The sequence below is a fragment of the Sceloporus occidentalis genome, unplaced genomic scaffold, assembly GCF_023333645.1.
Source record: "Sceloporus occidentalis isolate IW3139 unplaced genomic scaffold, rSceOcc1.0.p SCAF_62, whole genome shotgun sequence".
NCBI lineage: Eukaryota > Metazoa > Chordata > Lepidosauria > Squamata > Phrynosomatidae > Sceloporus > Sceloporus occidentalis.
In genome coordinates this window covers 687,930-760,018 of record NW_028317042.1, presented here as the reverse complement: position 1 = coordinate 760,018, position 72,089 = coordinate 687,930, and the positions used below count along the sequence as shown (strand labels likewise).

General features: G+C 40.3%; 3 protein-coding genes across 3 annotated transcripts; all 3 read right to left on the bottom strand.

Moving 5' to 3' along the window:
- Positions 1–14,515: 14,515 nt before the first annotated feature.
- LOC149287258 (tetratricopeptide repeat protein 1-like) lies at positions 14,516–18,677 on the bottom strand. The gene is made up of 6 exons (XM_089492994.1): positions 18,551–18,677; positions 16,932–17,044; positions 16,676–16,712; positions 16,304–16,452; positions 15,643–15,697; positions 14,516–14,649 (listed from the first exon to the last, which is right to left on the bottom strand). The coding sequence occupies exons 1-6, from the start codon at positions 18,675–18,677 to the stop codon at positions 14,516–14,518; spliced, it is 615 nt and encodes a 204-aa protein (XP_089349120.1).
- Positions 18,678–28,618: 9,941 nt separating this feature from the next.
- On the bottom strand, positions 28,619–32,456 carry LOC149287257 (tetratricopeptide repeat protein 1-like). Its single transcript, XM_089492993.1, has 7 exons — positions 32,193–32,456; positions 31,296–31,356; positions 31,035–31,147; positions 30,779–30,815; positions 30,407–30,555; positions 29,746–29,800; positions 28,619–28,752 (listed from the first exon to the last, which is right to left on the bottom strand). The coding sequence occupies exons 1-7, from the start codon at positions 32,454–32,456 to the stop codon at positions 28,619–28,621; spliced, it is 813 nt and encodes a 270-aa protein (XP_089349119.1).
- A 4,335-nt stretch (positions 32,457–36,791) lies between these two features.
- LOC149287256 (alpha-1A adrenergic receptor-like) lies at positions 36,792–46,053 on the bottom strand. The gene is made up of 2 exons (XM_089492992.1): positions 45,111–46,053; positions 36,792–37,294 (listed from the first exon to the last, which is right to left on the bottom strand). The coding sequence occupies exons 1-2, from the start codon at positions 46,051–46,053 to the stop codon at positions 36,792–36,794; spliced, it is 1,446 nt and encodes a 481-aa protein (XP_089349118.1).
- Positions 46,054–72,089: the final 26,036 nt, after the last annotated feature.

Sequence of the window (72,089 nt, the reverse complement as noted above, 5' to 3'; positions counted from 1 at the left end):
GGAGAGGGCTTTATCGAGCGGTCTAAAACAGAGCAAGTTTGGACTTACAGGCACCATGATTACCAGAAGCTTAATCCATCCCACGCTAGTAGTTTAGTAAACTAGTAACCCGTTGTGGGTAGTGATCGGGATGTAGGGGTGATCAATGTCTCTTTCATGACTTCTTAGTTCTGGGCAATGGGCCCAGGACGGCGAAGCTGGCTTCTAGTGCAGAGAAAACGTTAAGCTAGGTTTTAAGTAGAAGGCACGCTCTTAATATTTTTTAATTTATATATAAAATGATATAATTATGAAATAGAGGTTGAATGAATGGAAAGCTGCCCAGGGTTTCTTTTTGTAAGGGTGGTGTGTCGCACGCGCTGCTTTATGCGCCTTTGCCAGCCAGTTTTCCGGGGCAGTAGAGTGCAAATGCTTGGAAACCCTATTTAATCAAATACTGTGCGACTTATCGATTTATGTCAGCCAGTTTAAATTTCCTGGGAATAAAGTAAATAAGAAATAACCTTCAGGATATTTGGTGCACAGGTCATCTCTAAAACCAAGGCAAAAAACCCTACAAACTATTAAAAAGAAACATAACTCTGGTGCTCCATATATTAAAAGTTTTTAAGGAATGTAATATTCTAGTTATATACATACATATGATATACAAATAACTATAATATTATTATATTATAATATATTGAGGTAGTAAAACTGTAAAAGTCATTGAGAGGTGGGACTGATTGAGCTGAGACATCAGTAGAAATAATAAAATTTTTAACATGTAGATATTGTCATCATAAAAAAAATAAAATAAACATTGCGAGGCCAGATTCTTATCAGCAACCAAAATTAATGTTGATATTTGAAGCGTTAAAGGGGTAGTAACCACCTGATAAGTGCTTGGTGAAGCTCAGGCTATGATTAAGAGGCTTTTTCAGCCTTCAGGACTCAATCTTGGCAGATATTTATGTTATGGAGACGTATACAATTCCCCCCGGCTAAATCACGTCTCCCGCAGTAGAAAACTTGTACGTTCCGGTTCCAAGCTGACTGCTTCTTTAAAGAGGAAGCCACGCCATTTAAACGATAGGCCTCGCGTCTTCGTTCCAAGGAAAGGTGAAAAAACAAAAAAAATAGTTTCTTGGGAGGAAAAAGACAATTTCTAACTAATGGGTTAAATTACCGTAGAATAGCTAATAGGCAAGCAAATGACAAGCGTGTCACCTACTAAAAATCCCAGCTCTATTATCCCGTTCTTAGCGTCCCTTATACATGGGTAGAACTTTAATTCGGAAAGAATACCCGGTAGAAATTTGTCCATCTTAATTGCTAATGGTCAAAAATAAATGTCAAACTGGGTGTGATTAAGGGCATTGGCTTAATCTGGTTTACATGGCGGCCATCTTCTTCATGGGCCAGTTGGGCAGATCGGAGATCTCCTTTGTAACCAGCCCATATATACTATGGGGGGGGGCTGGCCAGTAGACCCCCCCCTATTGTAATCGTATTACATGCCACGCGTGCAGCTCGCCGGAATATGATGTCATATCATCGCTCAGTGCAGCGGATGGAAGTTAGGACGCCACTCTGCTTCAATAAAATATGTAACATGCAAAACAAATGAGTTTAGGTCGTGTTTAATCCTCAACATGTCGGGGTTTGCGTAAATATTTAATATAGACGATAAGGTCCCGCGTAAAACAGATCTTCCTGGTTTGGATGCTCTTAGAATGATCACCAGATCGCCCTCTCACGTGTTTTCAGATGGAACTAATCTAACATTGCAGCCGCTTGCCTGGGAATCTCTGTTTTCATGGTTTCTTTCCTGCAAACAGAAGCCATTTACTTCTAGCTTCTAAATCTCTGTCTTTTTCTGCTGTATTTTGCTGCGATGTGCTATTTTGATGAATAGACTCCCTACATTAAGTTAAGGTGAAAAAAAAAACCCCATCTCTAATTAATGTACCTATATATTATAAATAGCCAGACCCGTCCAGTTGCTTTATAATGTGACGTAAAGTTAATAAGATTGAAGTTTCTGGTTGCCAACTCCCGTTATGTTATGCATTATGGAGGGCCTCTTCTGCAATAAGGCCTGAACTGGCCCAGCTTATATCTGAACTGATGAGCTTAATTTCACCTCGTTATCAGATAATACTTATCTTTTACGCTCATCATACCTGAGAACTGGGTTTTGGCCGGAGTCTCTGGGGGTAGCGCTGCATCCGTGGGTCTCCAGGTCAGTTTATTCTTTCTCTGAGCAGGGGCGGGTGTTTGGCCACACCTACTCCTTGCCCATTTACCCTCCTACTCCCTGCCCACTTGGGGCTGTCTGGGACCAGAGCCATCTCTATAGGTAGCTATCCCTGCCCTATACAAAGCCTACACCCCACCCCTGAGGAGTAAGAGCTCTGGGTAGTGAGCTGTGGGGGTAACTTACCCTGGGAAGCTCCTAGGCATGTGCATGATGATAGTTGTTGTTGTTGTTGTTGTTATTTTCTTAAAGGGATACACACTTGTAAATAGTGTATTAAATTGAATTTTCAAGTTCAGTATATTAAATGGATGGTGAAACTACAGACAACGTTAATGTATGTTTCTCTCTCTCTCTCTTTTTTTTTTTCTTCTTCTGTTGTTTTTAGCGCATGCACAATAGGAGCTGCGGGATTTCACGACGACGACACCACGCGGAGTTGACTTTTCTGTGGTCCACAGATATGAAGGACAAAGAAGTAAAAGCAAAGAGCTGTGAAAAAAAATGATAACCCACATGTAACTTATACAGATTGTTCTATCCAATGTACATTTTATTTAAGAAACAAAAACTAGCGCAAGGGGAATATAAAGAATGAGCGAATGCATGAGCCTGTACAGAAATAACTTAACGTCCACGTAGTGAGCTTTCTCATTTCACGAAAGCTTTTTTTTTTTTCCCCGCTGAAGAAATTGTATTAAGAGAATTTACATGTTCTTTTCACATGACTGCAGAGATTTTATATTTTGTCTGTGACATCGTGTATTTACGGCGTACGTGTGTGAATTATTGCCGTTCATTTTTATTTTTAAGTAAAGGGACATTATGTTACCTAGCAGGTTGGGTCAGTCCGGGGGTGCTTGGTAGTTTTAAGGTATTTCGGACTGAAGCAAAGTGCTGGAGCGGCCCTAGGCATTCCGCCCAACAGTGTTTGGCTTTTATGGGATTTTAGGGTAGCTTTCCCACTTTTGCGGGAAGCAGGGGGGGGGGGGGGCGCATGGACCGGTCAGGGAGGTGTCTGGTCCAGGCAAGTGAAAAATCAATGGAGGTCCGTGCTGTTTTAAAACAGACCTCCACTGCATCTCTCACTTTAAATCCTTTTGATATTCGAGTAAGGCGGGCAAGTGGTTTAGGAGATTGTGCCCAGTTCTGGTGCTGACCTCGCCCCTTCCCACCTCTTGCCACACACCCCAAAATCAGTTGTCCCGATTGTGACACCTGGAAAGTTGGGGGGTATGCTTGAGGGAGACCCCACATTCTGTTCTGTGTCACAAATGTTCTTTACACTGGCTGGAACGGCACCGTAGAAATGTTTTACTGGACGAGAATGAGGTGTAACTTCCCTTTAAAGAGCCATTCAAAACATGTCCTAGCATCAGGACCAAGTAACTCGCCAGCTTAGGTAAATAAGGCTGTGTGCTCCTCCTTGCACTGGAAGCGGGATCATTGTGTAATCGGATTCCTATATATTGTTTCCTATATGTTCCTAGATACGGATTTTTGTGCGCTTCTGATCTGTGCGATAGAGTTGATTGCGCAATACTTGCATATTTTACCTACCTGGGCCATGGATTCACTTTTCAAAGCAAGCTCCTCCAAAGAGTAACGCCTGAAGGGCCAAAACTATACAAAAGAATCACTTGCTGTGGGCTTAAGATACTTGAATTTAACCAAACGCCTGCTTTGGAGGTTTATCTTCAGTGAACCTAAATTAGTGTTTCAAAATCCTCTTTTTTTGCCTTATATGACTACAGTGTGTACCGCACTCATGTAGTAACCAAAATCACGTCAAACTTTGGCATTCATTATCCACCAAGAGACCGTGAGGTGTCCGTATGCGCTATAATATGAGCCTGGACTCCTACCAGACCCTTCGCCCCTTGGAGGGTCTGACCATCGAGGGGGTATTTTTATACAACGTCCCATATAAAGCCTCCAATTGCCTATAAATACATTTACTTTTACAATATCGTTACTGCATCCGTGCAATGAAAATGTCATTATATATATTAACATCACAAATCATATTTTTTAAGGGGCCCATCGTGCAACGCTGGGCCAAAAACCATCAGGTTTTTAGGATTTAATCATTAGTATTGAAAGAGTTTGTTCATTAGAGTCACCCCAACAAGGTCTGCTATATGTGAGGCATCTAGAATCCTCATCAATAGATTATATGATAATTCAGAGGAAACAGTAGCGATATATTGTAAGTTGCTGACTTTGAAGTTGACCTTTGAAGCAGAGGAAGCCAACAGGTGTCTCTTTAGCGGACATTGAACCAAAATTCCCATGATCCTCTCGGTATGGAACTCCACGGGGTCCCTTTAGAGACACATAACCATTCATGTTCAGCATTTAGCCTACGGAGAGCTACAGGGGTCAGCTTTGCCCCCCTCAGACACAGTACGCAACGCACTTATTGTATGTCATTTTCCGTTAATTCCATGAGATTCTATTAAAAATCTAGCGTGCTTTTTCTTCTTTAGTTTCCTAACTGAAACATTTTTAAGTCCCTTATCTGATTACTGGTTGAATTGCGTTTAGAAGTGTACATTTCGTTTTGACTTTGACCTTTGTATTATATTTCTTGCCCCAAACGATGATGTAATAACGTGTGTATATACAGGGGTTGACTAAGATTTGTAAAATTTAGGAGCCGCAATGAGGGGCCAGCGTTTAAAAAAAATTGTAGTAACAATTAAAGGCCCGGTAAGCTTTCAAAATAACCAACTTCTCTGATGGAAGCCATAGTTATGCTTAATCTCATTAACCTGCGGACACTCGCTGATGATGTCAGTGCACATCTCAGCCAATCAGTTGAGCGATCTTATCTCGCAGCTTCTGAGGAGGGGGATCGCTTGCGTTGGCTCAAAAAAGGTAAAAGGGATCTAGTTAAGATCCCCTCCGCTTAGCTAACCAAAAATCTGGGAAAAAAGCCGCCATTGTCGGTCGGCGACCGGATCGCTTTCTGAAGTTCCATTGAAGACGTCAACGTTATTTTTAAAGCTTATGGGCAATTTAACAAACAAGAATATCTCTTTGGCTCCGTCTTAAATATATATATATAAGGTTTAGGGGATTTTTTTCAAGTTTTACCGTAACATTTAAATCATCGGGCTAACGTTCGCAGCATTGAAGAACACAACGGATGTAAACATTTTTTGAACACTTGTCTTAAGGATGAGAATATTGCTCAGGTGAAAGGCTGAAGCTCACAGCAAAAGATAAACAACCAACGTTGGCCATTTGGCATCAGTGTTTGCAACGCGGGCAGCGACAATGCTGAATTTATGTCTTATTTCAGCTTACTATTTAAGGTATGTTTGTATGTGGTTACGAATTTACCAATTTCAGGTTGTATTTTTTCTTTTTTTCTTGTTAAACAAAATAAATGTAATTCCCCCCCCCCCATAACTTGTACAGAATAGAACATAATGTGGGATGACTATAAATACAAATAAAGGATGAATGGTTTATAACCTGTCTGGCCTTGTTTTTTTTTTTTTTTTTGTATATTTAGGACAATAAGACTATGAAATGTACCATATTATGCTAATACGTTTCCCCAGGGCTGGTCCAAGACATTGTGCCGCCTGGGGCGAAGTGTGAAATGTTGCTGCCCTTCCAAACCTCGCCCCCCCCCCCCCGTGTCTGCGCTCCGCAGGAAACCAGCGTTTCAATTGGGGGGGCATATGCCCCCCCTTCCCAGCCCACCCCTGGGCGGGACGAAGAGTGAAGGCACGGGCGGGCCGCATTGAATGTTGGTCTGCCGGCACACACCGTGCCGCAGTGCCTCTGCTCTTCGTCCCGCCCAGGGGCGGGCTGGGCAGGGGGGCAATTTCCCCACCATGTGCCCCCCCAATTGAAACACCGCATTGTATGTTGGTCTGCCGGCCCTGGGCGGCAAAGTGCCACCTCTTCAAAAGTGCCGCCTGGGGCAATGGCCCCACTCTGCTCCATAGCAGGGCCGCCCCTGAGTTTCTGGTTTTAAAATATTTTGTGGTGCATAGTAAAATATAAGATCTGTTTATTTGCGCTCTCGTATGAGACCGCCTCTTATTCCGTGGATATAAAAGCGCTCAGTTGTCAGGAATATGCGCACACCGGTCCTCGCCACTGCAAACATAGACCCTGAACCCCGTGGTTTAATAATGTGAAGAAATAATCATAAGATATAAATGCAAAGCCTCTGCAACAACACCCTTCCCCCCCTGCTAGACTTGTGTTGCTAGGCAGTGATGTCATAATGATGACTCAATAACAGTGCGCCAACATTAATCTCTCACACATCAGAGGAAGATAACATACAGCTACAACATATGTAACGAACAGCAGCCAACACACACGCCAATCAGCAACAAACATACAAGCAAAACACAACATACATACACACAAATCAGCTACATACATGTATATATATATATCTGATACATACACTCCATGCAAAGCACACATGATTCATTCATTTTATGGAGCCGTCTGGATCGGATGCGTTTCTTGACGTTTGGTGAAAGTCTGGTAGGAAGTCTCACATCTTTGGAGATAATCTTTCTATTCTCTATTGTTTATTTCAAACCGTATTTCTATTTTATGCTTTTTTCTGCCTTCCCTCTTTATCGTTTTTATTATTTTTTCCCCCCTGTTTGTATTTTTATGTTTCCATTTTACGTATATATATAGTGGCGGCTGGTGGGTAATTCCAAAGGGGTTTCGCAAGCTATACATTTTGAAAATGAAATGTACCTTTACGACATAATGTACAGGTTAAAATACATTTCCCTAAATTAACCCTAAATACCCCATCAACCTTAACTGCCCCTAATTGAACCCTAAACACCCCATCATCCATAACTGCCCCTAAATTAGCCCTAAAGGCCCCAACAGCCATAACTGACTCTAAATTAACCCTAAAGACGCCATCAACCATAACTGCCCCTAAATTAACCCTAACCTTAAAGTTTAAAGACTTAAAGTGGGTTGTAAAAGTGCGACCTATATTCGGGCAAATACAGTATATTTGAATAAAATATATTGGATTTTAGTTTTAAGCTGCATTTAAATTATTGAAATAGCGAGACACAAAAACCCATGGAATCTTCAGGATAGAATCAGTAGAGTTACTGTTATAAAGTAAACTTATTGTTGTTTGGACTTATTTTGCGCATTAAGCGATAGAAATCCCTGTCAAGGTATTTTCTAATGTTCTTTGTTTTATTTTTGCAGTGTAGGCTGCCAAGTCCCATAAAAAACCTGATTCGTGTTACAAAAAAAGGCTTAATATGTCCAAAATACATTTATTGCCTCAGAACTTTGCATAAAACATCATATACAAAATGTGGCCCTTTTTACACACCAATCAGCTTCAGCATTAACTCCCCCTCCCTGCTAGAATTGTGTTGCTAGGCAGTGATGTCATAATGATGACTCTTAACATCAGTGAGCTTACCTTACCTTAGTCTTTCTTAGTCTTACTGGAATATAACATACAGCTACAGCGTATGTAACAGCAGCCAACACACACGCCAATCAGCAACATACATGTATATCTATCTGATACATACACTCCATGCAAAGCACACGATTGATTCATTTTATGGAGCCGTCTGGATCGGATGCGTTTCTTGACTGTTTGGTGAAAGTCGGGTAGGAAGATAATCGTTCTGTTCTCTATTGTTTTATTCAAACTTTATCTCTCTTTTTATGCTTTTTCTGCCTGTTCTGTTGTTTGGAGTTATTTTGGCGGATTAAGCGATAGTAATCTCTGTCAAGGTATTTGCTGATGTTTTATTTTTGTAGTTTAGGGACTCCAAATTCCATAAAAAAAAACCTGATTAAAAGGCTTAATATGTCCAAAATAGGAAATAGAAGTTTACATAAAATATTGTATACAAAATGTGGCCCTTTTTACACATTAATCGGCTTCAACATTAACGTCCCCTCCCTGCTAGAATTCTGATGCTAAGCTGTGATGTTATAATCATGTGATGTCATAGTCATGTGATGTCACAATGCAGACTGTCAATAAGAGCGCAGTAACATTAGTCTTTCTCTCACACATCCCAGAAGACAGCATGCAGCAATAGCATAGGTAACAGCAGCGAACACACGCAAACCAGCAACATACACACACACACACAAGTCACCAACATACATACACACAAGTCACCAACATACATACACACAAGTCAGCAACATACACACACACAAGTCACCAACATACATACACACACAAGTCAGCAACATACATACACACAAGTCACCAACATACATACACACAAGTCAGCAACATACACACACACAAGTCACCAACATACACACACACAAGTCACCAACATACATAGACACACAAGTCACCAACATACACACACACAAGTCAGTGTGGTCACTCGTAAAGCAATATATATATATATCTGATACATACACTCCATGCAGAGTACACATGATTGATTAATTTTATGGAGCCGTCTGGATCGGGTGCGTTTGTTGACTATTTGGTGAAAGTCTGGTAGGAAGATAATCGTTCTTTTCTCTATTGTTTTATTCAAACTTTATCTCTCTTTTATGCTTTTTAGATTAGAATTAGAATAAGATTAGAATTCTGATGCTAGGCAGTGATGTCATAGTCGTGTGATGTCATAGTCACGTGATGTCATAGTCATGTGATGTCACAATGCAGACTGTCAATAAGAGTGCAGTAACATTAGTCTTTCTCTCCCACATCCCAGAAGACAGCGTGCAGCAACAGCATATGTAACAGCAGCGAACACACGCAAGTCAGCCCCAGTGAGTGTTGGTGATCGAGTACCCCTTTCGTAGAAAGGAGGGAGTTACCTGGACCCCCCACTCCTGTGGACTCACCAACATGGTCGGTTAAGGCAATACAGCCTAATCGGCTATATGGGAAAGGCTGAGCTTGATGGACTCCTTGACGTTTGGTGAAAGTCTCGTAGGAAGTCTCACATCTTTGGAGGTAATCTTTCCGTTCTCTATTATTTATATCAAACTTTCTCTCTCTCTTTTCTGCTTTTTCTGCCTTCCCTGCCTTCCCTACTTTTTTTTATTTTTCAATCTCTCGATTTCTGGCAGTTTTCCCCCCTTGCTTCGTGTTTCTGTAGTATGTTTATCTCATTGATCTTTTAACGCATTTATTGTGGAAAATGCTAAAGGTTTTTAATGTGCCAGAATTTGTCCCAAATGAAGCCAATTAGCTCATCGTTTTGCATAGTAACCAACCTCTAATCCCACGAACTTAATTTCTTAATGTGTTATATGGAAAATGCTTGCTTTTGTTTAACCTTTTCATGACCAATGGTATTTGTTCAACTATCATTTCTTTCCCCCATTTAATGCCCCCACACAGACAATTAGGCATATACTTTGATGTTTAAATTATATAATAAGGAATACATTTTGATGAAGGAAAGTAAGCCAATGGAAACACTTAGACCTACTGTTCAGACACTTAACTCGTGTAACTGAAACAGTGATCGTTCTATTTCTTCTATATCTGTAGGGTCACATATTTTACCCCTACTGCTGGAGGAGACGGCTTTATTGAAGTGCAGACCACCGGATCACCAGGACAGGTTTGGGGGGACAGTAAGAATCCGTCGTTTCTTTTGTGACAGTTTATATTTGAACACTAAGCTTTTTCCCGCATTAGAAACTTTTGAAAGTAAGGAGAATGTTTGGAAGGAAAAAGCTTTGCGTTTCCCTAAAAGCCCTGGATGTTTTTGTGAAGGTCCTGGGAGTTGGTGACTTGCATTGGGGAAACTTAGTTTATATTTAAATGAAATGTATCTGATTTTAATGTTAAGCTACGTTTAAAATATTAAAGTAGAGGGCCACAAAAATCCATGAAATCTTCAAGATAGACTCGCTAGACATGCTGTTTTAAAGTAAACATATTGTTGTTTGGGCTGATTTTGGCCGATTTAGCGAGTGTAAACTTTGTCAAGGTATTTGCTAATGTTCTTTTATTCTTGCAGTTTAGGGAATCCAAATTACATAAAAAAAACTGATTAATGTCCAAAAAAAGACTTAATATGGGCAAAAATCTAGTTATTGTCTTAGAACTTTACCTACAAAATTGTAAACAAAATGTGGCCCTTTTTACGCATTAATCAGCATCCTCATAAACACTAAGAAAACATTTAATGTAATCTTTAATTTTCTTCACAGAAAGAGATATAGTTTATTGTAAATTTCAGGGAATGAGAGAGTTTTGCTAAGTATCCATTGAAAGCGTTTGATTTATGTTTGGATAAGTGTAAATGTTTTCCATTGTATGCCACACACTTTTCATTTTGGTTATTGGTTTCAGCTTCGGTAGAAAGTTGCAGCAGATCACCTCCTACACGGTCTGACATCAATGGCAATAAAGCACTTCCATTCGAATGAAAGGGAGTGCTTTCTGACCATGCAATCTCAAGGAAAAACACACAAATGTTTTGGCATATTAAGACACAATAAGAACACTCAATCGCTGGCAGATCCAGAGATTGATCGCGGAAGGGACACTCACACTAACACACACATATACTCATACCTGAAAACTAACAATAACAGAGACCAAGCCACTAACCCTCACACACGTAAACAAAACTACTAGTGTATTGCGGTACAATCCCAGTAGAGTAAAGCTGGATTTAGTGTTAGATTTGGAGGACCAGCGTTACAGGAACCTATTAGGCACTAATGTCCCAGACAGGTGGATTTAGTCTGTCGTGGTAACTGCCAGTAGCGCTCAGTGAGTGTTGGTCACACTAACACACACCTAGACACATACTTATAGTGTAAGATTTCGAGGACCAGCGTTGCAGGAACATGTTAGACTAAATCCACCTGTCTGGGACATTAGTGCCTGTCGTGTTACCTGCCAGTAGTGCTCAGGGAGTGTTGGTGATTGAGTACCCCTTTCGTAGAAAGGACAGAGTTACCTGGACCCCCCACTCCTGTGGACTCACCAACACGGTCCGATTAAGGCAAAACAGCTTGCCAGCGTTGCCACGTTCATGGCATCTTGATCGGATTTCTGGGACAGGCTGAACTTGATGGACGCATGTCTTTTATCACTCACACTAACTCACACCTAGACGCTCACACTAACACACACCTAGACACTCACACTAACACACACCTAGACACATACTTATAGTGTTGCAGGAACCTGTTAGGCACTAATTTCCCAGATATGTGGATTTATGCTGCCGTGGTACCTGCCAATTGCGCTCAGTACTATATACCCTTAGTTCAGAGACGAGAAGTCACTTGAAGGGTGAAGCCAGGTACGTTTACGAGGCATCCTCACTGATAGCTTGAAGGGAAGTAGGCGAGTTGAGATGTGCAGATACAACCCTGTCAGGAGGATGATGGCCTTATGTTGGTTGTAAAGGCTCAAAAGAGCTTTCGGGGTGGGTGCTTGTCATTGAGGGCAGATGTGAAAGTGGCAGATCTAGAGAATAATTATGAAAGGGTATCTTATACTAACAGACACAGATACTTCTACTAACACAATTAGATGCACACTAACAGACCTGGAGAATAAAACTAACATGGACTAAGCACCTGACACTAACAGACACCTAGACCCACAGCATTGGTGACAAGAGCGCTAAGTACTATACACCCTTAGGACCACAGGTTTGGAGTTAACATAAAGATTCTCTCAATAGGATTTCTTAAGGATTCATGTTTTTCCAGTAGGTGACACACAGAGCTGTTAATCTAAATAACTCTCTTCCTGGATGAAGGTAATAAGGTTTTTTTAATATATTGTGTCTTATCATTTAGTTTCTCATTGTTTGTGCTTCTTTTTCTTATTAGAAGTGGGAATGATGCATCCTTTCTTCAAGATTACCTGAACAATAGCATAATAAGATCCGTAGAGCGATCTTCACCACGTCCATTCTTTTGTCAGTACGATTGTGCTTTAAACTACACCTTAAGCACTAACCTCTTAATGCCCAGAGGGATGGGCAGTCCTTTTAGCCATGGATCCCCAGAGGTTTCCCCCACAAGGGGGTTTTCCTCTCCTGAGTGCTAAAGGATGATTCTTTGTGAGTCCAGAGGGAGCCTTCTGTACACTTGAGTCCTAGTAAACTCAAATCCAGGCTTTTTGTAGACAATATCAAAAGCCACATGATGCTATTTAGTATTACCTTGTGAACTTCTACTACAGATTTATTTCTAATAAATAATATCATCTTAAAGATAAAATGTACTCCTTGTCTTGTTTATAATCCTTGTGACATTTTCATGTAGTTTAATCCATGGATCTCACCCTTACTCTTCCAGTGAGGGAAGAGTGTCTTATTTCTAAATGGACAATTCAGTATTTAGTCTCTCTATCAGTAAATATAACATGCACACTGTTTTATGTACTCCCTACTCAATTATGTTGAGACTAATAGTAAAATAAAGGGGCACACTTTCAAAAAGGTGGGTGGGACCTTCACAGAAATGGAGATTAAGTTGGGCAACATGGAATGTATGGGTGGAACAGGCCAGAGATCTACCAATCAGGGATCTACTGTGGTAAATACAATCAATTCCCATATATGCTTATAATAATGTAACATACAACAGTTAAGTGAAGAATTTGTGTGATTTCAACTATGATGAAAAAAAATTGATAAAAATAAACAGCTGTACAGTTAGCGAAAACAAAAATTATTCAGTATAGTATATGCACATAGATACAGAATTTGATAAGAACCATTTCTCCCCTCTAGTCTGCCATTTTTCCTGAGGTAAGACTCAGATATGAATCATTGCTTTATCTGTTCTCATGGATTCAGGAGCCATATGCCTATCCCATGTAGTTTTATGTGTCACACATGCGTCGTAGGTGCGAATCCCATGCAAAATAACAGGACCAGAGTGAACATGTACATTTAACATGTAACACGGATCCATTGAGTAGTTGCCATTCTATGCATTTATTTGATTTGGCTTTGCGAGCCACAAACTCACAAGCAAGTATTGATATGTGAACATCACTTTTATAAGTCAGCTCTTCACTGGGAAAACATTAGTTTAACCCATTGATGATAATTGATGTGCCAGACACATCACAGAAATTAATCTCATTGGTGACAATTGACATGTCTGGCATGTCATGAGGTAAAACAGGTTTAGAAAAATATCAAAGATTCCTCTCCCAAATGTCTCTGCTCCACCTATTAAGTATGATGCCAGCTGCCTGCTTTACAAGAAGTTAGTAGATGATCAACAATCACCTCCTATTAGCTCAAACAGCAACACTGAAAACCCATCCCAGGAAGCACTGTGACTGCCCCGGAGAGCCTTAGCGAGACATTTTGCCTCTTGCTAGATGCTGGTGCCCACCAACAAATAAACAAGTTCCCAAGAAGGTCTTCTAGACTCTCCTGAGAACCCAGCAGGTTAAATAAGGTACTGAATTTAACCACCCAAGTCAATGGAGCCCAGGTCACTAATCACAATGTGATTAGTGAAATAAAGAAAAAATAAAATAAAAATAAATGGTAACATGTAAAATAATTCTCCAGTGGAATCATCTAGTTCCAACAATATGTAAAAAAAAAAAAAAAGTAATATATATATATATATATATATATAATCAAAATAATGTCCTGCAAAAAAGTTTATAATTTGTGTGGGAACTAATGGTAAAATGTAAAAAAAAATATACTGGGAAGAGGAATAGCGCAGTCATGTGACCTGAGATGAATTCACGTGACTCCTCTGGGTTCCTTCTTCTTGTGGCTGGTACAAGAGACGCTGCTTGCACAGTAACAGCAACACACAGGTAAGTAGTCTGGCCCCTGCGAGGATTATTTTCGGCAATTTTTTATTTCGGCATTTTACAAAAAAAATGCTCTTTTCTGCCACTGATATATTGGTGCACCCCTTTTGCCACAAAACTGGCTGTTTAGCTTTGTTGGGTACAGCAGTTAACAAACAGTTACAGAGATGTTTGGCTCAGGCATCTATATTTATAGGCATTGTGATTTCCTAAAATGCAGAGGTATACAGCCACTACCAAAAAAAAAAAACCAAAGCAATTTTTGTAAACTAGCACACAAAAAAACCAAATCAAGACTGTATATGGGTAAATATTTTTTCTTTCCGTCAGTGACCCACTAAATGTGTTAATATGAACCTGTTTGGTTATAACCAATAATGTGCGTTTAAAGGGTCGAAGATCTGACGGCAGGCGACTTGGAGCAGAGTAATGGAGTCTGGCACTGCTTGCAGAAGGCTGATATAACACGTTGGATCTCTCCGGCATCATCTGTTGTTGTTGGGGTTCTGCACAAAGTTGACAGAGTAAGAGCCGGTTGCTGAGTCCTGTTTGACTTGAAAGTTTTCCGTTGACAATCCAAAAGGCCTAAGGACCAGGTTCCCCAAATCTTTTAATTTACCTAGGGAGAAGGACAAGGAAAGGAAACGCAAATATACCAAATTATTAACTCCAAACAGCAACATATGTCACAAGGATAATAATTAGGAGATGATACAAAATTAAAATAATATATTTATGATATTAATAATGATATTTGCTTGCAGCTACACCTTATTCTATGGAGGTAAAATAATAATAAAAAAAAGTTTCTTGCCCGCTTTGTATTTATTAGTGCCGTCAAATATTGTTTTACATGTATGAATATGGTGTCATATCACAAGTCCTGATTCTCTTGAATAAAAAAGAAAAAGAAAAACCACAATATATAATTTCTGCCAGTATGCAAGTGGGAGGGAAATCATGGCTGAACAAAGATACAGCCAGCATGCTTTGGTCTGTAACTGTAATAAAAACTGTAAAACAGCCTCGGTCCTTAAGGGGTTAATGGTGAAGCAACTGCCCTCAAAAGAAACCAAGTGATATGTATGTACAGCGTCCATTTATCCAAACGGATATAATGGCAACAGTCTCAGAAGAAAGACAGCAGCCTGCTGGAGGAGGGAACGATTTGGTTTTCGGTCCCAACTCGGGATGGGTGCTGTAGGTTGCCGTGTCTCACAATTTCCCAAACATTTCAGGGATGAGTGTCAGCTGGCTTCTAGGGAGACTCAACTTAGGGTTTCATCTCTAATTACTAAAAAAACGTTTCCCTAAAATGTGAAACAATGAGCAGAAGCTTCAAGGTACGTTTTAAGAAAAACCGAGATGGTGTCATGGTAAATTATCTATAATACAGGAGAAAATGTTTGAGATAATCTATCATCTCAGTGACCAGACGCGGCGATGACGATATACAAGGCGAAGAGGAAGTGCAGGTGTGTCCAAAGATATACTCTGATCTTAACAATCATTACAAAATGGATTAAAGGGCATTTGTGGAAGAATATCATTTAAAAAGGGACTACTGAAGCCATCAGCTTTTGATTTAAAGAATACAACAGGAAATACTTACTAAACATTTCTTCTTTTAATTTTTCGTTTCTTTCTTCGATTTGCTTGGGCAAACGCTAAAAGACAAGAAGTGCGGTCAACGTTAAAAAGTAAAGCAGTTTTATTATGACTCTTGACACCCAAAATAATCCATAGAGGTGTTGGGTTTCTTAGTTTGTTGTATATGAAGCCCATGTAGTGGTAGCCATACCTCTTGGAAGTAAAAAAAGAAAAGAAAACTATTTGTTATACTTGCTGGTGGGAGGAGCCTAATTTTAAAAAAGGTACTAAAGCAGGGTTGTCCAACCTTTGGCCGTCCAGCTGATGCAGGACTACATCTCCCATAATGCTCTTTCAGCTCAGGGGCTGGCTGAGGAGTATGGGAGATGTAGTCCTGCAGCAGCTGGAGGGCCAAAGGTTGGACACCCCTGTACTAAAGGAATCTGCTCATAGCGCTAATTGATTGTAAAGAGACTGAGAAATGCCGGCAGAAGGATTAGTATCCCCTGATACATAATAGTTTTTAGACTCCACCAGTTCTATATAGATAAGCGCTGCAGGTAGGGTATAGATAGTGTTCAAACACCCTTACGATCTACTAGCCACATGTTTCATTTTGTCACATAACTAGTGAGTAAGGGTATAAAATGGATCAGATGTGTGACATCTTAACGCTGTTTTACCAGGCAAGCTCCTCTGGCTTGAGAACAGGATGGGTCTCTTTCCATAACAGTCTTATAATCGGCCAACGCTTCATCCAGTTTATCGTTTTTTTCGTATAACTCGGCCCTCCTTAGTAGAGCTCGGATATAATCAGGATTTAGTTCAACTGCTGCAATAAACAAAAATGGCAACAAGAAGTTAAGGAAGTTATTTAATTTTTTTTTTTTTAATTTTCACCTTTATAGTAACTTTTATTGTAGATATTTGTATATCCATTTAGAACCTCATACAAACAACAGCTGGGTAAGACAGCATTGCTGTTTGGGACATGACGGTTTGCTTAACAATAAGAGCTTTCCTATTAAATATCCGAGACAAAAAGCTCTCCGTACCTCTAGTGCAGTCTTTCAGCGCAACATCATTCTTGTCCTGTGAAGAAACGCACAATATTTTACCAAAAATACTCTATTGGATTACAATTTAATTTATTCATGATTTATATTAGTTATCTAATCAAAAGGTGCCCAGCCCCCATCCTATAGACACCACAAAGATCTAGGACCTTCCACTAGTCAATCAGCACTATAGATGGAATAATGTAAGTCGATGAACAGGTGAAAACATCAGATACATCATTTTTTTTCTCACCTGTTTCATCCTAGCCGCAGCTCTGTTTGAAAAGAGGACGGCTCTGTCTTTCTGGTAATTTGCCGGACACGTCTGAAGTGCCTGAGTGTAAACGTTCTCAGCTGCAACGTAATCTGAAGGACAGGAGAATCCTCAAGCTACTGCCTTATTTATATTTTGTCTGTGACATCGTGTATTTACGGCGTACGTGTGTGAATTATTACCGTTCATTTTTATTTTTAAGTAAAGGGACATTATGTTACCTAGCAGGTTGGGTCAATCCGGGGGTGCTTGGTAGTTTTAAGGTATTTCGGACCGAAGCAAAGTGCTGGAGCGGCCCTAGGCATTCCGCCCAACAGTGTTTGGCTTTTATGGGATTTTAGGGTAGCTTTCCCACTTTTGCGGGAAGCAGGGGGGGGGCGCATGGACCGGTCAGGGAGGTGTCTGGTCCAGGCAAGTGAAAAATCAATGGAGGTCCATGCTGTTTTAAAACTGCATCTCTCACTTTGCATCCTTTTGATATTCGAGTAAGGCGGGCAAGTGGTTTAGGCGATTGTGCCCAGTTCTGGTGCTGACCTCGCCCCTTCCCACCTCTTGCCACACACCCCAAAATCAGTTGTCCCGATTGTGACACCCGGAAAGTTGGGGGGTATGCTTGAGGGAGACCCCACATTATGTTCTGTGTCACAAATGTTCTTTACACTGGCTGGAACGGCACCATAGAAATGTTTTACTGGACGAGAATGAGGTGTAACTTCCCTTTAAAGAGCCATTCAAAACATGTCCTAGCATCAGGACCAAGTAACTCGCCAGCTTAGGTAAATAAGGCTGTGTGCTCCTCCTTGCACTGGAAGCGGGATCATTGTGTAATCAGATTCCTATATATTGTTTCCTATATGTTCCTATATATGGATTTTTGTGCGCTTCTGATCTGTGTGATAGAGTTGATTGCGCAATACTTGCATATTTTACCTACCTGGGCCATGGATTCACTTTTCAAAGCAAGCTCTTCCAAAGAGTAACGCCTGAAGGGCCAAAACTATGCAAAAGAATCACTTGCTGCGGGCTTAAGATACTTGAATTTAACCAAAAGCCTGCTTTGGAGGTTTATCTTCAGTGAACCTAAATTAGTGTTTCAAAATCCTCTTTTTTTTGCCTTATATGACTACAGTGTGTACCGAACTCATGTAGTAACCAAAATCACGTCAAACTTTGGCATTCACTATCCACCAAGAGACCGTGAGGTGTCCGTATGCGCTATAATATGAGCCTGGACTCCTACCAGACCCTTCGCCCCTTGGAGGGTCTGACCATCAAGGGGGGTATTTTTATACAACGTCCCATATAAAGCCTCAAATTGCCTATAAATTCATTTACTTTTACAATATCGTTACTGCATCCGTGCAATGAAAATGTCATTATATATATTAACATCACAAATCATATTTTTTAAGGGGCCCATCGTGCAACGCTGGGCCAAAAACCATCAGGTTTTTAGGATTTAATCATTAGTATTGAAAGAGTTTGTTCATTAGAGTCACCCCAACAAGGTCTGCTATATGTGAGGCATCTAGAATCCTCATCAATAGATTATATGATAATTCAGAGGAAACGGTAGCGATATATTGTAAGTTGCTGACTTTGAAGTTGACCTTTGAAGCAGAGGAAGCCAAAAGGTGTCTCTTTAGCGAACATTGAACCAAAATTCCCATGATCCTCTCGGTAGGGAACTCCACGGGGTCCCTTAAGAGACACATAACCATTCATGTTCAGCATTTAGCCTACGGAGAGCTACAGGGGTCAGCTTTGCCCCCCTCGGACACAGTACGCAACGCACTTATTGTATGTCATTTTCCGTTAATTCCATGAGATTCTATTAAAAATCTAACGTGCTTTTTCTTCTTTAGTTTCCTAACTGAAACATTTTTAAGTCCCTTATCTGATTACTGGTTGAATTGCGTTTAGAAGTGTACATTTCGTTGTGACTTTGACCTTTGTATTATATTTCTAACCCCAAACGATGATGTAATAACGTGTGTATATACAGGGGTTGACTAAGATTTGTAAAATTTAGGAGCCGCAATGAGGGGCCAGCGTTTAAAAAAAATTGTAGTAACAATTAAAGGCCCGGTAAGCTTTCAAAATAACCAACTTCTCTGATGGAAGCCATAGTTATGCTTAATCTCATTAACCTGATTGGCTGCGGACACTCGCTGATGATGTCAGTGCACATCTCAGCCAATCAGTTGAGCGATCTTATCTCGCAGCTTCTGAGGAGGGGGATCGCTTGCGTTGGCTCAAAAAAGGTAAAAGGGATCTAGTTAAGATCCCCTCCGCTTAGCTAACCAAAAATCTGGGCAAAAAGCCGCCATTGTCGGTCGGCGACCGGATCGCTTTCTGAAGTTCCATTGAAGACGTCAACGTTATTTTTAAAGCTTATGGGCAATTTAACAAACAAGAATATCTCTTTGGCTCCGTCTTAAATATATATATATAAGGTTTAGGGGATTTTTTTCAAGTTTTACCGTAACATTTAAATCATCGAGCTAACGTTCGCAGCATTGAAGAACACAACGGATGTAAACATTTTTTGAACACTTGTCTTAAGGATGAGAATATTGCTCAGGTGAAAGGCTGAAGCTCACAGCAAAAGATAAACAACCAACAGATCCAACGTTGGCCATTTGGCATCAGTGTTTGCAACGCGGGCAGCGACAATGCTGAATTTATGTCTTATTTCAGCTTACTATTTAAGGTATGTTTGTATGTGGTTACGAATTTACCAATTTCAGGTTGTATTTTTTCTTTTTTTCTTGTTAAACAAAATAAATGTAATTTCCCCCCCATAACTTGTACAGAATAGAACATAATGTGGGATGACTATAAATACAAATAAAGGATGAATGGTTTATAACCTGTCTGGCCTTGTTTTTTTTTTTTTTTTTGTATATTTAGGACAATAAGACTATGAAATGTACCATATTATGCTAATACGTTTCCCCAGGGCTGGTCCAAGACATTGTGCCGCCTGGGGCGAAGTGTGAAATGTTGCTGCCCTTCCAAACCTCGCCCCCCCCCCCCCGTGTCTGCGCTCCGCAGGAAACCAGCGTTTCAATTGGGGGGGCATATGCCCCCCCTTCCCAGCCCACCCCTGGGCGGGACGAAGAGTGAAGGCACGGGCGGGCCGCATTGAATGTTGGTCTGCCGGCACACACCGTGCCGCAGTGCCTCTGCTCTTCGTCCCGCCCAGGGGCGGGCTGGGCAGGGGGGCAATTTCCCCACCATGTGCCCCCCCAATTGAAACACCGCATTGTATGTTGGTCTGCCGGCCCTGGGCGGCAAAGTGCCACCTCTTCAAAAGTGCCGCCTGGGGCAATGGCCCCACTCTGCTCCATAGCAGGGCCGCCCCTGAGTTTCTGGTTTTAAAATATTTTGTGGTGCATAGTAAAATATAAGATCTGTTTATTTGCGCTCTCGTATGAGACCGCCTCTTATTCCGTGGATATAAAAGCGCTCAGTTGTCAGGAATATGCGCACACCGGTCCTCGCCACTGCAAACATAGACCCTGAACCCCGTGGTTTAATAATGTGAAGAAATAATCATAAGATATAAATGCAAAGCCTCTGCAACAACACCCTTCCCCCCCTGCTAGACTTGTGTTGCTAGGCAGTGATGTCATAATGATGACTCAATAACAGTGCGCCAACATTAATCTCTCACACATCAGAGGAAGATAACATACAGCTACAACATATGTAACGAACAGCAGCCAACACACACGCCAATCAGCAACAAACATACAAGCAAAACACAACATACATACACACAAATCAGCTACATACATGTATATATATATATCTGATACATACACTCCATGCAAAGCACACATGATTCATTCATTTTATGGAGCCGTCTGGATCGGATGCGTTTCTTGACGTTTGGTGAAAGTCTGGTAGGAAGTCTCACATCTTTGGAGATAATCTTTCTATTCTCTATTGTTTATTTCAAACCGTATTTCTATTTTATGCTTTTTTCTGCCTTCCCTCTTTATCGTTTTTATTATTTTTTCCCCCCTGTTTGTATTTTTATGTTTCCATTTTACGTATATATATAGTGGCGGCTGGTGGGTAATTCCAAAGGGGTTTCGCAAGCTATACATTTTGAAAATGAAATGTACCTTTACGACATAATGTACAGGTTAAAATACATTTCCCTAAATTAACCCTAAATACCCCATCAACCTTAACTGCCCCTAATTGAACCCTAAACACCCCATCATCCATAACTGCCCCTAAATTAGCCCTAAAGGCCCCAACAGCCATAACTGACTCTAAATTAACCCTAAAGACGCCATCAACCATAACTGCCCCTAAATTAACCCTAACCTTAAAGTTTAAAGACTTAAAGTGGGTTGTAAAAGTGCGACCTATATTCGGGCAAATATAGTATATTTGAATAAAATATATTGGATTTTAGTTTTAAGCTGCATTTAAATTATTGAAATAGCGAGACACAAAAACCCATGGAATCTTCAGGATAGAATCAGTAGAGTTACTGTTATAAAGTAAACTTATTGTTGTTTGGACTTATTTTGCGCATTAAGCGATAGAAATCCCTGTCAAGGTATTTTCTAATGTTCTTTGTTTTATTTTTGCAGTGTAGGCTGCCAAGTCCCATAAAAAACCTGATTCGTGTTACAAAAAAAGGCTTAATATGTCCAAAATACATTTATTGCCTCAGAACTTTGCATAAAACATCATATACAAAATGTGGCCCTTTTTACACACCAATCAGCTTCAGCATTAACTCCCCCTCCCTGCTAGAATTGTGTTGCTAGGCAGTGATGTCATAATGATGACTCTTAACATCAGTGAGCTTACCTTACCTTAGTCTTTCTTAGTCTTACTGGAATATAACATACAGCTACAGCGTATGTAACAGCAGCCAACACACACGCCAATCAGCAACATACATGTATATCTATCTGATACATACACTCCATGCAAAGCACACGATTGATTCATTTTATGGAGCCGTCTGGATCGGATGCGTTTCTTGACTGTTTGGTGAAAGTCGGGTAGGAAGATAATCGTTCTGTTCTCTATTGTTTTATTCAAACTTTATCTCTCTTTTTATGCTTTTTCTGCCTGTTCTGTTGTTTGGAGTTATTTTGGCGGATTAAGCGATAGTAATCTCTGTCAAGGTATTTGCTGATGTTTTATTTTTGTAGTTTAGGGACTCCAAATTCCATAAAAAAAAACCTGATTAAAAGGCTTAATATGTCCAAAATAGGAAATAGAAGTTTACATAAAATATTGTATACAAAATGTGGCCCTTTTTACACATTAATCGGCTTCAACATTAACGTCCCCTCCCTGCTAGAATTCTGATGCTAAGCTGTGATGTTATAATCATGTGATGTCATAGTCATGTGATGTCACAATGCAGACTGTCAATAAGAGCGCAGTAACATTAGTCTTTCTCTCACACATCCCAGAAGACAGCATGCAGCAATAGCATAGGTAACAGCAGCGAACACACGCAAACCAGCAACATACACACACACACACAAGTCACCAACATACATACACACAAGTCACCAACATACATACACACAAGTCAGCAACATACACACACACAAGTCACCAACATACATACACACACAAGTCAGCAACATACATACACACAAGTCACCAACATACATACACACAAGTCAGCAACATACACACACACAAGTCACCAACATACACACACACAAGTCACCAACATACATAGACACACAAGTCACCAACATACACACACACAAGTCAGTGTGGTCACTCGTAAAGCAATATATATATATATCTGATACATACACTCCATGCAGAGTACACATGATTGATTAATTTTATGGAGCCGTCTGGATCGGGTGCGTTTGTTGACTATTTGGTGAAAGTCTGGTAGGAAGATAATCGTTCTTTTCTCTATTGTTTTATTCAAACTTTATCTCTCTTTTATGCTTTTTAGATTAGAATTAGAATAAGATTAGAATTCTGATGCTAGGCAGTGATGTCATAGTCGTGTGATGTCATAGTCACGTGATGTCATAGTCATGTGATGTCACAATGCAGACTGTCAATAAGAGTGCAGTAACATTAGTCTTTCTCTCCCACATCCCAGAAGACAGCGTGCAGCAACAGCATATGTAACAGCAGCGAACACACGCAAGTCAGCCCCAGTGAGTGTTGGTGATCGAGTACCCCTTTCGTAGAAAGGAGGGAGTTACCTGGACCCCCCACTCCTGTGGACTCACCAACATGGTCGGTTAAGGCAATACAGCCTAATCGGCTATATGGGAAAGGCTGAGCTTGATGGACTCCTTGACGTTTGGTGAAAGTCTCGTAGGAAGTCTCACATCTTTGGAGGTAATCTTTCCGTTCTCTATTATTTATATCAAACTTTCTCTCTCTCTTTTCTGCTTTTTCTGCCTTCCCTGCCTTCCCTACTTTTTTTTATTTTTCAATCTCTCGATTTCTGGCAGTTTTCCCCCCTTGCTTCGTGTTTCTGTAGTATGTTTATCTCATTGATCTTTTAACGCATTTATTGTGGAAAATGCTAAAGGTTTTTAATGTGCCAGAATTTGTCCCAAATGAAGCCAATTAGCTCATCGTTTTGCATAGTAACCAACCTCTAATCCCACGAACTTAATTTCTTAATGTGTTATATGGAAAATGCTTGCTTTTGTTTAACCTTTTCATGACCAATGGTATTTGTTCAACTATCATTTCTTTCCCCCATTTAATGCCCCCACACAGACAATTAGGCATATACTTTGATGTTTAAATTATATAATAAGGAATACATTTTGATGAAGGAAAGTAAGCCAATGGAAACACTTAGACCTACTGTTCAGACACTTAACTCGTGTAACTGAAACAGTGATCGTTCTATTTCTTCTATATCTGTAGGGTCACATATTTTACCCCTACTGCTGGAGGAGACGGCTTTATTGAAGTGCAGACCACCGGATCACCAGGACAGGTTTGGGGGGACAGTAAGAATCCGTCGTTTCTTTTGTGACAGTTTATATTTGAACACTAAGCTTTTTCCCGCATTAGAAACTTTTGAAAGTAAGGAGAATGTTTGGAAGGAAAAAGCTTTGCGTTTCCCTAAAAGCCCTGGATGTTTTTGTGAAGGTCCTGGGAGTTGGTGACTTGCATTGGGGAAACTTAGTTTATATTTAAATGAAATGTATCTGATTTTAATGTTAAGCTACGTTTAAAATATTAAAGTAGAGGGCCACAAAAATCCATGAAATCTTCAAGATAGACTCGCTAGACATGCTGTTTTAAAGTAAACATATTGTTGTTTGGGCTGATTTTGGCCGATTTAGCGAGTGTAAACTTTGTCAAGGTATTTGCTAATGTTCTTTTATTCTTGCAGTTTAGGGAATCCAAATTACATAAAAAAAACTGATTAATGTCCAAAAAAAGACTTAATATGGGCAAAAATCTAGTTATTGTCTTAGAACTTTACCTACAAAATTGTAAACAAAATGTGGCCCTTTTTACGCATTAATCAGCATCCTCATAAACACTAAGAAAACATTTAATGTAATCTTTAATTTTCTTCACAGAAAGAGATATAGTTTATTGTAAATTTCAGGGAATGAGAGAGTTTTGCTAAGTATCCATTGAAAGCGTTTGATTTATGTTTGGATAAGTGTAAATGTTTTCCATTGTATGCCACACACTTTTCATTTTGGTTATTGGTTTCAGCTTCGGTAGAAAGTTGCAGCAGATCACCTCCTACACGGTCTGACATCAATGGCAATAAAGCACTTCCATTCGAATGAAAGGGAGTGCTTTCTGACCATGCAATCTCAAGGAAAAACACACAAATGTTTTGGCATATTAAGACACAATAAGAACACTCAATCGCTGGCAGATCCAGAGATTGATCGCGGAAGGGACACTCACACTAACACACACATATACTCATACCTGAAAACTAACAATAACAGAGACCAAGCCACTAACCCTCACACACGTAAACAAAACTACTAGTGTATTGCGGTACAATCCCAGTAGAGTAAAGCTGGATTTAGTGTTAGATTTGGAGGACCAGCGTTACAGGAACCTATTAGGCACTAATGTCCCAGACAGGTGGATTTAGTCTGTCGTGGTAACTGCCAGTAGCGCTCAGTGAGTGTTGGTCACACTAACACACACCTAGACACATACTTATAGTGTAAGATTTCGAGGACCAGCGTTGCAGGAACATGTTAGACTAAATCCACCTGTCTGGGACATTAGTGCCTGTCGTGTTACCTGCCAGTAGTGCTCAGGGAGTGTTGGTGATTGAGTACCCCTTTCGTAGAAAGGACAGAGTTACCTGGACCCCCCACTCCTGTGGACTCACCAACACGGTCCGATTAAGGCAAAACAGCTTGCCAGCGTTGCCACGTTCATGGCATCTTGATCGGATTTCTGGGACAGGCTGAACTTGATGGACGCATGTCTTTTATCACTCACACTAACTCACACCTAGACGCTCACACTAACACACACCTAGACACTCACACTAACACACACCTAGACACATACTTATAGTGTTGCAGGAACCTGTTAGGCACTAATTTCCCAGATATGTGGATTTATGCTGCCGTGGTACCTGCCAATTGCGCTCAGTACTATATACCCTTAGTTCAGAGACGAGAAGTCACTTGAAGGGTGAAGCCAGGTACGTTTACGAGGCATCCTCACTGATAGCTTGAAGGGAAGTAGGCGAGTTGAGATGTGCAGATACAACCCTGTCAGGAGGATGATGGCCTTATGTTGGTTGTAAAGGCTCAAAAGAGCTTTCGGGGTGGGTGCTTGTCATTGAGGGCAGATGTGAAAGTGGCAGATCTAGAGAATAATTATGAAAGGGTATCTTATACTAACAGACACAGATACTTCTACTAACACAATTAGATGCACACTAACAGACCTGGAGAATAAAACTAACATGGACTAAGCACCTGACACTAACAGACACCTAGACCCACAGCATTGGTGACAAGAGCGCTAAGTACTATACACCCTTAGGACCACAGGTTTGGAGTTAACATAAAGATTCTCTCAATAGGATTTCTTAAGGATTCATGTTTTTCCAGTAGGTGACACACAGAGCTGTTAATCTAAATAACTCTCTTCCTGGATGAAGGTAATAAGGTTTTTTTAATATATTGTGTCTTATCATTTAGTTTCTCATTGTTTGTGCTTCTTTTTCTTATTAGAAGTGGGAATGATGCATCCTTTCTTCAAGATTACCTGAACAATAGCATAATAAGATCCGTAGAGCGATCTTCACCACGTCCATTCTTTTGTCAGTACGATTGTGCTTTAAACTACACCTTAAGCACTAACCTCTTAATGCCCAGAGGGATGGGCAGTCCTTTTAGCCATGGATCCCCAGAGGTTTCCCCCACAAGGGGGTTTTCCTCTCCTGAGTGCTAAAGGATGATTCTTTGTGAGTCCAGAGGGAGCCTTCTGTACACTTGAGTCCTAGTAAACTCAAATCCAGGCTTTTTGTAGACAATATCAAAAGCCACATGATGCTATTTAGTATTACCTTGTGAACTTCTACTACAGATTTATTTCTAATAAATAATATCATCTTAAAGATAAAATGTACTCCTTGTCTTGTTTATAATCCTTGTGACATTTTCATGTAGTTTAATCCATGGATCTCACCCTTACTCTTCCAGTGAGGGAAGAGTGTCTTATTTCTAAATGGACAATTCAGTATTTAGTCTCTCTATCAGTAAATATAACATGCACACTGTTTTATGTACTCCCTACTCAATTATGTTGAGACTAATAGTAAAATAAAGGGGCACACTTTCAAAAAGGTGGGTGGGACCTTCACAGAAATGGAGATTAAGTTGGGCAACATGGAATGTATGGGTGGAACAGGCCAGAGATCTACCAATCAGGGATCTACTGTGGTAAATACAATCAATTCCCATATATGCTTATAATAATGTAACATACAACAGTTAAGTGAAGAATTTGTGTGATTTCAACTATGATGAAAAAAAATTGATAAAAATAAACAGCTGTACAGTTAGCGAAAACAAAAATTATTCAGTATAGTATATGCACATAGATACAGAATTTGATAAGAACCATTTCTCCCCTCTAGTCTGCCATTTTTCCTGAGGTAAGACTCAGATATGAATCATTGCTTTATCTGTTCTCATGGATTCAGGAGCCATATGCCTATCCCATGTAGTTTTATGTGTCACACATGCGTCGTAGGTGCGAATCCCATGCAAAATAACAGGACCAGAGTGAACATGTACATTTAACATGTAACACGGATCCATTGAGTAGTTGCCATTCTATGCATTTATTTGATTTGGCTTTGCGAGCCACAAACTCACAAGCAAGTATTGATATGTGAACATCACTTTTATAAGTCAGCTCTTCACTGGGAAAACATTAGTTTAACCCATTGATGATAATTGATGTGCCAGACACATCACAGAAATTAATCTCATTGGTGACAATTGACATGTCTGGCATGTCATGAGGTAAAACAGGTTTAGAAAAATATCAAAGATTCCTCTCCCAAATGTCTCTGCTCCACCTATTAAGTATGATGCCAGCTGCCTGCTTTACAAGAAGTTAGTAGATGATCAACAATCACCTCCTATTAGCTCAAACAGCAACACTGAAAACCCATCCCAGGAAGCACTGTGACTGCCCCGGAGAGCCTTAGCGAGACATTTTGCCTCTTGCTAGATGCTGGTGCCCACCAACAAATAAACAAGTTCCCAAGAAGGTCTTCTAGACTCTCCTGAGAACCCAGCAGGTTAAATAAGGTACTGAATTTAACCACCCAAGTCAATGGAGCCCAGGTCACTAATCACAATGTGATTAGTGAAATAAAGAAAAAATAAAATAAAAATAAATGGTAACATGTAAAATAATTCTCCAGTGGAATCATCTAGTTCCAACAATATGTAAAAAAAAAAAAAAAGTAATATATATATATATATATATATATAATCAAAATAATGTCCTGCAAAAAAGTTTATAATTTGTGTGGGAACTAATGGTAAAATGTAAAAAAAAATATACTGGGAAGAGGAATAGCGCAGTCATGTGACCTGAGATGAATTCACGTGACTCCTCTGGGTTCCTTCTTCTTGTGGCTGGTACAAGAGACGCTGCTTGCACAGTAACAGCAACACACAGGTAAGTAGTCTGGCCCCTGCGAGGATTATTTTCGGCAATTTTTTATTTCGGCATTTTACAAAAAAAATGCTCTTTTCTGCCACTGATATATTGGTGCACCCCTTTTGCCACAAAACTGGCTGTTTAGCTTTGTTGGGTACAGCAGTTAACAAACAGTTACAGAGATGTTTGGCTCAGGCATCTATATTTATAGGCATTGTGATTTCCTAAAATGCAGAGGTATACAGCCACTACCAAAAAAAAAAAACCAAAGCAATTTTTGTAAACTAGCACACAAAAAAACCAAATCAAGACTGTATATGGGTAAATATTTTTTCTTTCCGTCAGTGACCCACTAAATGTGTTAATATGAACCTGTTTGGTTATAACCAATAATGTGCGTTTAAAGGGTCGAAGATCTGACGGCAGGCGACTTGGAGCAGAGTAATGGAGTCTGGCACTGCTTGCAGAAGGCTGATATAACACGTTGGATCTCTCCGGCATCATCTGTTGTTGTTGGGGTTCTGCACAAAGTTGACAGAGTAAGAGCCGGTTGCTGAGTCCTGTTTGACTTGAAAGTTTTCCGTTGACAATCCAAAAGGCCTAAGGACCAGGTTCCCCAAATCTTTTAATTTACCTAGGGAGAAGGACAAGGAAAGGAAACGCAAATATACCAAATTATTAACTCCAAACAGCAACATATGTCACAAGGATAATAATTAGGAGATGATACAAAATTAAAATAATATATTTATGATATTAATAATGATATTTGCTTGCAGCTACACCTTATCCTATGGAGGTAAAATAATAATAAAAAAAAGTTTCTTGCCCGCTTTGTATTTATTAGTGCCGTCAAATATTGTTTTACATGTATGAATATGTTGTCATATCACAAGTCCTGATTCTCTTGAATAAAAAAGAAAAAGAAAAACCACAATATATAATTTCTGCCAGTATGCAAGTGGGAGGGAAATCATGGCTGAACAAAGATACAGCCAGCATGCTTTGGTCTGTAACTGTAATAAAAACTGTAAAACAGCCTCGGTCCTTAAGGGGTTAATGGTGAAGCAACTGCCCTCAAAAGAAACCAAGTGATATGTATGTACAGCGTCCATTTATCCAAACGGATATAATGGCAACAGTCTCAGAAGAAAGACAGCAGCCTGCTGGAGGAGGGAACGATTTGGTTTTCGGTCCCAACTCGGGATGGGTGCTGTAGGTTGCCGTGTCTCACAATTTCCCAAACATTTCAGGGATGAGTGTCAGCTGGCTTCTAGGGAGACTCAACTTAGGGTTTCATCTCTAATTACTAAAAATACGTTTCCCTAAAATGTGAAACAATGAGCAGAAGCTTCAAGGTACGTTTTAAGAAAAACCGAGATGGTGTCATGGTAAATTATCTACAATACAGGAGAAAATGTTTCAGATAATCTATCATCTCAGTGACCAGACGCGGCGATGACGATATACAAGGCGAAGAGGAAGTGCAGATGTGTCCAAAGATAAACTCTGATCTTAACAATCATTACAAAATGGATTAAAGGGCATTTGTGGAAGGATATCATTTAAAAAGGGACTACTGAAGCCATCAGCTTTTGATTTAAAGAATACAACAGGAAATACTTACTAAACATTTCTTCTTTTAATTTTTCGTTTCTTTCTTCGATTTGCTTGGGCAAACGCTAAAAGACAAGAAGTTCGGTCAACGTTAAAAAGTAAAGCAGTTTTATTATGACTCTTGACACCCAAAATAATCCATAGAGGTGTTGGGTTTCTTAGTTTGTTGTATATGAAGCCCATGTAGTGGTAGCCATACCTCTTGGAAGTAAAAAAAGAAAAGAAAACTATTTGTTATACTTGCTGGTGGGAGGAGCCTAATTTTAAAAAAGGTACTAAAGCAGGGGTGTCCAACCTTTGGCCCTCCAGCTGCTGCAGGACTACATCTCCCATAATGCTCTTTCAGCTCAGGGGCTGGCTGAGGAGTATGGGAGATGTAGTCCTGCAGCAGCTGGAGGGCCAAAGGTTGGACACCCCTGTACTAAAGGAATCTGCTCATAGCGCTAATTGATTGTAAAGAGACTGAGAAATGCCGGCAGAAGGATTAGTATCCCCTGATACATAATAGTTTTTAGACTCCACCAGTTCTATATAGATAAGCGCTGCAGGTAGGGTATAGATAGTGTTCAAACACCCTTACGATCTACTAGCCACATGTTTCATTTTGTCACATAACTAGTGAGTAAGGGTATAAAATGGATCAGATGTGTGACATCTTAACGCTGTTTTACCAGGCAAGCTCCTCTGGCTTGAGAACAGGATGGGTCTCTTTCCATAACAGTCTTATAATCGGCCAACGCTTCATCCAGTTTATCGTTTTTTTCGTATAACTCGGCCCTCCTTAGTAGAGCTCGGATATAATCAGGATTTAGTTCAACTGCTGCAATAAACAAAAATGGCAACAAGAAGTTAAGGAAGTTATTTAATTTTTTTTTTTTTAATTTTCACCTTTATAGTAACTTTTATTGTAGATATTTGTATATCCATTTAGAACCTCATACAAACAACAGCTGGGTAAGACAGCATTGCTGTTTGGGACATGACGGTTTGCTTAACAATAAGAGCTTTCCTATTAAATATCCGAGACAAAAAGCTCTCCGTACCTCTAGTGCAGTCTTTCAGCGCAACATCATTCTTGTCCTGTGAAGAAACGCACAATATTTTACCAAAAATACTCTATTGGATTACAATTTAATTTATTCATGATTTATATTAGTTATCTAATCAAAAGGTGCCCAGCCCCCATCCTATAGACACCACAAAGATCTAGGACCTTCCACTAGTCAATCAGCACTATAGATGGAATAATGTAAGTCGATGAACAGGTGAAAACATCAGATACATCATTTTTTTTCTCACCTGTTTCATCCTAGCCGCAGCTCTGTTTGAAAAGAGGACGGCTCTGTCTTTCTGGTATTTTGCCGGACACGTCTGAAGTGCCTGAGTGTAAACGTTCTCAGCTGCAACGTAATCTGAAGGACAGGAGAATTCTCAAGCTACTGCCTTATTTAATATTGACAACTTATACATAGATGGACACATTTACCAATATACTAAATATATTTATATAATATTCCTATATTTACCAAGCAAATACCTGGCTTTAATGAAAGCGCTCACCTCCTTTCTTAAACAGCTGATTACCTTCTTCTTTCAAACGGCTGCTTTCTTTTCTTCTTTCCTTTAGAAGACAGCGTCCGCAAAATACACTTAATGGGGTTTATTTATTTATTATGATAAACACAACGGGATGCACTTAACGTAAAACAACATATTATGACATTAGTGAGGGCCTTATTTATGTGGCCAGCAGCTGATGAGTGACAAGTAAAGCTCAGATGGAAAAAAATATTACTTAAAGCTCGACTACACTAAAATACCCTTAAAACGGTACTCCGGCTAAAGCACCCCATACTCCCAGCTATCCGGTTGCCGTGGTGCTGAATCATTATTACGGAGACATCTATACGTGGGTTTTACTTGGTTATGTACCCTAACAGGGGTAATGGTTTATAAACGGGCTCCATTGTTGATTTGTGTCGCCCCCACCTTCATAGTACTTTGGAACACTTAGTGCTGACACACATCCCCCCCCCCCCCCCCCCCAACAGCCCTTACCATACCCGGGAACTTTCTAAATTAGCCACATCGCAAGCAGGGTTCTCTTTACCCAACATATCCGATTTTCAGACCCTGTTTAGTGCTATATAAAGGAGCTGAGGCGCTTTAAATATTAACCCTTTAATGGCTCTAACACCAGTCCTCGTGGAAACCTTGTCTTGTTTAAGATGCACTAAATTGAGTCACCTGTATTCAAGCAGGGTTTGTCAACCATAACATACTGGTGGAGAAAACACTAATTAGGAGTCTTAGATGATATGTTATCATTGAGTCAGCTCCAAGCTGTGTGATCCTGATATTCAGCCCCTTTACACCGAGACTGCAGCAAAATCCTTGACACTCAGTGAGTGAGGCTTCTCAGGTCTGACATTCACTGGGACTCCAAGTCACACTCACCTCTTTCTCCTCCTCACTCAGCTCTTTCTCCTGCTCCAGCAGCACATCCTCCTCGAGTTCCTCAACGGATTCTGACGTTTCGGCACCGGTTTCCCCAGTGAGATCGTCCACGGGCTCTACCGGATCTTTATGGCCCAACTCACCCCCGGTAATCCCGGCAGCATCTTCCCTGCACGGCGCTTGGGCTTCCGCGGCCTCCACGCATTCATGGAATTGCTCTTCTCCATCCTCTCTATCCGATCGCTCTATCACCGGGGCTTCCATCTCCCTTAGTGCTGACTACTTCCGCATTCACATTGGAAATCGCAGCTGCTAATACGTCACATCCGGCAGGTACCCTGAAAAAGAAATATATCCATGGAAACCACGGCGTACACTCTCAATAAACTTTATTGACAACAAACAAATTGTTCACTCGTGTGTTTGAAAGTCAGGATTTACCTCTATTAATGTGAACTAGTTTTTGTTTGTCATTTAAAGTTTAGATAACAATAACCAGTGTATAAAACCATAATATATATATTATATTATGGAAAATTATACATATTTTTAAAATGTACCCTTTTTGTGCTTAATATATATATATATATATATATATATATTCTTACCCCTTATAATAGGGTAATGCAGCTTGGAAGCACAAAATAATTATTTAATTATGTTAATTATATTTTGCCTCATTTATAATTTTTTTTCAGGGAATGATTTCCCGATGATGTCATTGGCATACCTGGGAACTTCTGAGCTCCAGCTACCTGGAGCCTTTCCTTGCGGGAAGCGGCCAGGACTACCCACTGATGTCAGTGGGCGTTCTTGCTGACATCACAGGAAACACCCCATTTAAAGGGGAAATGGGTGGGGAGCAGGGCGTGTCAAGACCCAGCTGCCACAACCCGGAGGATTCGGTTGTTGACCTGGAGAAACGGTGCTTCGCTGATGTCACGAGAAACACCCTAATTTAACCCCTTAATGACAAAGCCGTACATTGTCCTTAAGGGGTTAATGGGGAAATGGGCAGGGAGTAGGGTGTGTCAGGACCACGCAACCGTGATTCGAACCGGAGACTCTTCTGTTCTTTGAAGTTTGTGGGCGAAACCCGGAGAGTTCTCAGGTATGGAAATGGGTGTGGAGTGGGCCATGTCAGAACACCGCTCCAGCAACCCAGAGTTTCCATGAAGAGTTTCCAGTATGATGTCATACCACGATGCTCTGCTTCAATACATCATAAGGTGGTCTGTGTTGGAAAAGCACTAGATTTATAACTTCAGTGGTCAGTGAATCTGCAGAGAGAATCCTCGGCTCTCCCTAACTGGCCCATGATTCCCATGCCCCCACAAGCCAGACAGCAGGGTACCTCGGCAAGACAAACAGGGACAGTTCTCTATATTATGTACATTATATAGATTGAAGGCTTTACATGGAAGTGACTTATATTTAAATACAGGTAGTACTTAGTACCAGAGTACAATAATTTGTATATCTTTTTGCGTATTCTAAGTAAAAATATGTGTATGTAATGTATATCTTTGGGTGTCATACCACCGGCAGCCAGATGGTGGCGGAAGTGCTCCACTTCTTTGGCTGAAATACGTCTCTTTTTAGCTAGGAATCTTACTGTTTCACATTAACACATTTATTGTTTTCTTAAATAGAATTTTTTTTTTTTTATTATTTCAGGAAATAATCCTATAATTGCTTTTGCGGTTTCTTAAATTGACTGAAATTACGATCCCTCCGGCAACTTGAATGCTGGTCACTCGGGTCTCTTTATGTTCTAGTTTCGTAAGATGAAACATGAAGTGTATTCGTTGTTTAGCCGTGATCCAAATGCGTTTCATAACGTGTTTCTTAAGACTTGTCTCTGTTAAAGAGGCAGACATGCGTATGTATAAGCAACAAGGGCTCACATGCAAGTGTTCTCAATGCCCAGGGTTGGTCCTCATTACTTAATTACCATAAGAAGGACTTAATAAGCTCATAAACAGCAAGATGTAGCCTTTGAGTAGTAATGTTACCAGGACTGGACTGGGGAAGAAAAGCCGCCCTGGCACTTAAAGGGCAGCAGCCGCTAACTGACTTACATGTAACCATACCTGGGAACTCAGGGTCACTACAGGGAAACTCCGAGCCCAACTCCCCGTCTACTTCCCCTCTACAAGAGTGTAGTTTATTTACACAATTTGATTCATAATTCTGTCTCTATAAACATTATTGAGGCTTTTAGGGCTGTAGAACCCTGTGATGCCCTCATACCCAGCCAACATTCCAAGCTCCTAGAATAGAGGGGCATCTGGGGAGAAAATAAAGACCTAAAAAATGTGATAAGTTTACTAATGTCTTACCCATGCCTGGTAATAAATAAATACAAAGTCACGACAGCTCCAGCATCAGGGGGATACCTGGTCGCCAAGTAAGTCTCTTCTTTCTTCAGGTACTGGAGTTGTGGTAGGTCGTGCCCAAACCTGGGCACTCTCTGAGATTGGCCCGGAGACTCCGAGTGAAGCGCTGCTTCCCTGGAAACACCGGGTCGTGGGAGTGATGTTGCGGCACGCCCCACTCCCCGCCCACTTCCCCATGAACAAAAGTGTTTATCCTGCGACATCATTGGGACCGCCCACTGATGTCAGCTGGACTGTCTGCCGCAGACAGCAAAACCCCCTTCCCGCGTCACACAGGGAGGAGCTCCGGGTATCCAAAGCCAGAAAATTCCTAGTAATGGCCATACCTACTCCCTTTCCACTACTCCTCCTACTCCCTGTCTGCTTGAGGCTGTCTAGGGCTAGCCCCGCCTCCATGCACAGCTAGCCCCGCCCCATCCAATATGAAGCCACTCCCCAGGTGTGATCACCAGGCATTCACCCTCTCTGCCAGTCGTCAGCTCGCCTTCACTATATAAATGTCAGCGCTACGGACTTTGATGGCGCTATGTAAAACAATAAATAATAAAAATAATGTCGGCATACTCCCAGCATGCTCCCTGCCCCCCCTCCCCCAACAGACACATGGTTTACATATTCTGTGGTTTTATAACCCTCGATGTGAATCACAAACCGAAAACAACGGAGAAGAAAGACAATCGTTTTATTCATACACTTCTTTTTTTCCATACCTCTGTAGATACAAATATAGATTTTAAACAAAAAAGGGTACACTTAGGGGAAAAAATTCTGGATCAACTCTTCCAGCCCCCAAAAAAGGGTTATATTATATCACTTTTTATATTAGGTGTGAAAGTAGAAATAAAACACTTTATAACATACATACAAAAAAGTTTTAAATTAACACGCCTATATACAATATATGTGTATGTATACTTATATGCATGCATTTTCTGAGGTTCGCTGATAATTCATATCAATTGACTTGATTGGCTTTCGGCAGCATTTGGCCAACTTTTAAAGGACTAAGCGTATGCCAAACCCCAGCTACCATAATAGCCGTAATACGTTTCACCAGGTTCTTTAAACAGTTCGGCCCACTGTGACAATACAATAAAAAACGAAAAGGCTTCGAACATTTAAAGAATGTGCTTTGTGTTCTATATTATACTCTTTTTGTACTGGCTATCTACGGATAAATAGGAAATCCGAAGGACATACTTATGAACGTCCCAGGGTAGGCTACCTGGGCTTTCACCCTTTCTGAGGGAGTGGCTTGCAAGGGGGACGGGGCTAGCCATGCAATGGGTGTGGTTAGCCAATGCGACCATGGACTAATGGGTAGGTGGTGGGAATTGTCAGGGGCAGTGGGTGACTTGGAGACCCAGGGAAGCGGTGCCTTATCCGGAGACTCTAGGTACACCCCCCGAGGGCTCCCAGGATATGTTTCGGCAACAGAATGCTATGGTGGTAATAAGATTAATTTTTAAAGATTTTCACCGAAGGAACCCTTACCGAAAAAGATGTTGCTGGTCAAATACAAAGTTTCCGATCATTACATCAATGTAATCTGTCAACATATGAATTTTTTTTATCAGAGAGAAAGATATAATCAAAAAACTATGAGACTTGACAAACACAATAATTTAGGCAGTAATTAAAGATAAAGAAGACATTAAGACATTTTAGCATTGCGTCAATCCAAACACGCTTCTTACAAATATGTCTAGTTATTAATTATCGGCACTCTTGGACACAGACGCCAGGCTTTTGAAGAGCTGGACAGCTTTGCGAGTTATGAACGTTTAATGTCATTTTTAGTCACGTAGTTAAAATTCCTGTTTTAAGTTATCCTTGCGTTTAAAGCCTTTCAGAAGCATTTCTGGCCGGCCGATTGCATGCATCACTATATTCCTATGGGCACAATCTATACCTGTTTACTTGTGTAGAGTGCCTATTTTTTTTTTTAATTGAGGTCACAATATGTTTTATTTTTACTTTTTATTAAAATAACAAAACTTAGCGTTTCAAAGACAGAACGTAAACTTTTAAACCCGTCGTTAAAATATTTGTCTCCTATTCATAATTTATACAGAGAACTTAAAAAAGCATCCCGTACAATTATAAATACCATCTACAAACGGAAAGGCCGCAACCCTAAATCATTCCATATGGTTTTTTTCCATAACCTATATCTTTCGGCAGACCTGAGGCTTACTCCTTAACTACCATTTTGCTGCACAGCTGTGTCTGAACTATGTCCACCAAATTCAGGAGAAGTCTGGAAAGTGAAGACACTAGAGGAGTCCTCTTGTTTTGTAGGCTCCTGGACCGTACTTTGGCTTTGACCAAGGTCTTCTTGAATGTTACAATATTTCCAATCACGAGTTCTGTTTTCCTTGGTGTGACTGATTTTGTAACTGGGACTTGAAGCACTAGACAAGATTGTCCTCTGGCTTCCATTTATAAATTGTTTGCTCTCATCCATGGAATCCTTCCTGGAACTGTTGAAATTACTGCTGTTCCGGGGACAGTACTGAGACCTTCTCAGACCAGGCTGTCTTCTGCTACCCCACTGGCACTTGAGGATGCGAATGAAGGCTCTCTTGAACTCCTTGCTGGAGCAGGGGTAAATAATTGGGTTGATGCAACTGTTGAAATACCCGAGCCAAAATATAACCTTCTGAACTGTTAACGGGGGCTCCAGCTGTTTGAATATTGAACCTAAAATTAAACAAAGGAAAGAAGCCATTAGATAGCGAACTCAATTTGAACAGCTGCCAAAAACTGGAGTGACCGTAGACAAACAGCTGTTTTGGCCGATGATCTGCCCTAGTCCCGCGAAGGGTCACTTTACATAGTGTTCAGCGGATTCATCCCTGCGGGGGAAACACTTGCTATGGATGTATGGGATACCCATCACTGTTTCAAACTGGCCATACCCCTGCCATGATAATCTGTTGATAACTGGCTATAAAAGATCATTGTTGACCTCCTATTGTGAAGTACCAAAGTCAGAAGCAGAAAGAGCGCCCCCTGCTGATCCCAGTCTACATTATCCTTCTGCTGGGTCTGATATTTATGGAAGGAGTAGATCTGATGTGGTCAGAGAGGGGTGGAAAGGCGACAGAGGGCGGAAAACATAAAAAAAAACCAATGAGAGCGATTACAATAATATATGTAAAGTAACACAAGATGGTTTTATGCAGCCGAGTTACTTTCTTAAGTATTAACGAGCCACATCTTTGAAGATGTCACATTCGTCTATGCACATACCCAGGATAAATATATTTAGCAAGAGCTTACTTTTTAATATTTTGTATACCGTAATCCAACACAAAACAAATATTTGGACGGTAAAACGAGGACATCCCGTGCTTTGCGATTTAGCTTGCAGTGTTTGCTATTTCACATTTGTAGGAACCTGACATTTAGAAATGGGTGTTCCTTTATTACGTTAGAGAACAAAAAAGTCCATGTATACACTACACAAAAAATAGTGTATATATACACCCATTTATCTAAGTTGCACAATGATGAGGCAGTTGCTATAGCAACCATTTTAAACTTAAAGGGACACTCCAGCCATGATATGCACTTAATGCATATGATAGGTGCGTGGTCCCTTTAAATATTTGTGTGGTATGTTTTGCGAATGTGTAACCCCCCCCACCCCCGAAAAAAGTGTATTATTTGGTATAATCGCAAATTTGACCGTTTACCTGTCTGGTTTTTTTTTTTTTTATACTATTATACATAACCCTCACTAATGTTAATTATTATTTGCCAAGAAACACAAATACTTAAAGGGCTCTTGTTAAAGTTCTAAATTATAGAATATATTATTATATTATTATTATATTATTATTATTAATAATAATAATAATAATAATGAGTCATTATATAATAACATAATAACAATTTAAAATAATCTCAATTAATTAGATTGATTAAATGTAATAAAAATTATAATACATTATTATACGTTTAAATTAGATTACTTAAAATGTAAATAATAAAAATTATATACATTTAAATAAATTAGATTACTTAAAATGTAAAAAATAAACTAGGATTTTACAAGGAGGGCCCCAACAACCTTATAATTTGTATATATCTAATTATTACAACCATTGTTGCAGTGATGAGTGTGATTACTTATTTTTAACTGTAAATACTTATATTAAAATCAAGGCAGATGTTAGTTATTTCAGTCCAATAGCCAGTGCAGAATAGAAAAGGGATTTCCTGTATTTTCCCTTTTTTCCCATCAAAATAATTCACGTCATCATCATGTTACAAGCACAGTTTATTAGTTTAGTTATAATTTGAACTTTTCAAACTAGTTCCCATTACCTAAGCCCTCCAAGACATCTCTATTTTTAATAAAATTTTCTGAATTATACATGACTAAAATATGTTGGATTCTTTGGGCCGTAAGATATATAGACAGAGCGGCTCAGTAATCTCGAGCCCTGGCCCCCGACCGGCCCCGACAACAGCTAAGCATGCTTAGACAAAGGCTGTTCGACTGGTTCTGTGGTTTCTCCCATTCATGAATGAATTTAGGATTTTTCAAATTAGCACTTAACTAATTAAGGATATCCGAAGAACAAGTTCAAAGGTTATCTTTAATTAGGACAACATGTGTGGACTTTGTGTTGGCCATTTCTCTCTTATTCTGCAACCAAAACACGTATAAACGTGCTAACCATTTCCCGTCTAGACTATTGTAACTCTTTACTCATTGGTCTTCCCGATTCACATATATCTGCTCTACAATTCGTTCTCTTCTCTTCATAACACCAAAGCCGTTGGCTTGTCTTCCTATACAGCAGGTCATCACCTTCAAAAGTTCCTTCTTACTTTGAAGGCTCATCAGCTTTCATCCCATCCTAAATTTCCTCTCTGATATCCCACCATACCTGGGAACTTCTGGGCTCCGGCTACCCAAAGCCTACCCTTGCGTGATGTGGCCAGGACTGCACGCTGACGTCAGTGAGAGGGCCTGCTGACATGGGGGGGGGACATTCCCACTGCCACCAGTAGGCGTTCCCGCTGACATAGCACCCCCATTTAAAATGGGAAGTGGTCAGGGAGTGGGGCATCAAGACCCCCCTCCCGCGACCTGGAGGATTCAGGTGTTGACCCAGGTATGCATATAGCTAAAACACAACCCCTACTCCATCCATAGTGGGAATCTCTCTGCCCCTTAACAACTGCATAACAACTACCCCTCCATCCCGTCCATGGGGCCTTCTCTCACGCTGCTTCTTATCTCTGGAACTCCCTACCACCAGACATTCGTCAAGCTTCACCTTCCATAACTTCAAAAGCAAACTAAAGGAACACCTGTTAACGGTAACACTACAGTAACTTATAACCTATTAACTCACATGCACTCCTGTAAATAGATCCTTCTCCCTGACTGTATCTGTGTGCCTTAATAAATATACATATTTACACATTTATAGATCAAAAGATGTATGCATCTGAAGTGTTTTCCCCTTAAACAGTGGCCTTTTTATTTCTTGGGAAATGCTAATTTTTATAATAAAATGCATGCCTGGCACTGGGCCGTACTTAAGTATGCTTCCTGCTTTCAGTACAGGGAGCAGAGGGAGGAGCTAAATGAGACAGACGCCTTATTTTTAACTCCAGAATCTCCAGACCGATTTGGATACAGTAAAGCTCATCACAGTCCATGCAAAATGGACTCGAATAGGCATCTTACATGAAAAATGGGGTTGAAATGTTCTTTTAAGCTGGCAGCTATTTCAAAAATTCAAATATTGGAACTCCCACTTTCATTCTTAAATGATTTATGTAGGGAAGGACAGAATGAAATATTTTTTGTTTTGTTTTACACAGGGAGACTTTGAACATGGAACAAAATAACATTGTGAGTTATGTGGATTTTATCAGACGCCTAAACTGGTATATTGCTTAAAATTAGAATGGAATGGTCATTTATGGAAAACCAAAACTATAGACGATGTAACTTTGTATCCTGATTGTGAATGTAGACATGCAGGTACATATAATAAATACTGTATATGGAAACCATATTTCTTGGAGTATTTTCTGTATATAGCCTGAAGAATAGACCAGAAGCGCTCCGAGACATCAGGGAGAAGCTAAAAAGGAGGCAGGGAAAGGATCACCTGACCATCACCCCTCTATTGGACATTCCATTCCAAATCCATGGGCATTAATATGGAGTTTGCCTCTACTCTTCTGGGAGTTTCTGTGGGATTGCTTGCCCATTCATCCTGTAGTGCACTGATGTTGGGGGAGAAGATCTGGCTCGCAATCAGCATTCAAATTCATCCCAAATGTGTCGCTAAGGTGACTCAGGTTCCTCAACACTAGACTCATCAAACCATGTCTTTATGGGCCTTGCTTTGTGCACAGGGGGCAGACTAGCCTCCACATTAGATTTGTTGTGGTTCAAAATCCAAGAGAGTGGTTTGGAATAGCTCTGTTCCATGCTAAAGAATTTAGCTTATTGGCTAATTTGAAGCCACTTACAGAAAGATGACACAGTAAAAATATTATCTTTATAATTATAAATTATTATTGAGTTCCTCATTATTTGTGTAAATATTTTGTTTATTAGCCGTGTTAAAGATGGAGTTCCAATAAAATACCTTAAAAACCTAGAGCCAGCCCTGGCTAGGCCATTACTATACTTAGGAAGTCCCCAGGATTGGGGCAGAAAGTAGAGGTGGGTAGAGAGTAGACAAGAGTAGGCAGAACCTACCCAAAGACTCTAACCCGGAGTCTCAGGGAGATGGTGCTCCATCCAGTTCGTCCAGATTAAACCCATTAAGCTTCCAGATATAGCCATTAACATAACTGGAAATTTCCTGGTGTCGGGTCCCAGGAGCTCTCCTTCTTCTGGGGAAGCGGCTTTGTGAATGGTCAGAGCTAGCTCCAGACATTCTTTAGTGGGTGGGGAATGGGAGTGAATTTGGTGGGTAGTGGGTGTGGCCAAACAACTCTCCCCCGCCCATAAAAAGACAAAACTGACCAAGAGACTGGGGGTAGTAGGGCTTCACCAAGCTTCTCCAGGTTAAACATGACCAGCCCAAAAAAAAACAGCAGCTTCCTTTTGTGCAACACATAACCCCAGAAACTTCTAAACAATTGTAAATAAATGACAATGTAGTTTTTTTCAGATCCCTGAAATGTTGATCAGATAAGTAGAAGTTATTATCTATATACTCGCAGTCTTCCTCTTTTCGTGTTTAAACACTTATAGCTGGCAGTAATTTGACAAATGTAAATATACTTTCCAGACAAATTTGCTAGAAAACATATACAGTAGAATCTAGAATAATTATATATAATGCGTCTGTTTGGATTGGCGGAATGGAGGTCGTTAAGGTAAACTAAACCGTAATTCAACATGTCGCAATAATTGCTACCATGTAACATACACGTCTGTCACGAAATGTAACGTTCTACAGCAAGGGCAGGTAGATCCAAGGAAATGATTCCATGGAGGCTCCAAACTACAACTCCCATCATCCAGACCTCGTTATCAATTCAGAGGAAGCATCAGGAAGCTGCAAGGGATGTCATGTTCCTTGCCAACTCTACAGCCCTGTATGCCCGTGTCCCGAGGTCTATGATGGGAAATGGGAGATTTAGCTCAAGTGAGCTCATGGTTTTTCTTATGTACGTAAAGCATGAGAACTGAGCAAAAAAGTGAAAAATCTGTTTTTGAAGGAGTTACCATGGAAACCTCACAGTTTTGCCTCCTTCATGGAAATACGTGGTGGGAACAAAACAGCTGCACAAACTTTGCCATTTGTCCATATGAGCAAACGTTTTCCCCTAGTTCTAGTTAGGATGTATGGAGACTTAGCTATGACATCATAACCTGGAGCACATATAAGCACATGGAGCAGTAAGAGTAACAGGTGTTGGGTTGCGGTGTAATAGTGCATGGTGCAAGTGCCACCAGACCAGCGTTGGGGCAACACACATATAGACCACCCTTGTGACCTGTCCCTTAAAGGGGGTTTAGAATAACTAAATGGTGGCAGAGCCAGCATTATCTAATCAATTTCCTCTCCAAAGGTTTCCTCTCCATTCTCCCCCCTCCCATCTTTACAAAGGCTGCCTGAACCAATCAGCAACAATCAACAACTTAACAGTAGGGGGAGATGGGACTTAACGGGGAGGAATAATCATGCAGATCCCGGGAAATGGTAACATGTTTTTACGGTAGGTATACTGTATATTGATTACTTTAATCCGTAGGCACCATTCCCAAGGTGGCATTGGTGTAGAGAACGGCAAAATGTAGGATATGGGAAAAGGTCGCAAATGAAAAGCCCTCGTTACAAGTCACATTAATTAAACTTTATTTCTATGTTTTTCCTTGGGGATATCTTGCAAACAGACACATTGTTCCTTTTGCACATTACGCCCATTGTCTGTGGTTAATTAATACGGCGAACAAAGGAGGGTCGTCTGCCAAGTCAAACAGTGTTAAAGAATAATGATAATTTCAAGCATTTAAGAACCACGAAGATAGGATTTCTACTCTGTAAGGAAATCTTTTAGAGACAGCAGCTGCTAACCTCTGGCTATCATGTTCCTCTGGGTTCCATATTCTATAACCCTTAGACGTATTCGTAGCAGCCTGAGCATCATGGGAGTAGTAGTATGCAGCGGTTGGGGAGCCAGAGGTTGTGTATGAAAAAAATAAAAAAATACAAGCGCTGCTATTAACACCTTTGGTTGCAGTGGGGAGGGCAAGGCATGGATCCCTGTCTTCCCCCAAAAGTGCTTACGTTCACTGGTGCCATGTAGGACTGGTATAAACCTCATAGAGAAAGTAGTGGGGACATGGGGTGTCAAACCAGCATAGGATGCTTAGAAGGAATTAAAACGTAGTTAACCCAAAAAATAAAGTTATAATTTAACAAATAAAAGAAGAAAATAAACATTAATAATAATAGTCACTAGTACTAGTACCCTGTTGTTTTAACATATTCATTTACTAATCACTAATCATTTAATCGGGTACTGAATGGGCAATTTTATTGGATCTCACTGCATTGAGATTTACTAATTCATAATTGGGGGGGGGGTTAAGCATAACAACACATGATTATCTAAATAAAAAGTGAAAAAAATACAAAAAATCGGCATGTAAAATAGTAAAGCAAATTTGTTTTTCTATATAGTTAGTAACTAAGACAACTGGAAGTCCTACCAACACTATCTCAAATAAAATGTGGTTTAAAATAAGTGGAAGATCAGTAAAAAAGATTAAAAAAAGAAAAAAAAAAGATTTTTTTCCACATTTTTTAAACTGTAAACAATATGGGTAATTTTCAACCAGATTTACATGATGCAGATGTTTTTTTTGCAATTTTAGTGTCTTAAAATGAGCATCTGAATTTGTTGCCACCTCTCCATTTTGTTTTGGATTGCAAAAAAAAAGTAAATTGTATCATTTAAATATCGCATATTTCCAGTCTCTTACCCATTTTGTAGGTTAATGTTGCATATATTCGAAATTATCAACCACTATAAATTCTGGTGAATACATTTTGAAAAAATAAATAAAACATAATGAAAGGTTACTTACGTAATAGGTATGTAAAACAGAGATTCTATCTGAAGAAGAGACCTCTGAGGCTCTGAGCTTGTATAACTTTACAAACTTTTCTTGGTTTTGGCTGATATAACATTTTCTCTGGGACTAATACAAATAGACTAAATTGTTGTTTACAGCTATCTTTGCAAATACATAAAATTTAAATTAAAAGAAAATGTATTATAACCAAAACTGGAGATAAGATACTGAACATGCCTGGGTAGTCAATAATAAGACTAGTACTCTGTTGCTTTAACTCATTAATTAACTAATTACTCATTGTTTAATCAGGTACAGAATGGACAATTTTTATTGGATCTCACTGCATTGAGATCTATTATTTCATCATTGTGGGGAGGGGGCAAAAGATAAGCTTAAAAACACATAAAAAATCTAAATAAAAATGTAAAAACAATACAAAAAATAGGTAATAAAGGAAATTGTGACTTCTGGATAGTTAGTAAATATTGGTTAGAATAAATAAATATGACAAGTGGAGGTTCTACCAACTATATCTCCAAAGAAATGTGGTTTAGGATTTTACAAGCTTCTGAAGGAGCTTTCACTAATTAACCCTTAGAGAGCCTCAAAGTGAGAGAACTGCTCCCCAGAGGTCAGTGCTTAAACCAGCGTATCCATTTAAGATGTTCTGACTTCTTGTGCATAAAAAGTGACCCACCATAGCTGTCAACAATCTAAAACACTGGGTTAGGCAAACAGGCAAACATTGGATTAGAGAATTAAAAATGCTTTCAAAAAGGTTACCAACACTATCAAATTCTTAATTGCAATAGGGCTACTTAAACTCATCAAATAAAGGTACTAGAAGAACATTGTTGATGTACCACTTGGATAGACATCAATGATACAGAGGAAGTAAGAAAATTAAACATCCCACCTAATGTTGATGTTCTAACTTACCAAGAGGCAGAGCTGTAAAAAATGGGAGCCAGCACAGAATGAACAGGCCAACCACAATACCCAAGGTCTTAGCTGCCTTCTTCTCTCTGGAGAATTTCAGCAATTTAACAGATAAGGAACTTCGAGGATGATTACTTTTTTCCTTGCTGTTGCTGTTGGAGTCTTCATGCATGTTCCTACAGTGGATCCTCATGGTCAACTCCTGAGAGTTCATCCTTTCTTTCATCACACCTGCCTCCAGATTCTTGGTTATTCTCTTGGCCACCACGTAGACCCTGGTGTACATCACCAAGATGACTATCAATGGGATGTAAAATGAACCCAAAGAGGAGAAGATGGCATAGAATGGTTCGGTTGTTATATCACAAACATGTTCATCAGATGGAGCTTGTTGTTTCCAGCCCAACAATGGTCCAATGGAAATAACTGTGGATAATATCCAAACACACAACATAGCCAAAATAGCACGTTTTTTGGTCACTATGGTAGGGTACTGAAGGGTATAACGTACCCCAATGTATCTGTCTATGGAGATAGCACATAAACTGAAAATAGAAGCAGTACAGCACAGGACATCCATGGCAGCCCATATGTCACAAAATATTCTCCCAAACACCCAGTAACTTAGTATCTCTAAAGTTGCAGAGAATGGCAGCACCGTGGTGCTCAACAAGGAGTCAGCTATGGCTAGGTTCACAATCAAACAGTTGGTGGGAATTCTAAGGTGTCTGTTGGTCACCACAGATATTATAACCATAATATTCCCCACTATGGCAACACATATGAAGGCACCAAGGGTGAATCCAAGAATTATAGCTCTGGTGAAATTGAATGGTATGGTGTCGTTGGTAGCAGTCTCGTTGCCCACCATGGATGTTCCATTAGACAGCAGAACATGAAGGAATTCCACATCTGATATGTTCTCACCAAGTGAAGAAGGCATCTTAAATGTATCATCCATAAGGATCTAGGAAGCTGGGTAAGATGTCACAAACTTTACAAATGTCCAGGAATCAGCTACAAAACATTAAGTAGAAGTATCAAAAACATTTCCACGTTTCCAACTGTGCTCGTTGATTTGCTATTCTGGCTGCAGATATCTATGAAGACCAGATGATCCAGGTTCTTGTGTTAATGGTAGTCCTAGGAGTCTCCTGTCCTCTAAGATGTCTTGATCTTGAAGGTCAGGGGAGCTACTGTTGCAGTGCTGGTGGGGTGGCATGCTGCTCATCAAAACGTTTCGGATGTCTTGAGAAGAAATGCATTCAGCAGCTGCATTTCTTTCAACATGTGACATCACAGCTCGATGACACGTTTTTAAAGGGGGATGAATTTTAACAACAAGCACTAGAGGGCGCAGCTAATCAATCAAACCCTCTTCTTGGACATGGAGTTACTGCAAGATTTGGAACTGGAACAGACTTTAATTATCATCTCCTCTGCCTCAGGACATCATGATATATTGCAAAACACTGTGGCAACACAACTAATCAAGTGGCTAATTAAATACTCCTTTCAAGAGCCAAGCGCAAATGCAATTATTCTTCTAAAAATCAGAAGGTTCTGCAGATTTTAAGAAATTCAGACCATTAAACTTACATTTGTAACCTCTCTCAAATGAAATTACATTTTATCCTTCCAGTTCTAGAGGAGTTCATTTTTGCCAAGGAGACCATGAATGGACATAGGTCACCTAGTATGAAGAATGAAGTAGTTACATTTGGATATAAGGAAATTAATGTTCATTAAGACAATTTTAAGTGAAATGTGGTTCATTGTGTTTATGTGGGGCCATCAAATTAATCCCAGGTTTTCCTGCAGTACAAGACTTAACTAGACTTGTCCTACATTCCAGAGCTGCTTTAAGATTCTATATAGGACCAAAGAATCAAACGTTATATTATATAAGTTAGGCAGCACCCTGTCTTGGATACCTCTGATTCTCTTGTGCTGAATTAGAAACACAGAAACATAGAATGTGCAGTTCTAAGAACCCTTTAGCCCATCTAGTCCACCCATTTTATCCTGATGTAGAACCTCAGGACCTCAGGCGTTGGTCTTGTCTGATGACTCAGGAGCCATATGCCTATCCCATGCATGTTTAAATCCCCTCACTGAATAAGCCTCTACCACTTCTAATGGGAGGCTGTTCCATTTATCTACCACTTCTGATGAGAGGCTGTTCCATTTATCTACCACTCTCTTAAGAAAGTAAAACCTCACTACATTACCTCTTTAGGATTAGACCCCTTGTTCTAACATTTCTCCTCCTTTGAAATAAACTTCCCTCCTGTACTTTATTGAGATCCCACCATACATATTGATATGCCTTAGTCTTTACTGATAATTTTTATCTCAAACCATTTCATTTTTTTTAGTAATATTATTTTAAAAATATCAACAATAATAATAAAATGTATTACTATTATTATCATTATTATTTTAACCATATTATTATAATTTTAACCATATTAAAAACATTTTTATCAAAAGAACCTGGCTGAGTACTATTTTGTTCAGTTCTTGTCCTGTTATCTACCTGTATGATCCTCATTTCTAGGTTTATGTTATTTTAATGTTCCATCTTAATGTCCCATAACAGTTATATTTGATAGTGGAATCCACACCTTAACTGCCTTTGCTGTAAAACAAAGTCTTTTGAACAAATGGTGAAATCTCCTTTTTTTCTGTAAACTAAAAAGACTCAATTTTATGATTTGTAAACTTCTGACACTTTTAATAAAAACAAATTTAAAAGACAAAACATACGTGTAATTAAATAATATATTAAAATTCAAACATTTGAATGTTTTTTTATGGAGTCACTGGTAATTTTGGGGCACTTCGTCCAGAACAGCTACCTCGGAGGGTATAAAATTCTGTACCTAAAATGAGGTTTATTGTAACCAAGGAACATTTGTTGCTGCAAACAGAATTATTCGTTGTTTAATTTGGGATGTGGTCTGCTGGTGCAATGCACTGGACCGTGAGGGAACGTTAAAGGTTTCCAAAAGCCGTAACTAGGGCTTTTGGCAACTGGGGCACCTGGGGCAGGGTCATAGATCCCGTCCTGCTCCGATGTCACCTCTGCAGGGGCAAATGCCACCGGGCAGCTCAAGCGTCCCCTCACCTGGTGGCACCTGGGGCAGCTCTTGCCCCATGGAAATAGCTCCTACTTCGTTCTCCACAAGACATCAGCGAAGACGTCTTTCTTCGGGAAGGAAGCTGGAAATAAGTGTCGGAATCCGGTAGAAAGAAAATAATGAAAAAGAAGATGATCTTCCTGACTCATATCATGCCTATAGTATACTTTTACACACCTCTCTAGACCTCAAAGGGACATTGCTCAACGTTTTAGCTGGCCAAAGAAGGACACCTCTGTCTTAGAGGCTGTGGGCTTAACAAAGACTATTCATGATGACCAAATAAGACATTTAGAAGACAAATAATGGGGCTTATTCACCCAGTTTACTTTATAAACCAATTTCCTGCTGTTTCTATACAAATTACTACTTTTTGGGCTGTAGAACCCTGCGATACCCTCATACCCAACAAACATTCTGGGATGATAGAAAATAGAGACATCTGGGGAGGAAGGAGGCACAGTGGGGGGGGGTTTAAGACCAAAGAAGGACACTTGGGAGGTATAAGGTACCGTCCGCTCTAAAACCTATTGAGATACTTGGGAATTACTGACTTAATCAGCTACAAAGTAATGAATAAGAAAAAATACATTGTCCAAAGGGGATGAATCACATTTCCATATATTAGCACCCGGACCTCGTTAACTCTATAGGTAACAAATCGCTTCCGTCTCATTATGATCAGACAAGGCTGTGAAGAATGTAAAAATCTTAAATCCTGTAGGGGAAAAAAAACCCCTAAACATTGATTACTAGGACTGTTTCCTGGAAAACATGTTTTGGCCAGCAAACAACGAAATCATTGTTTAAAAAATTGTAACTTTACTCTAAACTGTAATTGATCCTAATTACACACTCATTGCCGGTTTTAGCCAAGCGCTAACTAGATCTAACAATGTATAATGGAAGAGCTTAATTAAAGAGAAGGTTTAATGAACAAAATATATCCCTGAGCATTCTGATAGAAAGTGTTATATAATAAAGCCCCGAATAAGAGGATTCTTTCTTATGGTTACACAATCTGCCGGTTTTTCCTTATGTAAAGATTTAAATCATAATCAGTCGTTGGTCTCGTCTTAAATCCCAGAAATGCCTATCCCATGCGTGTTTAAATTAAATGAATAACAATTCATTTTTAATGGATGTAACCTGCCGGAATGATAAAAATAAAGCAATGAATTGTCCCTGGATGTAATGTTAAATATCTGGTCATTTTAAGGGAATAAAACCCAAGTCTTTTACAATTTTACCAAACTGCAGTAGAACAAGGCATTTAACTGTGGTGTATACCAGTCCCTCAATACCAGGGGCGTCCAACCTACGGCCCTCCAGCTGCTGCAGGACTACATCTCACACAATGCTCTTTCAGCTAAGGGGCTGGCTGAGGAGGATGGGAGATGTAGTCCTACAGCAGCTGGAGGGCCGCAGGTTGGACGCCCCCTGCTCTTCCATTCCTGATTTGTGTTGGAAGTCTGGGCCAGACAGGCGATAACGACGCGGCCCTGGGAACACCCCCGAACTCAGCCAGGCTGCCCAGGATGCTGGTGGCCGGTCCCGCTGACAGCGGTGGGCAGTCCCGCTGATGGCGGGGGGCGTTCCCAGCTGATGTCAGTGGGCGTTCCTGCTGACATCGCAGGAAACACCCCCATTTAAAGGGAAAATGGGTGGGGAGCTGGGGGTGTCAAACCCGGAGAGTTCCCAGGAGACTATTTACTCCGTGTGTCAGATGGTCAGTCCGGGCCTGCAACGAAGGGTTTGTAAATCCACGGTAAGTATAGAAGAAAGTGACTCTGGTATGAAATTGAAAAAGTGGTTTTATCACCATAGCAACCAAGAGAATACCCAAGCTGATTGGACACTTCCATTGGTTGCCAAAAAACTATAAAGATATAAAGACCCCTGCAGATGGGTACATTTTTTTGGTGGGGGGCAATATTTTTTCCTATGAACTGCATCAATAAAAGCGTTCATATTAAGCAATACGCAAAATAACGACTAAAATATCAATTTTACTGGCCGGTGAGAGTCTTAGTGAGGGAAATTAACTCATTAAAGACACATAAACAAGTAAGGAGGTTTTGTTCATACGTGTAAAAGTCACAACATACTAACAGGAGTCATTTAGTGATTGCTTCTCCTTTAGTAACTATGGTTCCATCTAGTCTTTTATTGCTTCAAAGATTTTTAACGCAGTGGTCAATGAGCCAACATGGAAGCCATATCCATGATATATCCTCGAATTATTACTCAATTGATCCAAGTTGTTTATTGACTATAATTTTAATTAAAATGTTTAAAATTACAATTTAGATTTTCTAAAAAAATTACTAAAAAAAATACTAACATGGCTAGTTGTTGAATGATTATTGGTTGCTTTTTTCAGTAATTTTTAGTATTTTTTTTAGTAATTTTTAGTAATTTTTTTAGAAAATCTAAATTGTAATTTTAAAAATTATAATTTAAATTATAGTCATAAATTCTGACACGTACATTGATCTAAACACTGCTTTATTACAATCCACCACTTTTAATAGCACAATATATTTACTTATGACAGAGCCGCCTTAAATTTATGTACATGGGGGGGTAAAAATCTGTGTGGTCAACAAGGTCATGCAACTACAAAGTCATTAATTAACTGGTCGTGAAAGATTTTCAGTGGTTTTTTTTGCTTCTGTAAAGCAATTTCGTGTTGTACAATTCTGTTTATTCAAAAGGAATAAATAATTTTATTGATGAAGCATAAATACGTATAGAGAGAGGCGTTGGAATCTCATTGTAGATGTCGATTGTCATTTAAGGCAGCCTGAGTCATAAACCTGATGTCAAAAGATAATATTGGCACATATATGAAGGGTAACCCCATGAGTATACATAAGGAGCTGACCCTAAGACATATTAACCCTTTAATAGCCCATCAAAAATATTCTATTGTACCAAATCCTTCCAATCATGATCCTTATGAAAATTTAGCAAGCCACCTCTATTCAAGAAGGGATTGCAGCTGCGATATATATACATATATATATATATATATATATATATATATATATATATATATATATAAAACATCCAAAAATAGTTACCAGCACTCCAGGGACTTCTTTAAATAATCATTCGAGAAACTGCAGTTTTCTAATCAACGTTTCAGTCTGTTTATTAGACTTTCATCAGGACACATTTATATATAAAAGCATTTTTGGTAAAGGTTGCAGATAATAAAATACTACTAATAATAATGATAATAATAAAAACAACTATTTAATGGGATAGGAAGAATAATTTTGGTATAATAATAATAATAATAATAATAATAATACAAATTATTTAATGGGATAGGAAGAAATATGTTGTTATAAAATAAATAATGATAATAATAATAAAAACAACTATTTAATGGTATAGGAAGAAATATTTGTATATTATTGTATATATTTTGTTATAAAATAATAATAATAATAATAATAAAACAACTATTTAAGGTACACAACACCGAAGCAGAGGATTAAACAAAGATGTATTTTTTCCGCAGTACTTTAAGTATTCCGAGTGTGACATTAACCATGAAACAGAAGGCCAAGGGGTAGCATAACTCATACATTATTTACTGTTAACGGATTAACCAAAATACCACTGAACGTAATGAGAATAGTAATATATCATTCGGATCCTCTGCTGACCCTTTGCAGCACACACATAAATAAGAACTGATGAAATGTCCATCTGCTCTTAATGATAAATAAGTCATAAGGGAGAAATGTTATGAGATTTACACATAAAAAATATTTTAAAAAATCATGAAAGCCCAAGGTAGTTTTCTCGACATGTGTTAATTTATTATAATTATTTATTTATTATAATATGCAGCTGACAAACAAGTGGTCTTAGAATTATAGGACACTATATTTTCACAAGGATAAAAGGGGGAGTTAAATTAATGACACAAGATGATGGTTTTTTTAAAGTCTTACCCAAAATAGTTGTATCGGCATTAAGAAAAGGAAAGGTCTTTATATGGTGAAATTATTCTAGATTTCCAATGTTCTGGAATTTCCTGCCCAGCTGTGAGCTCCGTGGCATGGTGTCTCTCAAATAAGCCATAAAACAAAACATAAACACCATACAAACCACACATTTTTAGAAATAATGCTTTATTTTTATTCTGATCATTGTTTTTTGGTTTATTATTTTCTTATTTTCTTTTAACATTAAACGGTCGACAAAATTAAGCACACTGTTTTGTTTTTTTTTCGGGCATCCAGCTGTTTCAGATATTATTTTAGAAACACAAATTTAAAAAATGTAAATTAAGATAAAATACAAATTAAAAAACAAATTATACAGTAAAGGATGACCCATACCTGCATCTTATTGTTATAACTTGTTATTGCTTGTCACTTCCTATTAATTCCTATTAAATTAAGTTAACAAAAGTGGTCATCGGGCATGCACTGGGCGAATGTATATGCCCTACATGGCAAAACATAACATTCTGACACCAGATGGTGACTCTTTTTATGTCATCAGGTGGCCACTGTCCTTAAAGTGCCGGGCCTGCCAGTCCAGCTGTGACACCAGCCACATTTTGAAGACATGAACCATTTTTTTGATTTAAGGGGGGGTAGTTTGAAGGGGCAGAGGGGGGGTAGCTTGAAGGGGCAGAGGGGAGGGGTAGTTTGAAGGGGCAGAGGGGGGGTAGTTTGAAGGGGGGTAGTGAGGGGGGCACCAGAGGAGTAGTCCGCACAGGGCGCTACAACGCCTAAGGCCGGCTCTGTGTGGAGCTATCCCGGAGGTGAGAAGGAAAGGTGGACCATAACCAGCTCATGACCCAAAAACAAAAAGGCTTCTCTACACCAAGCAACGTTCATGAAAATGTGCACAGGAATCCACTGAAACATTGTATATTTGTATTTTAATTATCAAGTGAATTACATCTGAGAGGTTCTCAGGAAAATATTTCTTTTTAATAATTTTTTTTTATACTAAAATGAGCTTTCAAATAAATCACTGTTCAAACCGGTCATATGAACATAACCTAAAGATTTAGGAATGCTAAAGAAACGTTTAAACAGAAGATACTTGGCTTCGGAACAAGAATAAATGCCAGGGGTGTTTTGAATCCTATCCAGAATCCATCATAATATAACTCATATTTTAAGCAGATGATTAGGGGTCTTTTATTGTTGTTACTAAGCCACCGGCATGGTGACCTCATCAAATTGAATGTTGTATTTACTGAATTGGGGTCTAAGTACTTTGTTCATGCTGATGGATAAAAACCATATGCGTAGGTTCCTAGTGATTACTTGGTGTGAACTTATTGTGCTCTAAAAATGTAATAAACGTTTTTGTTACATCAGACATGCTTCCGGCACATTAGAAGTTAATATTTACTTCTGTTGGAAAAAAAAAACGCATCAGGACAAATCATAAGAGCATTGCGTCATCGTTTAGAAGTCTGGTTAGCAAATCCGGGATGTTACCGTATGATTCTTCTACAAGACGTTCTACCTATTCTTCATGGTTGACATAAAGAATGGGAAAGTGTTGCCATTATTATTACGTCTCAGCATTTGGAGCTGCAGATTAGGGCAAGGTTTCCATCATTTTTAATAAATAATTTTAGCAGCATATGATTATTAATCCGGCTCAGATAGCATGGTAGATCTTATCATCTTTGAACCCAAGGGTGGATATGGAGAGGGGCTCCAACTGGTCATAGAATACTCAGTGGCTACATTTGATGGTCTATTCTGACATCATACCTGGAAACTCTCTAAATTAGCAAACCCTGACCCTTTTCCAATATTAACTTTTATTAGCCTATAACAAAGAAAGAATAGAATTAAACGGGAGATGAGAAACATCCAATGTGCCCAGATAGTAGAGGTGATTCGCCAATGGTGGCAACAGTTCTAATGAAACATGATTTTTCCGGAGGCAATGAAATTTTAACTAAAGTCGCCAGAAGATCTTTCAGCAAGAAAAAAACATGAATCTGCAACTTCAAATGCCATTTAATTACAGCAGAAGTATGACATAGTCAGGCTTCTTGACCCTGAGAAAAAGGGGTAAAAACTGAAATTTAGGGTCTAGTTATTATTAGTGCGATTTAGTACTTAGCAGGTTAATAAATATGTCACGTGGCAGAAAATACTCAGTATCTGGCAGCTTTATCCCTGAGAAAGAGAAAGTATTTTTTTTTCATCATCCTACATATGTATCTTATCTCTGTGACACAGGGCTGAGCACACTCTCATATCAGTCAAACTGTCTGGTGCAGACAGAAAACAGTAGCAGCTCCGTATCTGACTTCGAAATAAATAACACTGTTAACTGCAAAAACATAAGACGATTCCTGGCATTACAGAAAATTAATTAACTTAATCAACTTAATTAAAGGGACTGTGCAGTCCCTATTTCTTTTCTTTTTTAATTGTATTTTAATGAACTTATGGGGCGCCAATGCATTTTACTGCATGACAACTGGTGCAGACATTCTTTAGTTATTACGTCAGAATATTAGACTTTGCCTCTACTAAAAGCAGGGAGTATACTTAAGTATGCTCTGTGAGCACGCTCTGTAGCACTCCATTGAGGTCAACGTCTATAACACTGATAGTAAAATTACCGTATTTTTCGCTCTATAAGACGCACCTGCTGATAAGACGCACCTAGATTTTAGAGGAGAAAAAAAAGGAAAAAATATTTTGAGCTAAAAAATGGGCTAAAATATTTATTACAATAACTGAATAAGCTATGAACACAGTAAGACACACACAGTAAGACACACACAGACACAGTAAGACACACACAGACACAGTGAGACACACACACACACACACACACACAGTAAGACACACACACACACAGTAAGACACACACACAGTAAGACACACACACACAAACACAGTAAGACACACACAGTAAGACCTCCCTCCCTAACCCCCCTTCTCAGTATCTCCCCTCTAACTCCCTAACCCCCCCTTCTCAGGATCTCCCCTCTAACTCCCTAACCCCCCCTTCTCAGGATCTCCCCCCCCCCCGCCCCGGTCACTTACCTTAAACTCCTGTGTTGGAAGCGTGAGGCGTTTGTCTCGGGTGCCGGCGCTTCACTGCTGAGCGCCGGCGTCTGACGTCATATGCCGGCGCCCAGCGTAAAGCGCCGGCACCCGAGACAAACGCTTCCAACACAGGAGTTGAAGCGCTGAGGCAGGCGGCGGTGGCGGTGGCGGCGGCTGCCGCCAGCAAAGGATTCCTGTATATCTGTCAGGCAGAGGGGCCCGAGAGTTGCCGAGCGGTTGTCTTCAGCAACCGCTCGGCACCCCTTGGGCCCCCCTGACTGGCAGAAATCCAGGACTCCTCTGCTGGCGGCCGCCTGCCTCAGTTGCGACCCCGGATTTATCGGCGTATAACACGCAGGTAGGGTTTAAGCTCCGGATTTTAGTTAAAAAAGTGCGTGTTATACGCCGATAAATACGGTATATCGTTGCCCCCCCTCCCTCCCTCCCTGCCTGCCTGCCTGCCTGCCTGCATGCATCTTCGCTCCATAAGACGCGGCTGATTTTTCATCCTACTTTGGGAGGAAAAAAACTGCGTCTTATGGAGCGAAAAATACGGTAGCTTACAGAGACAGCGTCCATTGGGTACCCTTCTTGTTGTATATTTCAACTTACAGTATGCTTTTAACCTCTTGTAGCACACATCACATGGGTACACCGGTTTCATTAATGAAACTATTTAGATAATGACATTATAATTAGCTTTTCTTCTTTCCTTAAAGGCACCCAAGCTCGTTCTTGGACCCAAGTATCTGTTAGTGCGGCCAGCATATTCAATGATCAGGATATGGAGTTTCATGGGCTTTCAAGACCTCAGAGATACCATCTTCAGATGACCTTCAGAAGAGAAACTGAATGAGTTCTATCACCAGAGCAATATAAAGGCTCTACAGCGCTCTTTATTCCACCCCCAAAATAAATTGTATTTATTTAATTATTAAAAAAGTCAATGCATAGCATTCTTAAGGTTTCTTATCAGTTGACTTCCTTACTGCTTACAGATTGTGCTCAGAAACAATGTCAACTTCTTTCCTAGATTGGGAGGTCCGGCAGAAGTGGCACAGATCATATGTTTCATCTTGTAAGGTGGCTTGATTCAGGAACATTCTCTTTTCTCCTCAGCTGGCCCATAACCATTTACAGATGGACCCACAGGCCACCGCAGCTGGGGACCCCTGCAGCCCCAGGCTCTTGGCAGTCACCTATAGGGCTTTTGTAATAAAGTGAAGGAACCTATTATGTGGTTCACCTTTATCTTTAAAAAGTTGCAGATAGAAAGACATGAGAAACATAACTGCAAAAAAAATAAATCCATATTCCTTTGATGTACGTTGTAACAATGTAGCAATTTTATCTAGCCAATCCCTGACCAGACCAAAACATATTGACTCAATAGATCTTTAATCCTCACTAAATAAAAAAAAATATTTGACCTGAGGAGGCAAGTAACTTAACACTAGCCACATTCTTAAAAGAATCCATCTGGATAATGTGTTTATTTTTTTTAGTTAAAATCTAGAATACTTAAGAGTGGTTGTTAAGAAACCGGTCTGGAGACCAGAACCACATCTCTCCAGATTGTCTTATATCTGCCATCATGCCTGAGTGCCCTCTTGTGTATTCTGGCAGACTTTGATAGATCATTGTTTTACCCTTTACACTAAGTTGTGGTTGAATTGTTATCAAGCTCCAAATCTGCTCTCCCATTTCAGACACAATCCCTTTTTTAAATAGTCACATCCGTTTGGTCAAATTGTGGACACATTTACATTGAGAAGGACCTTCTTTTGAATATCCTCAACCTTTTAACCTTAAGCTGCAGGATACAATGATGTGCCATGTTTGCTTGAATGTAAAGTGACTCTCTAGACTTTGGATGAAATTCCCATTTTTTTATACAATATATTGACTGTGTTTTATACTTCTATTATTTTCCAGTGTTCTGTATGTGGAAACTGACATCTTTATTGCTACATTGTCCTAAGGTATTTGTGATAATAGTTTTACAGAGGAGCCACAGGGTGATGTCACCAAAGTCAGAGGACCATCTGGAGATTAGTCCTTCTCCTCAAGACAGAATAGTCTTGAAGCAACACCTTTGGAGAATGACTGGCAAACTACAAAGCACCAAGCTTCTTCAATGGCACCCTCCATGGGAGTCCATATAAAACTGAGTGGCGGAAGTGAGAAACTTTTTTCAAGCATGCAAAATGATGCTGTCAGAACAGAAATGTCCTTAGGGACAAACCTTCCTGGATGGTCATCCATGCCATGTCCTTGTGGCTATTGGTCAACATCCTTGATGCCACATTAGTCCAAACACTCTCTGCTGTGGCATTAGGGAGCCCTGGAATATATTCCATAATGTCCTTGGCTCTGATAAACTTATTGATCACCCTAGGAGACCAGAAGTCTGACTTTACTCCCACCAGGAGGAATCGCTTAGAACTTCCTACTCCTTGTTGAGTTTAGATCACGGAAAGTGAAGGCAACGTAACTATTCCTTAGATGAATATTGGTTTGTAATGCTTTGGAGTAGTTCCTTTCTAGACATTTCATATGGGGGACTGAGCAACCCCTTTTTAAATGGAACTTTCCCTTTAGAAGTATACATTAAAAAAATAACTTGGTCCTCTTAGTCAACTGCTTGTAACATGACTATTTTGCTTTGACTTATTTCACTAGGAAGTTATAGTTTGTGTAATTGTTTCCCATCCTAACTTTGTCCAAACATTAATACTTCCAAAAAGGGATTTTAAATGCCAGAAATTCTGGATTTGATGCAACATTTCAGGCTTTCCTAACTCATCACTCCATCTCGTATCTGTGTGAAGCATGGAGAGTTGGTTTCAAACCAGAAATAACAAGGAAGCTTGTGCCCTAAGAATTCCCAGTGCTATCCTGCAAAATTGTTTTTATTAATAAGCACGCATTTCCGTTCACTAAAACCAAGTCTTTCTGAACAGGCCCGTTCCTTGCATGACTTACTTGAATAATTTCTAATAAGCTATGCACTAAATGTATAACAGTATAAGAAAGATCTGATTACAGAATGATAACATAGTGACCGGGCATCGCCATCTCATATAATATAGGGGCTCTGGGCGCACCTATATATCACCTATATTGTGTGTAACTAAAGAATTTACAGAAAGGTGAACTGTCTCCATCACAGCTTTTAACATAAGCTAAATTAATTTATTAAAACTACATAAAAGAGAGAAATTTGGGACACTTGTGTTGGGTAAGAGGCAGGTAGTGGCAGTGCCAGCCCAGAAGTTGGCAGGGCTGACCAAGGAAGTGGACGAGGCAGAAGGCATGGCCTCCTGACCACCTTACCCAACACTGTCATCGCTCTCCAAGCGGTCCCTGCTCCCCACTGCCTGCAAAAGAAGGACGGCGGGGCAGCTACCCAGGACAGTGTCCAAAAATCAAGACTGTTGGGAGGTATGATATAGCTTGAGCTCTTTGTTTCTCATTTTTTTGGAGATTACTTTGTTTAAAAGCCCGCCATGGGGAACGAAGATAGGTAGCTGCATGTGGCACAACTAGAATCATCTGATCAATGTCTTGAAGTTCTCTTTCTTTTCCTACCCCCAACCTTTACAAAGGCCGTCCGAACAATCAACAAAAATCAATGACTTAACAATAAGCGAGAGATAGCTTAATGAGGAGAAATAATTAGGGTGATCCTGAGGAATTATATATATATATATAATATATATCTATATAGATAATTAATCTATAAACACGTGTCCATTTATTGGAAGAAAGTGTAAGGATTTGGGAAAAGTGACAGATCTGCTTTAATCCTCTGCCCTTTGTCCGTTGTTGGATTGCGTCGAGAATTCAATCGCTAAACTCGAGGGTCAAGTTCATTAGTAAGGAACATTCTTGAAGGTTTGGTTCAGTAGCAGCTGGTAAAGACATGAATTATGATTCTAAGAAGAATTATGAAAGTAAATGGTCCCTAAATGTTCTATTTTTTATGTTTTTTTTCGTTTTTTTTTGGCCTGACACTTTATTATGATGGGAAGTTATTTAATCTGTCCTGGAGGGGCGACAAGTCTCGTTTTTTAGTCAGATGGCCTCTTCGTGTGTTTCAGGGACTGCGTGCAGCAATGTACTTCTCATAAAGGAGATTTTATTCAGATTTTGCATGTTCTGCTGTCATGTTGCCCATTTAGAGATGAATTTTAGGTCATAGAGGATACTTGACAGAAGAACATAATGAACACTACAACTTCTCATCAACAACTGGGAGCAACAAACCTTAAAATATATAAATATTTCTAGGGGTCTTCAGAACGTTGAGGGACACAGTGTTCCAAGGACATACTTGATGACCCTTAGCATCTGCTAGAGAAGTGATAAAGCTGATCTTAGTTGTGTGTTACGTATATTATGTGTACGCTTGTGATCTCCAGAGGTCTCCAGAGAAACAATATGGCTGCCGGCTGAGGCAGTGTTTCCCAGAAATCATTGGTTTCCCTTTTTTTTGGGGGGGGGGGAATTAAAAAAAAATCTTTTAAATTGCAAAACTAGAAAAATAAATAAATATAGTGGACCCACACACCATGTTTATTTTGGCCATATATTTTTCCCAAAGACATATATTTTCCAGATACGTAATAGATCCAAATTTTGTGGGTCGCAAAAACGTATAAAAAAGCTATAAAAGAAAGGAAACCACACTTGCTCAATCATAACATATAAAAAAAAAACCTCTACAATGAGGGAAACGGTAATAGGAAAAAAAAGTAATGTATTATGACCCCAATCACAAAAATAAATGTTTAGCAGACATTTGCCAAGTTCTCTGAGAAAGAACAGAAGTTCACACACTGCGGAATAAAGTAGTATTAGCAGGGAAATCATTGTTATGATCGGAAATGTGGTGAGCTATGATTTCATATGTTTCACGTGTACTAAGGACCACTGTAGGGTGGTCAGATATGGATGGGCGATCTGGTACGCTGGACAAATACCCAGTGGGCTGCTGGCCTGGTTTTATCTAATTTTCTTCCAATAAACTCCCTTTATCTGCAGACCTGGAGGCGGCCATTGCTGTCAGTCATGTGATATTTTGGGTGACTTCCCCTGCTCAAACACCACACTGAGCTGATTCTTTATGGCGATGCTAATGAAGTCCGTTCCTCCATAGACTTTTCCTTAGTCAGAGTGTCCTTCTAGGTGATTAATGCTGAGGCATTTTATTGCCTACCACGGACAGCATAACAAGGAGTCAGCGTGTTACTCTAACAAGTTCTAGTGTGGTTTGAAGCTCCATGCTTAAGTTTTTCCTCCATTATTGTTGACAGAATAGGTAAAGCTACCATGTTTACTCACTAGTGACAAGTGCTTAGTCTGGGTAATGCGGATCTAGCGCTGGACTGGACTCTGGAGGAAAATTCCTCTTGTAAAAACCTCCGAAAATAAAGGAACGTTTCAATGAATTCATCACGGTTGTGAACGGTTTGTTTGTTCGTGGATAGACCTCCCGCGGACAGTGTGAAATACCCACAGAACCAAATGTGCCGCTGTCACGAGCTGAGAACACAGGTTGATAAGGAGCCCAGGTGCAGGGGATACGAGGGGCTCTGTCTGTACCTCACGATGCATTATGGTCTGGGGTTGTTACAGACAGGCGCAGGAATAAACCACAGACAACAGATCTGGATTAAGAGTTGTATTGAATGCGATGGTACATCAATATATACAAAAAGTCACTCGACTTGGCAGGAAGCCCACTTGCGGGGCACACGGCAGATAAGCCCACTTGCGGGGCACACGGCAGATAAGCCCACTTGCGGGGCACACGGCAGATAAGCCCACTTGCGGGGCACACGGCAGATAAGCCCACTTGCGGGGCACACGGCAGATAAGCCCACTTGCGGGGCACACGGCAGATAAGCCCACTTGCGGGGCACACGGCAGATAAGCCCACTTGCGGGGCACACGGCAGATAAGCCCACTTGCGGGGCACACGGCAGGTTCTGGAACAAGGCAGGTTCTGGAACAAGGCAGGTTCTGGAACAAGGCAGGTTCTGGAACAAGGCAGGTTCTGGAACAAGGCAGGTTCTGGAACAAGGCAGGTTCTGGAACAAGGCAGGAACCAAACAGGTAGTCCTCAAACATTAATGTCAAGGCCCAGACTGCAGGGATGGGCAGGTTTATCAAGGCTGACTTGATCAGGTAAGCCTCTGCAGCTGGACCTGATAATTAGTCAGAGTGGTCTGAGTGGCAAGGGCGGCCACTAGTGGTCGGTAAATGAAAATGAACAACAAAGTTTAAACAAGTCCAGCTAGCGCATGGTGAAACGTGACAGGTGCGTATCTCTGTTGAAGAAGTATCACGCTATGTTTCTTCAAAGATGAGGAAATCCTTAACATTCCCAAGATTTCTGGTCAGCACTTTGGGTGAGAAAATGCAAATGTTCCAGCACTTTCTAAAAACCATCATTTTAAATAATGACCAAACGCCTTAAAAAGATGGAGGTATACTGAAGTGCCTAAAAAGAATAATCAATCAAGAAGTTACGCAAAATGAACATAAAACACAAACTTGTAGCCTATCAGTGTCTTCGCCGTATATGACATCACAACTATGGAATTTAAGAATCCCTGATAAACTATAAACAAGACAAAACAAATAATTTAAGTCTGGAATTAGCACTCAAAAGACTGTGTAAAAAACAGACCCCAGGTCCATTTGATTTGTAAAATTTGGTCCACCACCTTCTGATGGAAATGTTAGTAGTATTCGTCTATTACCATTGAACCCAGGAACTCTATGAAGACCCTTCTGCCAGTTACAGGGTTCCAGCACGGCTTTCTCCATTAGTGTCCCCCAAGCTCGGGTGTTTCTAATAATGTGATCACTTTCTGTAAGAACACATGGAGCTGGGCGCCTGACGGGAGAGTGTAAGTGAGAATGTGTTGCGGGGGGCAAAAGCCACGTGCCTAGGGGCTCCATAAGGATCTTAACGTGGTTCAGCAATCTCTTTATTGGTAGCTCACTGCGCCCTGGGTTTCAAGGCACTGCCATTGATTAGTAGATCAAATGAAAGCGAAGAGTTTACTAAGCATGCAAGAGGTCATCTCTAGAACTCTGAACAAAGGTCATGAACAGCTTCTGGCATTGAAACGCAAAGTAACATCTACTCCCCCGAAGCTTGTGATAACAGAAAACAGCTGCCATGTTGGAAGGAAAACCTCTTTTGTTGTAGAATTATTTACGAAATAACCATCTGTTGTTACATTTTATTTTCTAGTAAGGAGTGAGATGAAGTTCCATCTAACCAGTTTTGAGCTGAGCCTAGAAAACGAATAGCAGAATTATCAACCCAAAAACCACAGATATCGATAACAAAAATCACCTGGGAAACACCAGAACATAGAAGGACATCACTTGGATCCATTCTAGCCCCTTAGCCGAAAGAGCATTATGGGAGATGTAGTCCTGCAGCAGCTGGAGGGCCACAGGTTGGACGCCCCTGGACTATATTTCGCCCGCTTGTACTGCACGCAAAATAACGGACAATGTTACAAAGTAAACCTTTAAACGCATTCCACTAGCACTTAGCGGAAAAGTATATGGTTGGAATTAGCTGGTATGGCCTAAAAAGTTAGTATTTTTTCTTTTAAAACGATGATTCAGGAACATCGTTCAAGTCGATGTAAAGAATGGTTACCCAACATTTTTATTATGTTGCTGAAATGTGTTGTTGAAATTTGAGTCAAATTCGTGAAACGGGACAGAAGGGATCAAACGGCTCTGATTACCACTCCCATCAAGCTCAGACAAACCGTACGGCACCTAAAAGCGAAGTCTCCGGAAATAAGAGAATCTGGACAGCTGCGGTAAAGGCCACATTCCCTCCAAATTATAAGTAAATAAAAAAAAAATTCATTTATTATATTAAAAATATATATTCTATTCCCATGTGACTTTTAACTGATTAAAATGTGTTTCACGATTGGGAGTATGAGCGCAGATATCCCCTGCAGTCTGAGAACAGAAAGCTATTGTGTCTAATTTTAGTGGTTTTGATTTGTTTTTCGTTTTTTTGTTTTCTAAAAACAGAGTGTGCGTGATTTACTTCTAAAGTCAATCTAAAGTTCAGCTATTTTTAATACATAAAAGCAGCCAATTTATGATCCAAAACAACAAAGTTTTTTTTTTTTTTTTTTTTTTATATATATAAGCTCTCACTTTCAGACACGCCATCTGCCTTTACCGCATGGCAAATGTCTTCATTGAAAGGGAACCTATAATTTTTTCCCCATCATTTAACCGCAATCACACTATTATTTGAAAAAATAGATAAAAAAAATAAAAAACGGAACTGATTACTTCATGGAAATTCTTGCAAGCAAAGACATTTTTTTTGTTAATTTTGCTTTTGGAAATTAAACTCTAAGCTTAAAAAGGAACTGTTTTTGTGTTTTTGGTGGTGGTATAGTTGTGTCGTCTGCAGGCTCCCTGGTAAAATGCATTTTGCTAGCTAGTCCTTGATTCCTTGACCATTTCTTCAGTCTTCGCAGCACTCCAGCGTCGTTTCTTCCAGCCGGACCACGGACCAAAATGAAGATGTGACATTCTGTGATGCATCTGAAGGAAGAGACCACAGAAAGATCTTGATAACAGCATAGATTTATTAAAGTGCCTTAACTTCACAAAAACATATGATGCATTTCGCACATGATTCTTGTTTCGCATATCACAGGAGGAGTGAAGCGCATCAAGTGTGAGCCTCCAGATCTGTCCTGATGTTCCACCGTGGTGCTCTACCGTCTCACTTTTGAAGGCGGTGGGGCTCATGGATCAGCTGTGGAGATTGATGCCCACGGGGGGGCCAGCATGGGCTATAGTGGGCCCTGACTGTTGTGCGGAGGAGGGGTAGGCTTTTTGGCGGGAATTTGGGGGGTGGAGTTGGGGAAGGATTATATAAGTGGCTGCTTTCCTGGGCTCAGGAACCATTTTTGTGGTTAGCTTACCTGGTTGCGTGTCCCACCCTCCCTCCCTTTTTCTTTTGTTTGTTGGTTTGTGTCGTTTGTCACAGTCTGTGGGACGGCAGCTTGCCAGGTATCCAGGGGGTTAATGTGGTGGTAAGTGAATGGTTGGTAACATCTGGTGGGAGTTTCTTGGCTGTCAGTGCTGGAACCTCAGGTCAGGGTGGGGGCATCTCGGTATGTCCCTTCCTTAAGTGGTATTTGGTTATGGTACCTGGATTACTTGGCAAGCTTGGTGTGTTTATTGTATATATTTACATGTTGGTGTTTGAGTCGTTGTCCTTGTTAACGCACCGATGTTTATTGTTTCAGGTTTTGGCAGGACAATGACTCCATATTCTATGGTGTGCGGTGTCATTATTAGGGGGTTTTTAATGGGGAGTTAAGCCTAGCCCGGAGAATCGAAGCTACAACAGTCATCTCTGATCTTCCCTAAACAGCCCAGGGAGATGTAAAATCTATAGAGGTATGTGCTGTTGCGGCAAAGACCTTCAAAGACTTTGCAATCACCTGGAACTAAATGCCACAACTAAGCTCTTTGGGCAAGCTCCTTCCCTCCTCACTCCTGGCTAAGCGCGGCAATGAAATGCCCCCTTTTTGACAGGTGAAATGTATGCAAATAGTAATAGTAAAATAGTAACATCCCTATTTTTAGCTTCCTGTGAAAGGTGTTGTTTAAAGAATAACTGTTCAGCTTCCGGTATTTGTGTCTGCGTGGTGTTAAGCTGTGACTGAGCGCTGGCGAGAGCGTTGTCAGCTATTAATCTTTGTCTGCGCGATGAATTATGATTTTCGAATGGCTTTGCAAACAAACAAAAGCATAAAATATTTCTGTGAAATGTAGCAAATGGTTTCATCATGAAAGCACCCGGCATGGAAAAAGTACCCTAGGAGCTTCTTTCATATGAAATCTTAACTCAGCCCTGTCCCCCAGTGCTGTATAAAGTAATAACCTCCCAGTGCTGTATACAGTAATAAACCCCAGTGCTGTATACAATAATAACCCCAGCACTGTATACAGAAATACCCCAAGCGCTGTATACAGTAATATAACCCCCAGTGCTGTATACAGTAATATAACCCCCAGCGCTGTATACAGTAATATAACCCCCAGTGCTGTATACAGTAATAACCCCCCAGTGCTGTATACAGTAATATAACCCCCAGTGCTGTATACAGTAATATAACCCCAGCGCTGTATACAGTAATATAACTCCCCAGCGCTGTATACAGTAATATAACCCCCAGCGCTGTATACAGTAATATAACCCCCAGTGCTGTATACAGTAATAACCCCCCAGTGCTGTATACAGTAATATAACCCCCAGTGCTGTATACAGTAATATAACCCCAGCGCTGTATACAGTAATATAACTCCCCAGCTCTGTATACAGTAATATAACCCCCAGCGCTGTATACAGTAATATAACCTCCAGCGCTGTATACAGTAATATAACCCCCCCATCGCTGTATACAGTAATATAACCCCCAGCGCTGTATACAGTAATATAACCCCCCCCCAGCGCTGTATACAGTAATATAACCCCCCCATCGCTGTATACAGTAATATAACCCCCCATCGCTGTATAAACTTCCTTTATCTGCAGTCGTCCATCTGGAGGCCGCCATTGCTGTCAATCATGTGATATTTTGGGTGACTTTCTCTGCCCAAACCCCACACTGAGTTGATGCTTTACTGCAATGCTAATAAAGTCTGTTCCTCCATAGACTTTTCTTAGTCAGAGTGTCCAACTGGGTGATTAAGACTGATCCATTCTATTGTTTCCCATGGTCAGTATGATTAGGAGTCAGAGCTGTTTGTCTGTTAGATTGAGATCAGATAACAGAGCGAGAGCTCAAAACAAATGGCTAAAATGCAGCTGCCTGAAAACATTATATTACGGGGCAAAAACTACAACTGGGTTATTTTTGAAAAGATATTTTAAATCCGATAATCCTGCCTTCTGCTCTGAGCTTCATCAAGGAGCCATGTTGAGAAAGAGAAATTCTGGGGCTGAGAACCACAAATGATCACCGATGGTTCAGGAAGCGTTGGTCAGGTGCATGCTGGGAATGACCGCTTTAAGCATATTATTCTTTAAATAACCATTAAACTGAAATATTTATACAACGTGAAAAAATCACAGCCTACGGGCAAACTCAGTATAATTATTAGAATATGCAGCTAAAGTGCCAACGTATTTAGCGTCTCGCTGTCCGAAGGGTTAAACCTAATTGAGAACACAATGAATTTGGCAGGAAATGGGGTAACATGGCAATAAATTTTCAGATAGAAAGTTTCTGATGAGAATAGATTTACTTTTGCCTTTTTGCGGCTTGAGACAGTTATATTTAGCCAGAACTGTACTGAAGACGAGCACGAAGAGTCGTCCATTGGGGATTTTTTTTAAGCCCTAAAAACCTAAATCCCTCGCAGCCTTGACCTCCGACAGTTGCATTTTCTCCGCAGCCAAAGGGACAGGCTGACTCATTCATCTGGTAAACTGTGAACGGTCATAATATGGGAATAAAAATGTGGTGGGACCCCCGGCCAGAACTGGATCAAGGGTCCAACGGAGACTAGACAACACCTTCTGCCTTTGGCACTCATGGGAGGTCTTTTTCTGCGACAGCCCAGACCGCCATTGATTTTATTTCTCCTTGGACCCGTCAGGAGTATCTCCCCAACGTGCCCATGATCCCCACTGCCCACAAATTGTGACTGTCTCAAGAAAACCAGGACACTTGGAAGATATGCTTCCTAGTTAATCCCAGGAAACATCCACCGCCAAACAGAGAATGATGTAGCTGTTCATATAACTCGCTCACTTTGCAGTCTGGTTTTGCCTTAAGTATATGTGGCTACAACCAATTTGGTTGGCTTTCCAATAAATAGACAAAATTGTAACTTTATTATTATTATTATTATTTGTATTATTATTTTTTATTATATACTTTTTCACTTTTATCTACTTCGATACCAGGAAGTTTATGGCTTTACATCTGCGGATGTTTTACAAAGAGATGTTATAAGCCATTCTCGCATTCTCTCGCTATCTATGTACGTATTAAGACTCTGAAGGCTGTCTGGACATGTTCCGTTATTTTTAGGACACGTCCTTTGTTAGTCATTCTCACTTTAAATACTTTTTTTATCCAAATGATAAACCCTGTAATTCGACAGAGCAGACCCGGGAACCACTGAAAGGAGAAAAACAAATAATGTGCATGGTAATGATCCTAAACCACAATGTCCTGTGGGCCAAGCGTTCTAGTTTTATGTTGTGTTCAGAATGACTCTCTTGTGATGGCGTGAACTTGCTTATAGCCAATAATGTGCTAAATGAGGTCAACAGTCCTTTAATATTTTGATTTGGCGGCCATGACGCTCTGTGCAGTATGGGCCGCATGTATCAAATGTGGATGGGGTGGGAGGTAAAGACGACACGAGAGTCGCGGATGTTTATGTTCCTCAACGTGGATAAAACTCCTGGCCAACCCTAACATTTCTATGTACCCATTAAGGTTTTAGCCCCTCTCTAGTTTAGCCATAGGGACTTTAAATGAGTCCGCAATGCTTTATTCTCCAAAGATTTTTATTCTAGGGGTCCGCAAAGCCCCTTTACAGCTCACCCTCCAATACCCGCGAGTATACCTCCCCGCAGCTCAGCTGGGTGGTCAGAGGAGACCCTCTGATCTCTCCAACTTGTCCATGATCACCACTACCCGCAAAATCTGCATGGTGGGGCAGGTAGGCAGGCCATGCCTAAAAAATTGTGACCGTTCAGAGCAAAACAGGAACGTTTGGAGGTATCCCCAGACGTAGCCATTAAATGTGCCAGAACTATTTCCTCCAGGCAGAGGTCTTCTGACTCTCCCCTGATTACTTGGCGGCTGTCTTCTTCTACATTGATTTAGGGACCACTGTGAGGATCCAAGAGTTGAAGGCACGTCTGTACGCAAGCGTTCTGCTGTCCAACAGCTTGTATACCCCAAGCAGATGTTTAATCGTTTCCAAGTGAATGTGATGATTCCCTTCTTGTTTGTATGATGTGTTTTATGGGTTTCTATGGTCCCTGACTGCTCCCGCGCAGCCCGTCGTTGCATGTCATGCGTTGTGGAAGTCTCCCGGTGTGTTATGGGTAGGTAGGGTGTTATTTTGGATACGCAAGAAGCTGTTGTAGGAACTGTGGTTACAAGTCAGCAAAGAGGATGTGTTTACTCTGAACATACTAGAGCTGCTTTTGGACGGCTGTGCGTCGTTGTTCTTATCAGGATTAACATAACCGACAGTTTTTACTAATGACCTTAATTCACCTTAAAGGATCCATCCAGTCCCCAAAATTGTATTTTTAATGAACATTGAAGTCCATTTTGCCGCAGGAATAGTGGCAACTTATCACATGTATCATAGTAAAACACAGCTGTTTATGTGGCATATATGTGATTGGCTGCTGCTACTCCCATTGACTTTAATAGAAGGTCAGCGTCCACTGACTGGAATGGGAGTTCTACTGAGCATGTGCAGGAAGCGTACTGAGGTATGCTCCCTGCTTTCAGTAGAGGCAGCTGGAGGAGGAGTTAAATGAGACAAAAGTCTATAAATAAAGAATGCCTGCACCAATTTGCAAGCAGTTAAATGCACTGAAATGCATACGAAATGGACTCCGATATACATTGTAGGTTAGGCTACTCATTCTAGGGGAATGGCTTTGTGAAATGGGAAGGCTGGCCACACTTAGGGGTGGGGCTTACTGTACATAGGGGCAGGACTAGCCCCAGACAGCCTTTAGGGGGAAGGGAATGGGAGGAAAATGGATAATGAGTGGGTGTGTCTTCACTGAGAAGAAACTGACCCGGAGATCCTGGGAAGCAGGCTTTCACCAGGAGACTCTGGTTCCAACCCGGAGAGTTGCCAGGAATGCAGTTACCATGAAAACGGGGCAAGAGTGACCCATTAAAGAGGAAGCCCCATCTAAACAAAATAGTTTTCTTTGAATGTTATACGTGAAATAGTTCACAGTACAGCATCGCTGAATAAAAGTAAATTTTGCTTTGCATTGTTCGGTTAAGCTTTAAAAAGTTTAACAGGAGACCATTGTAAGAAACCGTGTGATATTTGGGTGCTGCGTCCTACTCACAGAAGTTCTCCTTAGGTCCTTTCTGTAGACATATATTTATCAGATGGTCCCCTGGCCCGGTCCTCAGGAACGATATAACCAGAACTCATTTACAAAACAGCTATGCGTTCGCTTGGATATTTAGTAACTTTATAATAGTCACTAATTACTCTGCGGACACGAAGTTAAGATGGCTGCTCCCATGATACGCACATGTGATGAGTTTCTATTGCTTATAACGCTTAATCTCATCCTTGGGAGGACTTTTATTTTACATTTAAATCCAGCTGCTGTGTGTCTAAGAAAATACAAGTTAAATCCCCCAAAATATCACTCTTCCTTTCCCATGGGAAAGAGATAGCCCATGTCACCTAAGTCGTGAGTCTGTTCTACATGCTCCTATAATTAAAATGTGCTGTCCGGCTAGTTCCACTGTAGTTTTCCCTTTTAATATTAATGCATTTTGGTCCTACTGCTAAGAGATATTATTATTTTCATGATCTTAGTTAGGGACTGTTTCTCCTGCCCTGCACCAAGTTTCTATACAAGGTTTTATCAAATAAACAATAAACCAAATTCATTTTATGCACTTGTGTCTTTGCTGGGCACAAAAAATAAACATTTCCTTTTATACCAGTGTGAAATATTATGCTAAATACAGCCAAAAAATTTCCTTTTGCTGTTAGATAGCAACTCACATCAACCTGATTTCCATTGATTTACCAAGGACGGCGGGAGATTTCATGCTGGAGGATCAAAAAGACGAAGTTGGATGTACCCATTTCATGTACCCATGCATGGGAACTTGTGGCTTATGGCTATCCAGAGCCTACTCTTGCGAGACACACGTCCCGCTCACATCGTGGAAAATGTCCCCATTTAAAGGGAGAATGGGCGAGGAGTGGGGCATGTCAAGACCCCAATCCCGAGACCCAGAGGGTTTGGATGTTGACCCAGAAAAGTCAAGCTTCTCCTGGAGTTCTCCGGGCCAAACCCAGAGAGATCCCAGGTATGCATGTATATACACAAGAGACACGATAAGTTCAAATTTGTTGTTGCATAGCTGATGTCAATGGTCACAAAGTAGTCCTGACAACTTAGTTTATGTCATGGCTGTCCCAGCTAAAGTCCTGCTTATTAGGACTGTTGGCAACATAGCATGTATGTGTTTCTCTGTTGTTGATTGAAGAAAAGGTGCCCTTACTCTAAAGTGTAGGGCCACAGTGGACACTAGGTCCCCAGTCTTCTCCTTCTGGGGCTGCACTCTCAACAGGGGGATATGCAGCCCCTACCTTCCCCATGATAGATCTCCTACCCCCCCTCTCCAAAGAGGGGACCCACCGAAGTCTTCAAGGGAGGATGGCGGCCAAAAGGCATCCCTACCGTGGCATTTTCAGTGTACGATGTCAGTTCTGAAAACCAAAATATACACAAAAACAACTCAAAAGGTGCCTGGGAAGCATGTGATTCAGGGCTGGATTTCCTGAGATGAACTAGTTTTAATTCTATCTCCTAGATGCACTTTAATGCATATGATAGCCAACTGTTGCCTTTTTATTGCCCTTTTATTGCATACGAGATGCCTCAAAATCCTCTCCACGCATTTTGCATGCTTCCCTCCACCCCATCTCCTATACCTCACAGGAGATACATTTGCCAAAACACATCTCCTGCTGAAACTGTGCGCGTATGAGGCCAAATGTGACTCCCAGCATGCAATGCGTGCTTGGTGCTCCCATTGATCTCAGTAGGAGCACTTTCCTGCCCACTGATTGGCTGCTTTGGGAAGCCAAAACTAGGGGGAACTGCAGAAGGTTAAGCATGAGGCTATGCAGCTCTTGAGAAGGTACATCAAAACACAGCTCCCCTTCCCCGGAGAAAAAGATAAATGCCCCGGAGACCCAGGTGCTTCCCCCCGAGACTCCAGGCCAACCCCCGGAGAGTTCTCAGGTATGCGTATACCCTTCTAGCAAAATTTTTATTTTGGATATTTGGAAGAACACCTGCCTGTCTTCCCGTCTTCTCTAGAGAGGCTGAAAAGTACATATTGTGTTTGTTTTTTTACTCCCTGTGTTTAGAGAAACTTCACCAGCTGGTATTGCAGTTAATTCTTTGTGAACAAGTAAAGTTTGCTGTCCACGCAAAAACCTTTGCCCTAGCTTTCTAATCCTTCCCAGTTATTTCTGGCAGGGATCTTACAGAGTAAAAATAGTCCTTGGCCCTGGTGGTGATTTGAAGCAGAGACAATGCTCGAGAAAACAGAGTCTAATTGAGGACACTGATTAATGAAGGAAACCTGTAGAACACAAACCAGAAAGTTACTACTGTGCAGACACTGTATTAATTAGAGTTCCACGTCTGAGAATGAACGTATCGGACTCCAAATATACATTCATTTACTTTTGTTATTAATTATTTATGACCACAGTAGCCGGATAATATAAGACTGTTTTGTTCTTGAGATGAACAAAGAAATTGGAACAAACATACTTCATTTGTTCCAACTTCTTTCGCTGTCCAGATCCCAATTCTTACAAGTACTTGCAAAATATTAAGCATCATTTCCCCCTTTTTTTAAAGAATGTATATAAAATGTTAATTATTATCTGATGTGCTGATAATAGGGGCTGACATTTTTTTC

Excerpts from the sequence above, each read along its gene's own strand:
- LOC149287256 (XM_089492992.1), bottom strand. The coding sequence starts at position 46,053 with ATGCCTTCTTCACTTGGTGAGAACATATCAGATGTGGAATTCCTTCAT. Across the intron at positions 37,295-45,110 it reads TTTTACAGCTCTGCCTCTTG|GTTCAATATTCAAACAGCTG; the intron begins GTAAGTTAGAAC and ends GTTTAATTTTAG.
- LOC149287257 (XM_089492993.1), bottom strand. The coding sequence starts at position 32,456 with ATGGAAGCCCCGGTGATAGAGCGATCGGATAGAGAGGATGGAGAAGAG. Across the intron at positions 30,556-30,778 it reads GCTGAAAGACTGCACTAGAG|CAGTTGAACTAAATCCTGAT; the intron begins GTACGGAGAGCT and ends TGTTTATTGCAG. Across the intron at positions 29,801-30,406 it reads AAGCCAGAGGAGCTTGCCTG|CGTTTGCCCAAGCAAATCGA; the intron begins GTAAAACAGCGT and ends CTTGTCTTTTAG.
- LOC149287258 (XM_089492994.1), bottom strand. The coding sequence starts at position 18,677 with ATGAATGGTTATGTGTCTCTTAAGGGACCCCGTGGAGTTCCCTACCGA. Across the intron at positions 17,045-18,550 it reads CTTCAAAGGTCAACTTCAAA|ATTACGTTGCAGCTGAGAAC; the intron begins GTCAGCAACTTA and ends CCTGTCCTTCAG. Across the intron at positions 16,713-16,931 it reads CTGCGGCTAGGATGAAACAG|GACAAGAATGATGTTGCGCT; the intron begins GTGAGAAAAAAA and ends GTTTCTTCACAG.